This window comes from Tachysurus vachellii, chromosome 22 (genome assembly GCF_030014155.1).
Source record: "Tachysurus vachellii isolate PV-2020 chromosome 22, HZAU_Pvac_v1, whole genome shotgun sequence".
NCBI lineage: Eukaryota > Metazoa > Chordata > Actinopteri > Siluriformes > Bagridae > Tachysurus > Tachysurus vachellii.
Window position 1 is genome coordinate 995,001 of NC_083481.1, and position 59,428 is coordinate 1,054,428.

The following is a 59,428-nucleotide window of genomic DNA, read 5'->3' on the forward strand; positions in this document are numbered from 1 at the left end:
TTAGTGTTTGATCGCCCATCTGATACACACCGCTGTCCAAGATCTGCAGCGCAGAAAGATCTTTCATCTCCTTTCCCTTTCTTCTCTTCTTTTTCCCCTCTTTTTTGGCTGGTAAGATACCTGTTGTCTTCAGGTTTGCAATGTTTCAATATTTCAATATTTCAAAACCTGAAATATTAGGAATTCTGAACAAAACAAAAATTTCAGCACAAAACAAACCCACAATTATAAATTTTCTGGGTTTCTAGACTGTCCATAATATAAGCTAAAATGTACGTTAAATTATATAAATTGTTCCTCTTATTTATCCTTTATAACGTTTTTAATGAATATTTAATAGTTATCATAAGGAGCTCTGATGGTTACATCCATACACATGACTAGAGGTGATGGGGGGGGGGGGGGATGCTTCGGCATTGCCACCCCACCAATATATTATAATTATTGCCAGGGATGAGATTCAGCTTAAATCCACCTACTGCATTGTTCTGGAAGGTTGGAGAAAACCAAAGAACCCAGAGAAACTCACACAATCAACCCAGGAACCAGGATGAACCCAGGGAGCCTGAAGGTGTGAGTGACATCACTAGCCACTGCACCACTCTACTATCTATAAAAACATTTATATATCATTACTTTTTCTCATCTTTCAGGAGATACTTGATCAAAGGTAAATAAAATTGTGATAAGGAATGGAGAATAAAGTAGATACACAAAAGCAGCAATAAAATACGTACTTAATATTGAAGTAGAACACGTAGTTAATACCTTCTATATGATCTATATCACAGATTGCAGTGTAAATGTAATGTATGATGTTCTGGCCATTAAAAGTGGCATCTGTTGCTCATTAGATACAAAACAGAGGATTTTAGGGTTTTAATCTGCGACCACATCGATGTTGTCCAAGTCCAGAATCATAGCAGACGAGCTGTAAAGCGTGATAGCGCTCTGTAATTGGCGCTTTTACAGAGTCATCCTGTGATTTTGAGGCGGCTTTGGCAATGTGTGATTGATTGATGGTTTGGAGGCTGCAGTTAAAGACGTTTGACATTTCCCGACTCTGTGAGATTTCACTTCCAATGTCTTCAGTACAGAGTGTAATTTTGCTTTTATGTGCTGTTGCACACACACTTCTTAAAAGTGACTCAGAAAAAAGTGTTCCATTGTTTTTAAACATTTCATTACGATTTATTTAAAGTTTTACATGGAATTCATGTAGAATTATCTGCAGTTTACTTTAGACGTGGCAGGAAACTGAATCTTTAATGTGGAGGCATTGAATTATTTTTCTCTCTGTGGTGAATAAAAGGCTGGGTGACCTTTCTGTGCTGAATCCTTCTCATTAACCATGGATCATTGTTCTGCTCATGACCTTTCCACTTCCCTTATCAGAAAAAATTTAAGGGTCCATCCTCCAATAAATCCCAGTGAATCTTTTGATGATTTCCAGGATCAAAACCCTGTATTAGACTTAACATGTCAGATGGAAGTTGGCTTGTGATCGTCTGTTGTGTTAACAGGATCTCGGTGCCTCCTACAGCTCAGGATAATGTGTCTCATGTATGACTGAACATGTTATAGGTAGTTAATGTGCTTAGCAAACTGTGCTAGCTAGCCTCACTTCAGTATAGCTCACTAGCTTAGATAAGATTAAAGTAACTTCTTATATTTTTTACTTGTTTTAGATCATGCTTTCCTGAGATTGAGAACATTTGTATGATTAGTTGTGTTAATTGTAGCTGTGTAGTCATTAGTAAACAGTCATTAGTAAAGTAATTCCTCAAGGTTTTTTACCAGGCGACTTATCAATATTTACTGTTTCTTCATCACTACTTCTGCTTTTCCTCGTGTGAATTATTAGCACAGCAGCAGTAGTTTGTTCTCAGGCCAGGTGTTCTTCTTACACCATCACACACACAGCAGAGCATATCTCCATCGTTCAAACAGCAGAAACGAGACTGACCGATCGCTCACGCTAATGTAGCCCAGCTGAGATAGACAACACATCCAAGTGAAAAGATCTCCATCTGTTAAATATTTAAAGTTTGGTTCAAAGTTTTGACTTTTTGAACAGATATGAATATTCATTCTGCGTTTGTAATTCTACTATAAAGCTGTCAGAAAGAACAGGCTGTGATTTTAATGTCACTTTGATTCTCACTCATTCTGATTCAAACAGCCATTACATCCTTATTGTTTATATTTATTTCTCAAGTTTATTTCAGGCCATTTCTTTTCCTGGAACAGGGAACAGAACTCGTAAAAAAAGACCGTCAACATTTACACAAACTGTAAGTGTCTACATAACTGCTTGGTAAATTACTTTAAAAAATTCAGCCAAGATCTTTTCCTCACATTTTTGTACGGGTCTAGGTTCGAACGCTGGGGAGAACTTTCCCTAGAAAGCCGTATTCTGATGCAAGTTCTGTTTCTCTCAGGTTTTCAGACGTGGCTCTTAGTATTGAATTATGTCTTATGTGAGCGTGTGGCCTTCAGGGTGACCAACACCAGCAAGTAACTATAAAATAAAGAGTATTACAGCATATTAAATTATGATCTAACTTCATTTAGAAACATGTCTTCATGTGCTGTGAAGGTCTACTGTTTTCCACGCACCCATTTTATTGAGAAAAGAATATTTTTATTTAATAAAGCTGACTTCTTGATAGCTATAAATACACAGTGAATATAATTCACAGCCACACACACTATCACTGTGACACCTTTTTAGTGGCAAGCTAAACTTTTCAGTATGAAAACCGCAGAGTTCACAATGCAAACAGAACGAAAACCTCTATCAGTAATTGTTAATTATCTGTGTTTATTATCTTACGCACATACAATTAGCTGAAATTATTACTCCAGCCTGTGGTTTGATGTAGAGTATGAATGTATTTGTTGTATTTACCCCTGAAAGCATAACTCCAGACAGACAAATTGGGCTGGAACTCGATGGAATTAAACACACACACACACACACACACCATTGCGACTAAATCTTCTCACAGAAATAAGCAGTTTTGGTGAGTGTGAGCCGTAAAGGAGCTGAAGCCATAAATCTGACCATAAAAACGCCATGCTGTCAGCCATCAATCGCCCTCTGCCGCTCTGATGAAGGAGAAATAGGCGATAAAAAAGCGGCATTTTAGGGAAATTATGCCCAGCCTTCCATTTGCAAAGTGCTGCAGAGGAATGGCGATGGAATATTAATGATGAACTGGTGCAGGATGAGGATGAGAGAGAGAGAGTGAGAGAGAGAGAGAGGCAGAGAGAGAGCAGTCTAGGGAACAAAGTGAAACATTACATCATTTTAAACTATCAGTGTGCATCTGTGTGTGTGTGTGGGTGTGGGTGTGGGTGGGTGTGTGTTGTTCTCCTTTAGTGTATGAATATAACAGTATGATGTAGTTATCATGAGCAGGAATAGATAAAGTGGAAGATGATGGATGATGGATGGATGAACTCATTGTAACTGTAATCCTCCCTTTAACTAGGTCGTGTCTCTAAATTAATTTTAATCACATCTCCTCTTCTGAAAATTACGCTGCATGGAAAATGACGTCATTGGGGATATTTTGGTCCATTTTAAGTGTGCTGAATTTTGTGTGTGTGTGTGTGTGTGTGTGTGTGTGTCTGTGTGTGTGAGAGAGAGAGAGAGAGAGAGAGAGAGAGAGAGAGAGAGAGAGAGAGAGAGAGAGAATCAAGATGTCTTGATTGACAAGATCATAGATATGAAGTTTTCAGACAAAATTAAATCTAATAATTAATAATGTCTAAGCTTTAATGAACATTGTGTGTGTGTGTGTGTGTGTGTGTGTGTGTGTTGGAGGAGAAAATGACAGATTTCTAATGAGTGTTTTTTTCTTGAAGCTTCAGCAGCTGATGTTCTCCGTTGTGTTGTTTTGTGTTGAGTTGTTTAGTTTGGAGGGTCTGTGGTGCCCCCTGCAGCTCACCGCCTGTTATTAAACATTGATTCAATACAAGTCTTTTATGTTCTGCTCCAATTTTCATAAATCATCTAAGTTTTGTGGTGAATAATCTAATTCCTGCATTTACACTTTAACATCTGGGAGATAAAATTTAATAAAAATATCTGTTTATTTTCTCAAAATAATTAACTGCACATTGATTTGTCCACCAACAGGGTTAAAACTCAGCATCTGTATTTCCTAAAAAAAACATATATATATATATATATATGTAGCATTTCTGTAGGTGAATATATTATTTGCAGTAAATGTTAAAATGCTGCAGTTTTAGGTACAGTAAAGTCTATAAACAAAAAGAAAACTTCATTAATATTGATAGTGTTAATATTGTTGCTTTGACTTGACTACAAAATAAAAATTATAAGCTAACAGGTAAAACTGTAGTCTGCAGACATTCCTAATAAAATAATTTGTTCAAATCTAATTGTTCAATTCAAATAAAATAATAATACAATAAATAGATGAGTCTAATGAGTAAATAAGGAGTCTATGGTGTAGATTCTGTATGTCTGTAGAATTGTACTGGGGCAAAGGAGAACCTTTCTTTAGCAGGATTTTCCTCCAGTTGGTGTTGTGATGAGGACAGAGCAGCTTCAGAAAAATCCAGATGTAGCTTTCAGTTCCTTAGTAAACAAGCCAGTGGTGTAAGTGAGGAGTGGGGGCGTGGCCTGTCTGTGTACTATAGAGTGGCCAGGTTACACCCAGTGACTCTGCGGGGTGGCAACATCAGGCAGGGGTTTGTTTGATGCTGTTTTGCTCTGACATTGATTTTGTTCTCTTGCCTTGGCCATGCTTCATGCTAGGGTGCTTTATACTATGCCTCTGGTAAGAAGGAAGAACTCTCAGAAGAACCCTTGAGAGGATGCTCTTATGAACAGGTTGTGAATCATAGTCCTGGAACGAGCAGCGTTTATGATTCTTAGCTACAAATCTACAGATTGAGGTGAGATTAAATGAAGAATGGGCTTTTAGGGGGTTTTATATTTAAGGTGAGAATCCACAAGAGTAGAAAGAGAGTAATAAGAGAAAAAGAGTTTCAGAGTGAATCCAGAGGGAAAGAATTCACAATTCAAAAGCTTTCTTCTGGTCAGAATCAAATCAAAAAGCTACTAACAGTCTATGGTCTGATAAAACATAATTGAGTCACATAAAGCAGATTTGTGAAACATAAAAAATAAACTTAACTGCTAAAAAAAATGTACTAACAAAATATGTAAAATAAATAAATATCTTTATTTATAGATGAGTTTGGGTTATCAATATATAATATACATATTAATTTGAGTAATATTTTACTAAGGTAAGGTTCACACACACACACACACACACACACACACACACACACACACACACACACACACACAGAGTGTACAACATAAAATAAATAATAGTATCACAGCATGTGCTAACTGAGGACCTGGTGTTCTTAATAAAAATAATAAAAGTGGATGAGTCGTGCAGCTTCTCTTGTACATGTTGGCGTTGGTGTGTTCGATCTGCATTCTGTGCAGCAGCACCAGCAGTAAAAACAGCTGAAAAAAAGGAAAAGGAAAATACAGGGAGCGCAACCATCGACAGCCGGACCATAAACTGTGTGATTTGGTGTCTGAGGCAGTTGCTCAGGCATTTTACTGAGTAGCTGTGTTGGGCCTTTCTGTTCCTCAGAGTAACTGCTGAAGAGTGTGTGTGTGTGTGTGTGTGTGTGTGTGTGTGTGTGTGTGTGAGAGAGAGAGAGAGAGAGAGAGAGAGAGAGAGAGAGAGAGAGAAATGATTTTCCGGATGGAGACCGAACATATCCACACTAATAGGACTAACTGATAGTCTTGCAAAAGTAAACAAACAAACAAACAAACAAACAAACACTGTTTCTGTAGTTTAGGCAGGCCAAATATCACATGATATTTTATTATCTAATTTGGCCAAATGTTCTTTTTGCTAATTAACAATTAAGGCAACAGAAGATTTGTGTGTGTGTGTGTGTGTGTGTGTGTGTGTGTGTGTGTGTGTGAAATGCATACTGAGGCATGTAGATGTAGTGTTAGTATTCTTTGCGATTATTTTTCCATCTTATACTGATCATTGTACAAATCTATGTGTGTGTGTGTGTGTGTGTGTGTGTGTGTGTGTGTGTGTGTGTGTGTGTGATGTGATTTTATGGAATAGAGATAAAACAAGCTTCAGTAGTTCCGTCTGTTTCTCGGCACCCGCTAATCGATCACCAGTGTGTAATAGAGCTGTATTTCTCTCTCTCTCTCAATCCCTCTCTCTCTCTCTCTCTCTCTCTCTCTCTCTGTCTGTCTGTCTGTCTCTCTCTCTGTCTTGTCTGTCTGTCTCTCTCTGTCTCTCTCTCTGTCTGTCTGTCTCTCTGTCTTGTCTCTCTGTCTCTCTGTCTTGTCTCTCTGTCTCTCTCTCTGTCTGTCTGTCTGTCTCTCTCTCTGTCTTGTCTGTCTGTCTCTCTGTCTCTCTCTCTGTCTTGTCTGTCTGTCTCTCTGTCTCTCTCTGTCTCTCTGTCTGTCTGTCTCTCTCTCTGTCTTGTTTTGTCTGTCTCTCTCCCTCTCTCTGTCTGTCTCTCTCTCTCTGTCTTGTCTGTCTCTCTCTCTCTCTCTCTCTCTCTCTCTCTCTCTCTCTCTCTCTCCTTTTCTTATTGAATTAGCGATATCTTTTAACTTTTTATATATTTTTCTGTTTCTAGCCGAGGGCACATCCCTTCTTCTAATTCAGTTTCCACCCGCAATAAAAGGCTCTGTAGATGTTGGGGGGAGGGGAGGGGAAGGGGGCGGCGCTTTTATGAATGAACAGCCAGTTAAAAAGAAGTGGGCCAGGGGTGAAGTCAGGATGTGCGATGAAGAGAAAAACAGACTTGTAGTTCATCTTGTCACAGCTAGGAGGCACACGCGCAATAAATAAATAAATAAATCAGACAGACAGACAGGCAGGCAGGCAGGCAGGCAGGAAGACAGACAGGCAGGCAGGCAGATAGATAGATAGATAGATAGATAGATAGATAGATAGATAGATAGATAGATAGATAAATAACCAAATGACCAAATAAAGAAATAAACACATACAAATCTGAATAATCTCTTTGTGGTCATGACGTCTACCTGATAACATGGTATGTTGGCTACACTGTCAGGAATAAAGAGACCGTAGGTGCTTGTTCTTGTGGCCCCAGTGGTACCTTCTCTGAAGTTCTCTGATGACTCTACCATCGTCGGTCTGATCACAGATGATGATGACAGGGAGTACAGAGGACTGATCCAGAACTTTGTGGACTGGTGCCAACGGAGCTGCCTCTAGTTAAATGTGGGGAAAACCAAAGAACTGGTGGTGGATTTCCGTCGTCACAAACAAACTTCTTTACCACCAGTGAACATTTAGGGAAAGGACATCGTGAGAGTGGACTCTTACAAGTACCTGGGTGTTCATCTGAACAGCAAACTGGACTGGACAGACAACATTTAGGCAACCTATATGTAAGGGCAGAGCAGACTCTTTCTGCTGAGGAGACTAAGGTCTTTTGGAGTGCAGGGAGAGCTACTGAGGCCTTTTTTGACTCTGTGGTGGCCTCAGCCATGTTCTATGGTGTGGTCTACTGGTGCAGCAGCATCTCTACTGCAGAGAGGAAGAGACTGGACAAGCTGATCAGGAAGGCCTGCTCAGTCCTGAGGATTTCTCTGGACACTGTACAGGAGGTGGGAGAAAGGAGGATGATAGCTAAACTATCATCATTGCTGGAGAACGACTCTCACCCCCTGTATGAAACGGTGTCAGCTCTGAGCAGCTCCTTCAGTGACAGACTGTTACATCCTAAGTGTCTGAAGGAGCGACACAGACGCTCTTTTCTCCCTGCTGCTATTAGACTTTACAATCAGAGCTGCTCCCAGTGAACCAGTCACCATAATTACACACCGTTATTACTGTTTAACTGCAATAATAAACAATAACTACTTACTCGTGCTCTCTTTTTACACATTATGTTTTTGTATATACTGTATATTATATTATGTCTCTATTCTTTTATATATTTGCATTTTCTTACTATTTTCTGCTGTAACAGTGAAATTTCCCCATTGTGGGACGAATAAAGTTAAATCTTATTATTATCTTATCTTCTTATTATCTTATTTAGTTTTATCTTGTTTTGTCCAGGACAGGGTATGTGTGTGGGAGCTGTGTTTCTGGGACATGTCAGTACATCAGGGTTAAATACACATACTAATAACACAAAACCCATGAACCCAGGATGAGGAAGAGTCATTTAGTTCGGAGAATGTACCACTGGCTCCTTTTACTAATGCTGTGTAAGATTATTTAAACACTATGTGAGAAAACATCCAGAGCTGTGAATACATTGACACCTCAGAGCTGAGATGAGAGATGTGAACGAGTGCAGGAACCGACTCTGATGTCAGGCTGTTTTTCATTCTTTGTTCATCTCTGGTCTGAACATCTCTCTGTCTCTCTCTCTCTCTCTCTCTCTCTCTCTCTCTCTCTCTCTCTCTCTCTCTCTCTCTCTCTGATTTGTGTGTAGGATTGTAAAAGTGTCCATTTTTGGACAGCTGTGTAAAAAGGACACCTGCATGTCAAACCACAGTGAGCTGCGCTGCAATGGCATCGGCATGTTTATGACACACTGCTTTTTTTGTGGCCCACACACACGAAAGGACACACACAGACTCACAGAGAGAGAGAGAGAGAGAGAGGGGTGGGGGTGGGGGGCATTTTTACTCTAATTTGCATTTTTTCTAAACTAGGAACAACAAGATTAGTTTAGCAACCTTAAGCTACTTGGTTACAATTTGACTAAAGTATCTGTGAAGTATTTTATTCAGAAATGGAATTGAATTTATCTAAAATAATCTACTTATTATTATACATTAGCGTTAAAAGACAGTCTTGGGCATGCTCAAGATTTAACATCTTAGGATTACATTAGAATTACTTAGGATATCATCATGGCACTGATCTAATGTTCTGCCCAGTCATTTGTTAGCTGAACAGAGCTAGCTAGCTAAATATGTCCATGTTTAAACACATTCTACTTCATCAGTAAGAATGTCACATAGCTTCATCCAGATAGCTCCAGGATGAAGGTTTTAGGTGAGCTACACAGTGTATCAGATCTTCATCATGTTTATGATTCAATTTAATTTGTCAATTCAATTTTATTGTACAGCATCTTAACAATGGATGTTGTCTCAAAGCAGCTTTACAGAAGTTTAAAATTAAATTTCTGTTTATCTCTAACATCTATCTCTATTGATCAAGACTGAGGTGATGGTGGTGAAGAAAAAACTCCCTGAGGAATATGAGGAAGAAACCTTGAGAGGAACCAGACCAGCCTCATCCTCATCTGGGTGACACTCAACAGGAAATAATGTAAATGTAAATAATGTCCTTTTTAATAAATTCTGGCTTTGCTCTTCAAAATCACTCCAGCTGACGTACAATCACGTGTCAGATTGACGTGTCAATGTCACATGTCTCACTCAGGGGTTCTTACTCTTCATATAGCATGAATGTGATCTTGAGTTTAGGTTGGACAAGAGCAGTACTGTACCTTTTGTGTTACTAGTTTTTGTGTCATTCTCAACACATGTTCTGTTTGAAAATCATGACTGTTTAAAATCACTGGAGTTATTAAGTGACACAAACTCATCATTGTCCAAGTCGAGACCAACAGCATCTCAAAGCACACTTTATTAATCACACCAGCATTTAAAACAAAATAAAATCATAGAAACTGTAATGACATCTAAATTATTCACAATAAATAGAATGTAAACGTAAATGAATATTCTATAGAGTGTGTCAGGTAATTCTACAGGTGCTGGTGAAAATGGCCCCGTGGTCTTCTGATCTTTGACCCTGGAACATTTTACCATTTTAAAATAGTAATTCAAAGACAAGATTCTTTCTAATGAATTTATTATGATTGTAGAACAAGTCTTTCCTTTTTCTTTAAAGAACAAGAAACACAAAAAAAATACTTCTTGTAAATTCCTAACAATGAAATATATGAAGGGTCACGGTGGCTTAGTGGTTAGCACGTTCGCCTCACACCTCCAGGGTTGGGGGTTCGATTCCCACCTCCACCTTGTGTGTGTGGAGTTTGCATGTTCTCCCCGTGCCTCAGGGGTTTCCTCCGGGTACTCTGGTTTCCTCCCCGGCCCAAAGATATGCATGGTAGGTTGATTGGCATCTCTGGAAAATTGTCCTTAGTGTGAGTGAATGAGAGTGTGTGTGTGTGTGCCCTGTGATGGGTTGGCACTCCTTCCAGGGTGTATCCTGCCTTGATGCCCGATGACGCCTGAGATAGGCACAGGCTCCCCGTGACCCGAGGTAGTTCAGATAAGCGGTAGAAGATGAGTAAGAGAGTGTGAGTGAAATATATCAGTTGTAGCGATTTGTCTGAAACTGCTCCTGAGATTAAGTCCAAGTTTAGAGACGTAACAGGACATTGTTAAGTTAATATTCACTTTGAATGTAGCCAAACTTCAAGCTACAAACTACCAACAAGAACCCGAGGAATCGTTGTGTACAGCTGCTATGTGTCCCAGATTCAGGACATGACGTTCACGATCTTCCACGATCTTCCACTGCGGGCCATATCTTCTGCTAGAACTGAAGACTGAATCAGGGAGGTCATGACATGTTAACTTTAACGAATTAATGAAAGAATTGTTTATATTCAGTGTGTTTCTGCTATTTTTCTGGATTTGTCTTTTAGTATGAACAATTTGTTAATTTAGCTATAAATAAGCTGTACAATTTTTTTAAATTAAATTCCTCTCTTTGATGTTCTCCCTCATTCTCCAGGATCCTTTGGGAATCTGGGAATCTCTTTAGTTTTCTGGAGAGTTCGTAAAGTGTTGGGTGGGTGTTCATAGAGTTGGAATAAACCAATCAGGTTTGGTTGACGATCACATCTGGCATTCATTTTCTCCTGTGGTTTTGGCTGAATCAGAGAAAAATAGAACCCACTGGTCCTGGTAAAACAGTCTGAGATGTTTTAAACATCAGACACTGGAGAAAGGCTGAGCTTAGAACTGTAGCATTCAGACAGCAAATTTACTTTATTTAGGTCCAGTTAATGATGATGATGATGATGATGATGTAATAATATTACTATTCATAATAGTAATTATTAATAGTATTAATTTTATTGCATAAGATATAATGTGCTAAATCTTTGGAGAATATTGTTTCATTCTCCTCTATACTTTTATATCACTCACTGATCTAATAATGGGCTACAATTTTATCATCTCTACACTGGCTACCTGTTAAGTTTAGAATTGATTACAAACTGCTGCTACTTACGTACAAGGCTCTTAATGGTTTAGCTCCCATGTATCTAACTAGTCTTCTAACACGTTACAATCCTTCACGCTCTCTGAGATCACAAAACTCAGGACTTCTGGTAGTTCCCAGAATATCTAAGTCTACTAAAGGTGGTAGAGCGTTTTCTTATTTAGCTCCCAAACTCTGGAATAGTCTTCCTGATAGTGTTCGGGGCTCAGACACACTTTCACAGTTTAAATGTAGATTAAAAACTCATCTCTTTAGTCAGACGTACACATAATACATCCCATAATATTGTGCTCTAAAACCTTCACATTACCATTTAGTGATTGCTAATATTATGAACAGCAGCTACGCTAATTCCTCTCTGCTGCTTCTCTCTTTCTACATCCCATGAAAATTTTGGACCCTCACTGAGATGAGGCCTACCATGTGAGGATCCTGAGACATCTAGAGATGTTCCAGCTCCAGTTGGACTCTGCTTCATGAAGTATTTGGACATACCAAGAGGAGATGCCAACTAAATGTGGTGTTTGAGGACAGACTGTATATTTATAATCACACCCCCAGTGTCACCCAGATGAGGATGAGGTTCCCCTTTGAGTCTGGTTCCTCTCAAGGTTTCTTCCTTTACCATCTAAGGGAGTTTTTCTTCACCACAGTCACCTGAGTCACCTCAGACCTGCTCATTGGGGATAAAAACATACACATTTAAATATATCTAATATTAATCTTAAATTTTTGTATTATATTAATCTTTATATTAACCTTTTGTTTTATGGTTATGTTACATAACCATAAGCGCTACACAAATAAATTTGAATATGAATTTAACCCAAAGAACACAAAAGTCTCCTCAGGCACATTTTGTGTAAAAAACATCATTTTATATTTAATAAATACAAAAGAATGTGATTCTGTTGCTGTAGTTGAAGGAGAAAGTGTTCAAAATCTTTGAACACTTCAAAAAAAAGAAAAAAATCTCTTGTGTGAACAAGTGAGTGTGGCAGTGCTAAGCTCTTCTTCCCCTGTAGACCAATCAGAAATCTATGAGTGTTTCTATGAAATAAAATTCATTGAGCTTAAAATTCAAGCTAAAATTTGCTGTCTGTAATCATACAGACCGGTATAATGTGATCTCATGTACCCTCAGGGACTTTTTTCTTTCTTATTCTTGCCTCTGGTTTCTTCAGTAGAGATCTAAACTTAATGTCTGAATTTCTGTAAAGTTGCATTATGACTGTGTATTGTATGTTGATTAAAGCATTGTGCAAATACATTTCTTTTGTAATTATAGAAGGTTAGCATGAAGGCTGAGCGAGAGAACAGATCAAGAGCTCCCAGTTCAATCTTGTGCTCAGGTTACTACTGTTTCTTTATCTATGAGTTTTTTATTGTTCTTTGGTTTCCTCCAAACTAACATTTAAGGTGTATTCTCTGATCATGATCGCCATCGTGTCCATGACCAGGCTGAATCACTGTCTACATTCCAGACTGTGAGCAGTAACTGACCTGGAAGATCAAAGAAAGGGGATCTGTATTGACGATAGGATTTTGTTTGCACAAAAAGGTTTGGATCAGATATAACAAGTCACTGAGACCTGGCAGGATATAAATCACAAGAACATCCAGAAAACTGAACTCATTTCTGGATTTTTGGTGCACAAATGAGCTGAAGAGTTCAATCTGCTACAAAGACATAACTGGTGAGATTTGCAGTGTGAGATCTTTCAAATCTGGAAATGTTGAAAGGACCCAGGAGAAAGGATGTCTCTATTTTCTTCCTGGAATGCGTGAGACAGGTTCACATTGTTATGGGGAATAAAGAGACGACACCTTGGAAATATTAAGGCAGAACAGAATGAGCTGGACCTGGACACGTCTCTTGGTTCTGTGAGTGATTTTATTAGTTTGAAAGCATATTTTAGACTTTGAACTCTATGTCTCTGTCCTTAGCATCTGTTTAGATGGAAAGTTAAATAATATTGTACTCATAATCCTGGTCCAAGCTAGAAGTGTGAGAATTATAGTAGATCTTTGCCCATAAAAAAAGTGAAACGCGTCAAAGAACTGTATGATTATCAGTCTTAAGCAAACTAGTCAAACTGCTCAAACTCTAGTCAGATTTTCATTCTTGATACAGTCAGATGCTCAGAACTGAGAACAGGACCAAACATAAGCTCACTCTCTCATTCATTTTCTACCGCTTATCCGAACTACCTCGGGTCACGGGGAGCCTGTGCCTATCTCAGGCATCATTGGGCATCAAGGCAGGATACACCCTGGACGGAGTGCCAACCCATCACAGGGCACACACACACACTCTCATTCACTCACGCAATCACACACTACGGACAATTTTCCAGAGATGCCAATCAACCTACCATGCATGTCTTTGGACCGGGGGAGGAAACCGGAGTACCCGGAGGAAACCCCCGAGGCACGGGGAGGACATGCAAACTCCACACACCCTGGAGGTGTGAGGCGAACGTGCTAACCACTAAGACACCGTGCCCGCCCAAACATAAGATCAGTCAAAAAATGTCAGGATATACCTACAGGATATCTCCTCCTACCTACAACATCATCTCCTTCATGAGTGGGTCCTACCAGCAGAGGGCTTGAATCTAGACCTGGAAGCATTAAAGATGTAATACTCATTCTACATAGTGATATGTAGTGATAACTCCTTCACTCATCCTTCACTCATTTCATCATGGCTTGTTTAGACCAGCTTCCAGTGCCAGTGAAAAGAACAAAAATGAAGTCACCTTACACCAAGTCATATACCTGGAAGAAAGAAAACGTTCAGATGCATAGACAAAGTAAGTCCTCTTCTCGGTCCAGCTTTCTGTTCTACTTTATGTTCTCACCCTACAGCTGTGGCATAGAGAGAATCTGACCCACAAACAGGAGCAGTAGAGTAACAGATCTGTTAAGTTTGTTATTATATATAATCTGTTTCTGTCTCAGGAGTACACTCTTGTGGGTTGTAACGGCTGTTGCAGGGTTTTTAGTATAGCTGAAAGTTCTAAGCTTTCTTAATGGCTGGATCAGAAATGACTTTGAATGTCATTAACACGGGAAAAACAAGCAGTAGTGAAAATACTTAAGTATTTGTACCTTGTAACTTTTACCCAAATGTGCTCTTTAATCAAATATTATTGAACTTGAAACTTGTTCTCGTAGTCAAGTCAATTTCCCAAGTGAAAAATGTATGATGCTGTTAGTTTGATGGTTTTTGTTGGTGTTACCAATTCATTCAAGATGAAGGGACACAATCTGCCAACCAGGCTAAAGAGGCTTGTTAAATTATCTTAATTTTGGTGAAAATGATATCAATAATTTGTATTTTATCTCTTTACATTAGCTAGGTATGTTTGTGGAATTCTTTCTTAAATCAGCAAGCTAGATCTTTTTTTTTTTTTTTTAAATATAATGAAACAACAATCAATAAATAAACTTACCGAAGTTTATTAATATTAAATAAATGATGCACCACAACTCAGTTTGATTTGCTACACATATGAGCTCCAGCCTGTGCACTTTGACCCACTTAACCCTGCCTAAAGATGATATGTAAGTGAAGAGATACAGGCTTAGCGTAGGTCAAAGCTGGATTTAACAAAGATGTATTCTATTCTGTTAGACTTAGTAAGTATTTGCCTATATGTAACTCAAGCCATTGCAAAGAAGGTGTGTTGCTTGAGACAGAGTTTGCATGTGTTCCAGGAAATACTCTTAAGTCTGGACAAAAGAGACCTCTGCATTTTGCCATTGTGTGGTCTCTAACTATCTCACAGAATTAGCAAAATCGTAAAATTCTCCTAGTCTTTGAGGTTTCTCGTAGCGTAGACCAGTTACAGCAAGAAGATCTCATAGACCTGGTAGTGACGGTAAGGCCAATAAGAGCTGAGTTTACTAAAGGTGGGCTCTATTATGGGAAAGGTCTAGAGTCAAAAAGGTCAGAGACATGGTACAGACAGTGAGGTGTTCAATTCCATGGGAAGCTTAGGCAAAAGAAAAAAAAGTCAAATTTAAGAAGAATGTAGCTGTAGACTCCCAAGTTGTCCCTCTATCCATCAGATGTCCCCAATGATGAGGGTTTCAAATGAGTTCATGTTGTTGGCTCTGTGATTAGAGATACTTGTGACTTGAAAGATGATATGGAATCATCTAACTCCAAGTTTAAAGGAGTCAAGACTGCTGAAATGCTCCATGGGAATATCTGATAGTTTCTGAAGGCAATTTTTTCAGACTACACATCAGCCAGGAGAGTTGTCCGAAAAACATACAATGAATAAATATATGTAGTAACTGTTTTTGTTTGGACAGCGAGAGATAGTTAACACTTAATGGCCTATATCATTAGAACATCTAATCAGGACATCTAACCATAGGGACATTGTTGTTGTTCTACATAGACAGTCAGGACTAGCAGTGTAGTGGACACTACATATTTCAGGTCCTAGTATATTTGGCTAAGAGTTTCTTTTTGTCCAAACCCAAACCAAATTCTGGGTCTGAAATAAAATAATTACTTGCCTCGCCACCATGATTAAGCTCCATTGTGTTAAAAATATAATTTCAGTTCATTTCGTCATCTTCAGTAAGCACTTTATTCAGGATGTTTGGGGCTTTAGAGCCTATGCTGGGAATAATGGTGTCAGTGTCATAATGGCCATGATTATTAACATCCATGATTATTAACATACCAAGTCCAATGAAAATGTAGAGACCATGTGGGGGACTGTGTGTAAATGTACGACTTAAAGCACAGCTGTGTTGATTGTAGTGTTGAACATTTCAGTTGAAGCAATTACGCCCATTTCATTTAAAGTGTCCATGAACGATTTCTCACTACATTCTTCCTTTAGAACACTAAAGGTTAAAAGTGAAAAATCATCTGTCATCACATACAAGAGTGAATAAAACATTTTTCTTGAAACCATGTCAGCTTACTGAACTGTCTGCAGTAGTCAACCTGGCAGGCTGTTAAACAGAAACCTGTAGGAATTTACACAAACATGTGAAAGGTTAGAAATGATTAAAGATTAACTTACTGAATAAGGAAACAGTCAAAGCTTTTCTTGACAGCTTTTCACTCTTGTTTTAGGATTGTAATGAATTTCTCAAGACATGCTATAGGATCTTAAGCCACTCCTTGGCCACTCCTAGGATCATTCTATTAACTGTGAAGGTGTTTCCTGTAAAAGTAAAGCAGTTGTAAACGTTTCACCTGAAGTACAGTGCAAACAAAATGAAAGAAAGAACAGTTCTCTTAAGATGATTTCCTGACAATGGACTTTGACATGAGAAGAACGAGGGGCAGTGAAGGTGTTCAGGTCTTGGGCAAGTTATGGATGTGAATCTGGCATTTGTAGCTTTGAGAGGGAATAGAGTTTTAATTCATCTTGGCATCATCATTCCAGAGAGATAAAATTTAAAAAAAAAAAAAAAAAAATCAATTAATTTATAGTTGTAACATGTTTTGTGATTTGTATCCTTGATGCTTTATTTAATGTTTCATATTTATATATATGAAATATCTATTTCACTTTTTAAACAGAAAGTGGTAACCTATTTATAAATATAAATATCTGTTGTCTACACACTATTAGTTTAACAAAGATAAAGATATTCAAAATAAAATCATAGTTTCTTTCTTTAATTGCGATTTGAACCTCGACATTTTTCTTTAACTTTCTTTCTGCATTTGTCTTTTTGTCTCCTATAGTTTCCATAAATACTATCTGTGTATATCATGAATATTATTTCGACCCATATCTAATCAGAGTTACATTTCACTTTAATCCGATTTAAAACATATACTGTATATTGTGATATCTGGACATTTTCAGTTAAAACAAGTCGTGAGTGTGTTATATGTTAATACCTTTCTATCGGGTGACTTCAGTCTATAAATAAAACATCGATTTCTAAATAAATAAAACGACTTTAAACATATTAAAGTAAAACATTTTTGTGTATTCTTTTAACTTCTTTAAATATACAAACTGTGCCGATGGAAAATGGAGCTCTAAATATGCGCTCAGGTGTTGATTCATTTAAAACAAATGTACATGTTTTATTAACTGAATATTACAAAATATTTTTGTAAATTAAATATAGTACATTTACATTCTGCACATAGTGAATAATAGTTGATCCATTTCACCGTTCAGGAATAAAATCTATTAAACAAATCTGTTATCTACAAACTAATTCGGAGCTTTATTAAAAAAAAAAAAAAAAAGAAGATACTTAAATTCTTACGACTCACAAAAAGGTAGCAAAAACATTTTAGGACAAATAATGACGTGAATGATGTTGATATATTTTGATTAAAAAATTCAAAAGGTAAAATAGTCTTTAATCTACATTAGGCATTCACGCTTTATCAATAAAAAAATGCAATATAAAATACTTTATGTTTGGGCGCTATTTTAGTTAGAATATATTAAAATAAACCATATTAATTATTTACCCCACATTCTGAATGAAATGTGTCAATGTGTCAGTTTGCCTTTAAATACATCAAGGTCGTTGATTTGCTCTTTACAATAAAATTACTCTCAAACAGAGACAGGTTTCTAAAGTCTTTATAATCTTTTTTTTTAATGTATATCTGCCTAAATACTTACACAATTACTCTGTTAGACATCTGTGGATAAAGTTATATTTAAAAGTAATAAAGACTTCTTACATGACATAACTGCTGAATGCATTAACATTTGGTCTATGTGTGAATGTGTATTTTATAAAACGCAGAAATGATGTAAATATTTTTGTAAAATAGCTAAAGTTGTGTAACGTCTTTTATATACTGTGTTCTACAAATAATGTCTCTGTTCGACCTGTATTAAATGTTTCATATTAATTTATTGCTTTTGTATATAATTTATATATATTTAATTTATTTAGTATTATTAGTATTATTTCATTGTGTTAGTGGTGTTGCCGTTGCCGTTTTAGACAACAAACCACCGTGAGTCTTTATCCGGGAATAACGTAAGCGCATGCGTATTGCTATGCAAAAGGGCAATCTTGAACTTGAACTTTGATCCCATATAAGTCCTAATTTGAATATGGACGGGAAGGAAGGTTTAGAAAGTTTGAGAGTTTTACAAAAGCATTGGAGTAATTCATTAACTTAAATATTAGATGACATTTGTTAACGCCGCAGGCGCAGCTTTCTTCAAGATTTAACGTTCAGTGAGCAACTCGTTAGATCTTAGCGCCTCATAAGGTGTGTGTGTGTGTGTGTGTGTGTGTGTGTGTGTGTGTGTGTGTGTGTGTGTGTGTGTGTGTGTCTAGACACACTTCTACGATGTCACAAACTTAGGCTCACAACCTGGGTTCCATTGTTAGGCTACTCTAGACGTGTTCATGAGTTCAGTCTAAAAGATTAAAAATCAGATTAAAATCCACAGTGAACGCGGAATATCACAAAAAAACTGAAAGTAGTTTTATTTTTATATTTTTACACATTCACATGCTTTTGTTTATGAGTGTGTTTGTAAGTTTGCATTTTTCCTCGCATGATTTTCCTTTTTTTCTTTCTTGCTTAATTCTCCGGTATGTTTTCTCGTGTAGGTGCTTGGTCTAAAGTCCCTCGATTATGATGTGAACCTAATACAAGGTCTCGAACTATATAAGAATTAAAACTGAAATTGAGCTAAAGTGTATTATTTAATTGCGAGTCTGCATAAGTGGAGGGGCCGAAACGCCAGACAGCAGAGACGGTGTCTCCATCTCCCTCCGTCTCACGACATCTCACACCGCAATCATGTCATGTATATAACCTAGAGGAAAAACAACACGATACACGCCTCTCTGCAGAACAACATCCGTCTATTTAAACTTTACTTAAATTCTCATCCTGCTGTTATTGAGAAATTGATTCGGGCCTTTGGGGGGTTTGGCTTAGATCTACAGGAACAACTTTCTCTACAGGAACATTTCAAAACATGTTTTCAACAAGTCTCTCTCTCTCTCTCTCTCTCTCTCTCTCTCTCTCTCTCTCTCTCACACACACACACACACACACACACACACACACACACACACACACAAACACAAACACAAATAAAAGAGAACAGAAATGAAGATACCACAGGTTAGCCTGTCACTCATTGTATGTTCTGTACAATTAGTAATCCTGTTTCTCTTAGGAACTTAGCTTTTACAGTAGTATAAATCTTAAAACGTTTAAAAAGGTACAAATCTATTCCATCCACCTGACATGACATGATAAGTTAGAGTTTGGTTCTTTATTAGAAACTAGATTTACTAGATGGAAAAATTACCCCACTGTAAATTTGGAGCTTCTGGGATCCACCTGCTGTAATGGGTTCTCATCAATGCAGGTGCAGGTACTTTACAATAACTATTTACAGTTTACTGACACTGGGGCAAAGAGGTGTGGGAGAAGGTATAACAGGTAACTAAAACCTTTCTTTTAAGCCTTATGTTGGAACCATCTGTATTACAAATGTGAATAAGAGAACCTGCAAAAATGGACTGTAATTACATTTTTTAAGAAACACATTAAAGTTACACAGACACACTTTTCTACTTAAAAAATGAATGCTTCATGGTACCACCCCAGAGACAAGGATTGGTACAGTTTAGTACCTTCATTTCTGTGAGTATGGATCCACTGAACAGAAAACTTTCCCCAATGTAGGTTTGCAGCTTTTACTGTGCTGCTGTACTCACAATTAAGGTGCAGGTAATGTATAGGGGCTTGAGAGAAGTTGGAGTAGGTATAATGCACACAACCTTTCCTTGTCACTGGGGCTATGACTAGATGGTATATGCTTTATAAGTTCCAGTCCAGCAACAAGGAATGTTCACTTTAGAATCCCATGTGCTGGAGAGCTCTTTCATCTAGACCAGAGCACAATGGGCTAGTCAACTACTGACTGTTGGTATATATTTCTTCTCAATTGCTAATAACAGTTTCTCCATGAGAGTTTGTTTATGAAAAAAGCTGAAATTCTAAAAATGAGATTTAGATCATCCCCAAATCATCAGGAGTGCTAAGAACAGCTCCAGTGAGGACAGTTGTGTACGCAATGCTGTACAACACTGCTGTAAATTCTGTCACACTCCTCCTTTATTCAGGACCCAAAGGAAGAGGAAGAGGAGATGGGGATTGAACAGCAGAACATTGCATTTCCTGGTGAGGGGTTAGTGAGGTAACACCAGGCTGGGGCAGAAACATGACTTCTATAAGTTTAGTTTTTGTTCCCTATGCACAAGATGTGAAATGTTAGATTACATACTGTAAACAAACAAACACACACAAACACACACACACACACACACACACACGCTGTATCTCAAATTAAATGTAGACTATATGTCTCAGTATGTACTTAAATGCTCTTTGAATAAAGAATATTATATCTTTTATATTTGCATTCATTTTTATATACTAAATTTACATTCATTGCTCTCAATACATACAAAATACATTGTTCTCAAAATAAATTTTGTATTGTTTTGAGCAAATGAAAGGAGAATTTCCTTCTGTATCAGTAAAGTTTATATTATTAGCAAAGAAAAGCAGCAAAAATACATACAGATATAGAAAGAAAATAAATGTCTTTCATTTAGAACAATACACAAAAGTATTATTTCAAAAATGTAATGACTACTAATAAACTACTAGCTCTTTTTTGTTTTTGTTTATTTATTAATGTTCAGAATGCAAGAATAATCACAAACGTGTTTATTCACACATAAATACAACAAGGGTTTGAGAGATCATATAAAAGAAACTTATTACACTTTGTCAGCGTTTGTTTGGCACAATTAAAATGTTTAAAAAGTTGTTCCTTTCCACAATGTCAACCTACAAACCCGACGAAAATCTTTAATCGCCTTCTCTCCTCAAAAATAAACATAAGCCCACTTCATGTGATCAACAAGATTGAAATCTACTCCGCATTTTAGTCATTTTATATATTTTTATTCATTTCAAGTGGCTTATTCATTGTTTAATGGAACTCGATTCAGTAACCTGGAGTAACATTAACCCGAACAAAACCCAAAGGAAATGTTTAATGCTTTATTTTCACGACTATTCGTGTCGCAACGGCACCACTATTAAAGATTATTGCTTTATTTTAATACTTTATAGATAACAACTAAGCGGTAGTCATTTTTATTTAAAGAACAATACTGAAAAGCTTCCGTGAAACTATACAATATCTTTTTTAATAAATGCGCATTAAACGTAGATGCTATTTACAGAAGTAGATTAATCTGCCTTTTTGAAAAACAATGCATTCTAGTTAAAAAGCCGATATATAAATATATTTTATTTTATTTTTTTCTTCAATAAGTATTAATGCTCAGGTAAACAGAAGTAGATAATACTGTTGGCTTGTTTTGGATCTCAAAAGAAATACAAATATCTTGAGTTGTTTGAAAATGTGAAAGTAATAAATCTGTATTATGTATGTATTATGTATGTATTATTATTACATCTAAAATAATTGATACATTTACAAACATTGCTATACATATACATATCCATATAACAATGTAAATAATCATAAAATCTGCACGTTTTATTCAGGCTAATAACTTGTATGTCTCTTTTTAAGTATGTATTCTAAATCCCCGTTTTTTTTTGAAATGCAAGAATTTAATTTACGATTTTATTTCACACACACACACCAGAGCATGATGAGAAAGGTCAGAACATTAATGAAAAAGTAATATAATATAATATTTATCCGTCTGTTTGGGGAAAAAAATATTTTAGCCCATAGACCAACTACAAAGAATTGTATTTTTTCTAGTGAAAATATTGTGGTCACGAAACACTAATCTTAAATTTCATGATGTTTTTTACTTTCCACAATTAAAATGTCTTTTTTTAAACCTTTAGATGGTTTTCTACTTAAATCTAATCTGTAAATGTCTAGCCCGCATGCAGGGAGTAGTTGGTGAGACCCGGATAACGCCCGTCTGCATAATGAGCGTTTTAACTTGAACTTGGACGTGTGCGGAAGTCTGAGCACTAAAAACCACACAAAGCAAAATTTCCAGTTTGAATAAAGATGAAGAATAAACATGTTTATTAAAACATGTTAAGTTGCACAAAATCTGTTATGTACTTTGTGCTTAGAATTTACAAATTGATTTTAAAATGTACTTTACGGAATACAGATTAATTACGAATATTGGATTATCTTTATGTATATGCTATACTAATTAACATACCTATTAATATGGTTATTTTAATCCCTTTTAAACATTTGTTGTTGCCTAAAATGTACATGATTTACTGTGGCTACAATGCAGTACAGACAAGATGGTTGGTATTGTATGTTACAGGCTACAAACAAAAGGAAAGCATTTTTCCCCCCTGATATTATAGTGTACTATATTACTATAACTGTATTAATATATCTAACTGTATACCAAAAGTAAACAGTTGGTACAACTATTTTAACTCTTTACATTTTTCTTTTATAAATGCCTTGTTGTCTCTGGAAATACTAAAAAAATATTTGTTGATTTGATATTGAAGTCCACGATTTTGGATGCTTCAGTTGTAACTGATAATGAAAAAAATACAAGAATAAATATCAGACGAAAGCTTTTGCCCGGACAAACATACCACAAAATAGTGTGTGTGTGTGTGTGTGTGTGTGTGTGTGTGTGTGTGTGTGTGTGTGTGTGTGTTTGTGCCTGTGTGTGTTAATGAGTATTTGTCAAAAAGTAAGTAAGTGAGATTTTATCCACTTATTTAAATACTAATTAAAAGACAGTAGAAATCTATAAAAGATTCGCTCAGACTGACCCAGACTGATCCAAGGAAAGTCGCTTATACTGAAAAATAAAAACTCAAAATATTCAAATATACAAATATTCACTTAGACACGCACACACAGTCATTTCGCCAGTTATACAATCAATGTTTTTTCTTGGTCGTTTTTTGTTTTTAACTATACTTCGGTGTTAATGTCTTCAAAGAAAGAGTCGTTGTCAAGGATCCAGTAGTAACTCCAGTTGTGGCTCTTTGGCAGTGTTTGATTGTGAACTTGTAATATTCCAGTGACTAAAGCTCACAACATCAAGCACTGTCCCAAATATGAAAAAGTCATTTAAACACCATCAGGTGTAGAGTTTACATCTCGTTTCGTCAAATATTCCAGCTCGGAAGGAAATTCGGGTCAAATTGCAGCCTCCTGGAGCAGCTGAAGGTTAAGAGCTTGCTTAAAGGATCAGCAGCTTGCCCGAGCTAGAAGATCAGCTTTGTGTCCGCAAAGATCACGTTTTAGCATCCCTTATTACTATTAAACATTATCTCTGAATGTTGAACATCAGGCTTTATGTGAGTCTTACTTTCGATTTCTTTTAGTCATTTTCATTCTGTTTCTTCTTTTCCTCAAATACCACACTGGCCACGATTGTAATAATAATCACTCTAGTAGAAAGAGAAAAATGATGTAAAATGCTAAAGTGGTGTTTAGTGGAAAATTAATAATTCACTTTTCTAGGTACAAACAAATATTTAAACATTTATTACTGTTTGTTGAACTGAAAAACAGATTTAATGTTAAAGTTTAAAAACAGAAGTTAAATCCTGTGTTAGAAGCACAGGCAATTTTAATACTTGGTAGAGAAAAAGCCTTCATTTAATTTTGTATTTAAATACGATATTTATGGTATAGATGGGACATATTTCATTAATTTTCATCACGACTGAAAATGTTCCTCTAGTGTTCAGAATATTAAGCAAACTTCCAGATTAAGTGATAAGGCCTGGACGCTTAGTTTGCATAAACGTACATTTATATATGAGCTTTCCTGGCCAATAATACAATATCTTTATCAGTTTATCAGTTCGATCAGTTCATGAGTTTATTGTTTATTTTAATTATTCGCACAAATATGATGGTTTTCTGACAAATATGTCTTATGTTTTAAAAAAAACAATCATAGGCAATCCTTTACGAAAAAGAAAAATAATATAGACAGCTGGTGATAATATCCAAATAACGTTGTACATAAAAAATTACACTTTTAGGCTACAAACAAATGTGTTTTACAAATAAAAAGAATTTAAAAACTTGCTTTCGTGAAGCCCGAAGACTCAGTCAAACAGGCTTAGAGATCTTGAAATCCTGTCAAGGTTTACGGAATCTTGGTTTGTAGGTTAATTAATCGCTTTTTCCAACCGGAAGTTTCACCGAAAGCTGGTTTAACTGCACTACATTTGAGTGTGAAGTTCGTTCATGTCCGTCTAGACTGATTACGACTCTGTTTTGTCTGGGTTTCTACCTTGACCTTGGACCTCCGGCCAGCTGGCGTTTGAAGGAATGGTCAATATTTGTGAGCTATTTGCTTCCCAGTCCAAATTAGTCTCTTCTCCTTTGTAGACACTGGAGTGTTATTTACTATGACCAGAGTTATACACAACGCAGAATTGTACTCATCTTAACTCCTTACAAGTCAGGAACCTGAAATATCTCTCTCTCTCTCTCTCTCTCTCTCTCTCTCTCTCTCTCTCTCTCTCTCTAGCTGTAAGATAATATCATTTTAGGAATGTAAAGTATTAGTCAGGGTCTAACAGTTTTGTGAAACATTTCCTCTAATAGTTTTTTCATATTCTGCATGATCTGCACACTAATAACCGGTGAATTATTTTTTCGGATTCAAACATTCAGAGATATTATGATTGACGTGTAGAATTAGTAACGTTTTTCGCATAAATTACTGTTATCATGAAATAATTTTGAAGATATCGAAGCTGTATTGTAGTCAAATGATATTTTTGTGAAAAAGATTTTGCGCCTTCACGGAATTTTTACTTCCTCCAGTAAATGAGGTGTCCTCCCCTTTAAGGCTATAGTATAAGGCTTCTTTTTTCTCAGCCAATGAGAAGCTCAGATTTAAAATGATGTACAAAATGTTATGTATGTGCTCCCACTTAAAGGGATGAGATGTCTTTTTCCTTCTACTTCTCTTTCTCTTCTCCTCCTTCGTCTTGCTAGTGTCAGCAAAAAACTCGAGCCGGTCTTTAATTACGAATCGCACGAAGTAAGGCTTTGCGGACGCGCATGCGCAGAGAGAAAGGAGAAGAAGGGAAGAAAATGAGCTTGGGAGTGAGAGGTGAAGTGACCCTCTTTCGGAACACTACTCGGCTTTTTTTTTAAAGCATCGATAGCTCATAACATGACTTCGATGGTTGTGGATACCTGACCTTGATTTATGTATTTATGTATTTATTTATTTATTTGCAAAAAAGGAAGAAGAACAAAACCAAAAAATAATCACGAATGAAATAGACAAGCCATGGAGGGACTGAGCGGGAACTGTCCTGCCACTCACTGCAGGGAGCTGATCTCTCACCCCGGACTAGGGCGACACTCTGGGACTATTATGCCCCACCAGAGCTCGATTTACTCCGATATCTCCTCTCCGGAGGGCGGAAGGCAATGTCCAGGGCCTCAAACTCCCTCCTCCGGGGCATCTTTGGGTTATAATTACCCTTACTCTTACTACGAATGCCGTTTGAGTCATTCTCACGGTGTTAATGTGCAGAAGCCGTGCTCTTATCACCCCGCTGAGAAATACCCTGAGCACGGGGAAGAGCTTTCCAACCGAGCAAAAGAACTGGCTTTTTACCCGGGTTTTGCTGGCTCTTACCAAACCGTCCCGGGATACCTGGATATGGCGGTGATGCCGGGAATCGGCGCCCATCCAGAAGTGCGGCACGAGAGCTTAATCCCGGTGGATGGATATAATCACTGGGCATTGAGCAACGGATGGGATGGACAAGTGTGCTTTTCCAAAGAGCAGAGTCAACAGAGCCACCTCTGGAAGTCACCTTTTCCAGGTTATATGCTATGCGAGCACCAATTTAAATAAATAAATAAATAAATAAATAAAATGGAAAATTGCTTTATACAGATCAATGCAAAATGCTTCTTATCTGTTTATTCTACTAATACTCTAGTTTGTGTGTGTATATATGCTATATATATTTATACATATTGCAATACATTCATAGAGAAGAGATTACAAATTATGTAAATATGGTGTACAGTTTATACATTTTGTGAACGTGTGTTGCTTGAATAACGTTAATTATATCCTATAAATGTTATAACAGCATTGCAAAAGTAATTTACAACTTTTTTCCGACATGAGCTCTAAGAATGTCAACGATTCACACGCGACGCGTCAAAATGTAGTGTGTGTGCGCGCGCATGGGGTTAATAATAATTTATGCAGCAGTATTAGATTTATTTACTTACTTATTTGTTTGTTGTTTCTTTATTTTGTTAGGAAAGTTGTTTAACGCTTTTATCTGTAAAATATGTCTTGTGTATTATGTGTATTATTGATATGTACTATTATAAACAGTATTGTTGTGGCATTTTTTGTGCTAAGGTTTTAGAGACAGGAAGCGGGAGAACAGTAGCCATGGTCTTGTAGTCCTCAGTGTATAGGCCTGCATGTGTGTGTTTGTGTGTGTGTGTGTTTAAGCAGGTTAAACTGTAGTACATACTGTTAAAAACCGCTCTAGAGTTTATTTTCCCACTGTCTGTGATTCGCTTTAATCCTGCTTAGCAAGCACATGTATTCAAATAGATAGATAGATAGATAGATAGATAGATAGATAGATAGATAGATAGATAGATAGATAGATAGATAGATAGATAAAGATAGAGAGAGACAGAGATAGAGAGAGACAGAGAGAGAGAGAGAGAGAGAGAGAGAGAGAGAGAGAGAGAGAGTGAGTCTGAGTCTGTCCTCCATCTTTCTTTAAACCAAAAAAATCTGGAGGTTTTCCAGGTGGCAGATTCCCTGCGGTCACTGGACGCGCTTAATAGGCTACAGTTTGTCTCTCTATTGTCTTCTGTAATACCGTCTATTAACATGACACCATAAAACAGCCTGTTATTTATTTATTTCTTTTTTATATACACCACACTGAGTGATATTATTACTAACTATGTCCTAAGATCCTGTCTGAGGATCCAAACTAAAGGATTTGATGATAGTTTCCGCCCTTAACAACAAAATTAGGGCTGCTTTACCTTCAGGCTAACAATAACAGCCCTCGTTGTTTTTGCTTGTCTGGTGTTTTGTTTTATGTCTTCTACCTGTTTTTCTTTTGCAGAAGTTGTTCCACTGCAAGCTGAAGTCAGCAGCTACCGCCGAGGCCGCAAAAAGCGCGTGCCTTACACCAAGATCCAGCTGAAAGAGCTCGAAAAGGAGTACACAGCCAACAAATTCATCACCAAAGATAAAAGACGACGGATCTCCACCATCACTAACCTCTCAGAGAGACAAGTTACCATCTGGTTTCAGAACCGCCGTGTAAAGGAAAAGAAAACCGTCTGCAAGTCAAAGTCAAGCGTCCACATGCACGCTACCTGAGGAGAGCCGAATCTGTAAAAATAAAATGAAAAACTTAAAAATATTCCCTTATTAATATATCTATTGATCTATTGCTGATATGGTTAATTTTGGTAAATTGTGATTATCCCAGTCACTCTGATCGAATTAGCATTGTGCTAGCTCACACAAACAAAAACTCAAAAAATAATTATTCAAATATTTGTCTAGCTTCAATATACTGATTAAACAAACAAATAAACAAATAAAAAACAATTTCTTATTAAGATAATTATAATAATAATTAAATATTAAGATCATTAGCTAATCATCTCAAAGCAAAAGTGACGTTTTAAACGTTTTAGTGACTTTATTTGTATAAAGGAAAATCAAGCTGGGGTTTTCTTGTTACTCCATAAAACTGCTCACTTGTATGTAAAGTTCCGAGCAGTTAATATCAGGGGGTTTGGGAAGCGTAGTTAGCGCGCGTTGCTTTAGTTCATTTCTATGAAACAATGTTTGCGTGAGATGTGGTTGGAAAAAAAAGCTGCAATATTCATAAATCTCACGTTTCAAAATTTCCAGTGTGTCTTGTGTAGGACCCGAAATGTACAGGTCTGCAAGGCTGCGTCTGTGATATTGTAAAGTGCCGTGCATAATTATTATTTAATGAAAATTCTCGTGCGACAGGACGTGTAAAATGCTATTATTTTATCGTGTATTTTATGTCTTTCTAATTTTTTTCTCATTGAAGGATGTTTCTCTGTCATGAAACTGGAATGTTTTGTTAATGCCTTGTGGATATTAAAGAGTATTGCTTATTAATGCATTTCCATCTGATTTGTGTGCGTGTGTGTATGTATGTGTGTGTGTCCGTGTGTGGGTACGTAAACATATTTATTCTGAATATATGAGCTGAAATAAATATTACACTAACATCATTTATTATTAATAATAATTAATAATAATAATAATAATAATAATAATAATAATAATAATAATAATACAGATGAATACACTTTATACATACCAATTAAAAAAGACGTATGCTTATAGATCATTAGAATTTACACTTCAAGGGGAAAAGACGCTCTTTATCTGTTTTTAAGAGTTCGTTAAATAAATAAAAGTTCTAAGAGTTTTAAAAATCTTCTATTTCCAACCCTGTTTGACAAAGAACCACTATATAACACTGTGAGCTTGTACAGAATATTTAAATTCTCCAGATAAATATCTAAAGCCCCCTTTATAGTACTACATTTTACAGGAGTGTAAAATACAGATTTCAGATTTTAAGCTCTGTCAGGCATAGATACGGCTCTCACAGGATCAAAATCAAATTAAAGTCTTAGAAACTATAAATATTTTATTTTAGTAATTCTAGGAAATCTTTCAGAATATTACACTAATGTAAATTATTACAGCAGGGATTTTGGATTAAATCAAGAATTTTATTCATTGGAGATTAGCCTAAATCAAAACAATAATTAATTTTGACTCTGTGTTTGCAGTGTTTACAAAGTTTTCATGATAAAATAGAATATTACATTTTAAGTTGAAGACCGGATTACGGGATCATACACTCAGAAGACTACACATACACGGGATATATACGACTGACAAAAAATGATATAAATTGTGTTTGCACTACGAAACAAAAGAGCAAACTGAATAAGGTAATGCATTTTTTAAGCAATATAATCTCTATATCATATTTAGCATGTACACTAAAATTGTTCGTGTGACATTCACTAAACTCTCATTTGTGCTACGTTGCTATTAGCAGGTTAAAAAAAATACAGGCTTAAAGTCAGACTCAGTCTATTGTGTATTTCTACGACTGATTTGGATACCCTTGACCATGACTATGCAGTCTTTGACCTTGACACACACACACACACACACACACACACACACACACACACACACACACACTCACACACACACAAGCACAGCATACATAGGAAGTGTGGGTTTCCTCTAGATACAAAAGAGCCATTTCTTCTGGAAAAATCCAGTCCAGTAGGAGCAGATTAAAAGCTGCATATTCACTAAGTTTATTTAATTATGTATTTTTTATATTGTACTTCATTCGCAGACCAATAACTCATTATCACCTCTCATATCGCGATGTACATTTTCAGACTCTCTTCACACTGAGTGTAACTGCACTGGTATTCTACTTTTTCATATTTGTAATTCTTTTATTATTTGCAAACGCAGCGTGTAAGATCAGTGTTTTTACACGACCTCAGGTCATATAGTGTGGTATTTTGATGGCGGATAACAGGTAAATAGACGCTCAGCATGAAAGCCACACTGAAGCTGTGAAACCTCTTTTTCCCTCCATGTCGAGATTTAATGTCCGAAGAGAAAGACAAATAATGGAAAGGCCAAGACGGAATCAGGACCATACAGCGAGTTTCAAAGAAATGGGTCTTGTGAGGAGCCTGGAGGGTGGAAATGTGTGATCTGGAGGGTATTTAGACTTTACCCCAAAACAGGTAAGTTTGTCTGAGATTAGTTTTTATGCTCGATTGATCTTTAATTCAGATTTAACTTATTCTTGCACATGATCTTTGCATATCCACTGTTAAAGAGTGCGGAGTTTCTGAGCTGTCTGAGACCCGAATCAGAATACATGTGACTCTTAAAGGAAATTAATTCAAAATGTTAATTCTATGGAATCTCTCTCTCTCTCTCTCTCTCTCTCTCTCTCTCTCTCTCTCTCTCTCTCTCTCTCTCTCTCTCTCTCTCTGTTAACAAGAAATACATTTGTACAGAACTGAATCAATTGTATGTTTGTTAACATTAGGGTTATCCTTATATTTAGCATTTCTTTTACTTTATAAATTAAATGTAATTATCTTCATTCAGACTTTAACTATGGTGCCACTTAAATACATAAAACACGTAAAGTGTCATCATGAAACATTTTGGGATCCGAATATGATTAAAATAGATTAGACATTTCCAGATTTGTCTATATTATGATTATTATTATGATTAACAGTTTATTTTTTCTAATAATATGTAATTATATTCATTTTAATTACATAAATTTGTTTTATTATATTGCATCAATTGCTTCGAAATGTGTACTGAATAAAGTAAATAAATATCTGCATTCAATAACAGAACGGAACTTCTGGACTGTTATTAGTTGTGACTGGTAAGGATAAATATATTTTAAAAAGAAGAGAAAAATGTGTTTACATTTGAGTCACGTGAAAATAAAAATAAGGACGACTTTACCTCATAAATAATGGATTAAATTGCTTATTTTGGCTCTCATGCTTGAGCAATATAAAGAGTTAGTGATTTCTGATACTCTTTCTGATAAAGCCACATTTAACATTGTTATGGTTTAATAAAATGTTTATCGATGTTTTATGTTAAACTGCTTTTTTAAATTTCCAAATTTTATGTTTTTAAATTAAATCAAATACGTCTGCATGAGTGTAAAAGACAGCCAATATTTAATAAACTACATACATATGTAGAAAAAAAAAAAAGAAAACTTCCCGGTTTATCTCTTTGATAAACATTTACTGGTTCTAATGACGGTTTGATGAGCTGCTACACGATTTTATAGAGAATTACATGTTAATGTATGTAAGTTAGGTACAATAACCCTGACTGGGGAAAATATATACTGTATACCATAAATGTATAGGTATTATTACAATTAATATACGGGAACTTTTTTAGTTACTTTTTTGTGCAGGTTTGCTTTTTCATTATACATAGTTACATATATAACAGCATAGTGTATTCAACGTCACACTTATAATAAACATTTATTTAACATCAGATTAGTTTCAAGATTATGTTTTTTAAACTTACACACACACACACACACACACAAGCACACAAATACACTAACAGTAGCAGCCCTGTTTTAGGAGCTTGAGTCGATAAGATGGTGCACGACAGCCTCTGCTGGTCGATGTGCGTAACTGCACATTTAAATGATTTTTATTTTTGTTTTGGTTTTAGCACATTGCCTTTATTAATCAGCAAGTCATGGGGGGGGGGGTTAAACATTAATTATTTAAGATTATCTGATAGTAGAAGATAAATTATAATGAAAACAAGTCTATAGAAAAGTCTATATTTTCTTTTTACAGTGGATGTTATGATAAGGCAGGAATGCAGGAATGATTTATATCTCAGTTTTAGCAGCGTTTTTGTACCATAAGACACCCAATACAATATGAACAATGACGTAGACAGTGTTTCTCACTATTACACAGTGTGGCTCGCTATATTTCGCTGTTGTAATCAAATTTGTTGTAAACAAATATCTTGAGATCATAGTATATTATAACATGAACAGATGATAAAAGCATAAAGAAATCAGCTTCATTTCAGTTTCGGCTTCAGGTCCATAAAGGTTTATTTATGCATTTGGTAGAAACTGTGACTTTGTCACTGAAAGAGAAACAAATATTAGTAATCCATTTTTAACTTGAAAATAAAAGCGGTTTGCTATTAACTGATCTAAAATCATACATATGTGTTTTAACAGTAATAAGCTTTTTTAATTTTCTGCTTATGACTCATTCAAAAAAAAACACAACAAAGCGCTAAAATGATGAAGGATTACATTTGCATGACTTTAATTAGAAATATTGTATAAAAACTGTCGCATTAAGCCTTTGAAACATTTAAACTTGTCCTTAAACGTATATGATTATATATTAAAATAAAAAGATTCGAAAATGACAATGTAGATATCACAGGTAGGTTTGCTGTATTTGTTCACACACACACACATATATATACACACATACATATATACATATATATAGTATACAGTAATATATATATATATATATATATATATATATATATATATATATATATATATATATATATATATATATATATATATATATATATACTACAGGTACAATTGTTAAAATGAACATTTACATTTAAAACTTAAATCTTTTTAAATTATATATAAATATCTTTAGAAATATCTTGAGCTTTGCATTATTCCCTATTCTTTTTGATTTGCACAACTTTTCACAACAGCACAAAAAAATTGGTTAAAGCAGCGGAAGGAAACACCCTTTTGTTGACACTTTTGTGGTGTCTGGACTTCACTGCACTAGACAGTGACCTTGAACTGGACGCGGCGCCGAGAAGGAGGAAAGCTTGTTCTCCTTACAAGAAGCAAAAAAGAGAAAAGAAAGAAAGGAAGAGGAGTATCGTTAAAACTAAGGAGAGGAAACATTATGAGTTTCAGAAAAGATTCAACCATGGAATGCTTGTGACGTGAATGAATTCTTTGTGGAATATTTTTGGAAAAACATAAAGATTTCCCGGACACATGGAAGAGTTTAGAAGATGTGAGAAAGTTCCATACACCAGATGTCTACGCTAGTAAGTTCCTTGCTAAATCATAATTAATCAGTTTACTATTTCAACATGCACTACTCGTCATTTTTCATTTCACATTTTTCTATTTTTCACAGTGGTATATCTCAGTGTGACAACAAATTCCTTGTAAATGCGCCATGGTCGTTCCTCATTCCTATGACGATTATTATTTTAGATCGACGATAAGATTAGAATTTTCATAAATAATTGTAATCTTTTTGTGTTGTGCATTAGTTTAAAGTGGTTTTAGCAGCAGCTACGTTTTTACTTGTTTATATTAAAGTACTCGTCAGGGAGGAGGAGATAGAGAGAGAGAAAGAGAGAGAGAGAGAGAGAGAGAGAGAGAGAGAGAGAGAGAGAGAGAGAGAAGGCCCACTGAACCAGACCGATGATCTTTTATTCAGTTTATACTTATGAACTATTTGCTCATCTGAGGCTTTTTAACTGCTTCTTATTCCAACGACAGCCAATAACAACGGTTCATATAACCTAATAACATCCACTGCTATAATTATATAAACGAATGTATTACTTTGAATCCAAAAACGAGTTCGTAATAGTAGATTATCTATTTTGCATGTTATTTAATCTGCATCCATGACATTATGTGTTTAGTGTCATTACAATAATGTTCAAAATCTAAATATACGTTGGCAGAAAAGAAATTAAAACAATATGTATGCTACTAACTGATTTATTACAAAATAGAAATTAGAGTAATGGAAGGATAAACAACATTTAAATGCTGTTTCTATGTATTAAAGCTTTAGACAAATTATCCGCAAGAGATAAAGTCCAGCCCGATTATGCCCTAATGGCGAAGAGTAAAGAAAACTCCGTATTTTGTTATGCTTGAAACTGCACTTTTTCTAATCTGCTGATTACGAGATCAATAATAATTAATCGTGTTAAATGGATTACTTTTTATTTTATGATTGCTAAAATTTACATTAATAATGATATTGTTGTAAAGTTGCTCACTGCAAGTATAATATCTTTATTAGAATGAAACGCCCCGTCGCCATGATAACGTTTCAAGAATTTGACCATCAGGACTGTGTACATTTCTCCTTTTTGTGTCTATATAAATCCTTTATTTCTGCACACCTTAATTAATTAGGTATATTAAATGTATTCTTTTTTTGCTCACACACTTGTAAACTAAGTGAAGTGTAGGGATTCTTTATACGACCAACTGTTACTGTTTTATAGGATATCTACTGAAGATTAATGTAAAAAAATGGAAATATAAGCCACACTCTTAAAATCCACTGCCGCCTAAGTGCAATGATTTTACAGAGCTGTCGATGACCCCGTTATTGTAAAGTATCAGATGAGTGTGTGGCTTTAGCCATCTGTCTGTTCCCTAATATTGGCTTGTAAAATCGAGGCCTCGCCACTTTATGTGACATTCAATTTATTTTGAGTTTGATCTAAAACCAAGTCCTTCACTTTAAAGTTATTAAAATGGCGGGTAGGTCTTTCAAACAAAAGTGTAAAATGCTGTAGTTTTGTAACAAACACCTGTCCAACACTGCATTTTAAATGATACATTGGAGTTTTACCTTTACATAGAATCTATCTATCTATCTATCTATCTATCTATCTATCTATCTATCTATCTATCTATCTATCTATCTATCTATCAATGATATACCTATATTGATCTATTAAATTATTTCTGCTCATAATGTATTAACAGTATAGTAGTATACAGTATAGAAAGTTGTCTCACACAAGAAAAGCGCGTTAATTTAAACATGCAAATTCCTTTAGTCAACATTTTTCTTTAGTCAAGAAAACGGATTCCGTTGGGTGGCAAAGGAGAGTCCGTTGGCGTCACGTGACTGCATATCTTGGCCAATGGCACGCGCCGCTCGTTTTAACGACGTTAAATGTCAGATATTCGGCTATAAACTAGAATCTCGCGCTCAGGCCCGGCGAAATGGGCGAGCACAACCTTCTCAATAGCGGGTTTGTGGGACCTTTGGTGAACATCCACACCGGAGACGCGTTTTACCTCCACAACTTCCGGTCATCTTCGGCTCTTCCTTCCCTCCCTTACGCGAGACGGGACAATGTTTGGACTCAACCGGAGCCGTGCAACGGATACATGCAGCCGTTTTTTGGCAACCCGGTGTCGCTGAATCCCACGTTTAACCGAGCGTGCGAGATTGCGCGGCAGGAAGAGAGCAAATGCTTTTACAGTGGAAGTGGAGGTGGCGGAGGTAACATCCGGGAGAATTGTACCAACGTTAAACGAGATGAAAGAGCGAGAGACGACTCCTCTGTGCCCGTATTGAGAGAGCACGGACTGGCAGATGCTAGCATGATGGGCTACGGATACGTTTCAGAGCAAGGGAGCCAGAATCCTCCATCATGTCACTCCATGCAGTCGGAGTCTGGGTCATCGCACCACGAAGCGGAAAAAGTGTCATGCAACATCGCTCATTCCTTAGCATCTCATGCATGCAGCACCACCCAAGGAGGAGGTGAGGAAGTTTATGTTTAGTTAATATTATTATAATTTGATAAAAGTATGCGTTTACGTGTAGCTGATCTCATCAATACAAAGACAGATGAGCAGAGCTCATGATCACCATGATTTTGAAAAGTGTATTAATGGATACATTTATCTTAATGAGAGACAGCAAAAATAACGTATCTGTTCCTCTGCACTGATGTTTCTGTATTAAATCTCCGTCAAGCTGGGGTGAAATAAATGTGCTATGAAAAATGGGACGAAAACACAAAAACAATGGCACTGGGATAGACATCACTACCACTAGGGGAGGCATTAGAAAAACATTTCACCAGAACACAGCAATGCACAGCTTTTTATACAACCTTGAACGATTATTGGACAATAAAATGGTACAAGATATAGTAACGTGAAAAATGGAGACAGGTAAACAACATAGCTTTATTCATAGAAATCATTTGCAATATTTTCTTTTTTTCGCAGTAGTGCCAAGACTAAAAGTTTCGGAAAAGTTCTTGATTTCTCTCGTAAAGTTATACACGTAAAGTAGTAAATAATATTGGCAATGGCTATGCACATAGTAGAAGACATTTTCTAAAGCTAAGTAAGTATCGAACACCCCGGCACCCCCATCGTGTCAATAATACCCCCACCCCCGAACATACACATACATACAGCAGAGCCATTGATAGACTTGGAAACATAGCTCTATTCTGTTTCAGACTAACTAATGGATTTCTAGGAAGATTTCTAAGAAGACTGTATGTCACACACGCGCGCGCACACATACACACACACACACACACACACACGCACACACACACACACACACACACACACACCACACACACACACACACACACACATATATATATATATATATATATATATATATATATATATATAGAGAGAGAGAGAGAGAGAGAGAGAGAGAGAGAGAGAGGGAGAGAGATAGATAGATAGATAGATAGATAGATAGATAGATAGATAGATAGATAGTATAACAGTATGATTCCACTAAAGTATCATTTTCAAATGACAGCTAATATTTTAATAGTGTCAAACGAAAATGTAATACATGTTTTGTAGTTGTTCAAATACATAATGAATTTAGGTCTTTTGAATTTTAGTCTTCTGTAATGGAAGATTATTAAACCCAGAGGCGTGTTCAGGTTTTTATTAACTTACTTTATTCCCACATAATTAAACGTCTGAGACCCACATAGGATCAACCTGAGTCTTACTAATTAAAACAAAACTATTATTGAAACTATAATTTGATCACTCTTTGATTTTTTCCCCCTTACCTGTGCTCAGGTGCTCCGTGGTACCCGGCTCACGCGCGGAACCGGAAGAAGCGCAAACCCTATTCCAAACTGCAGCTTGCCGAGCTTGAGAGCGAGTTCATGCTCAACGAATTCATCACGCGTCAGCGAAGGAAGGAGCTTTCGGACCGACTTAATTTATCCGACCAACAAGTGAAGATCTGGTTTCAAAACCGACGCATGAAGAAGAAAAGACTTATGCTGAGAGAGCAGGCCCTGTCATTCTTTTAGGGAAAGAATGACAGTGAATGATATAACAGCAAAAAAAAAAAAAAAAACAAAAAAAAAAAAAACCAGTGTTTATATACATCTTACAATGTAGAAGTGACATCACTGGTGTTCATTTCTGCTCACATGGGTTTATAGAAACACTGTAGGTGTCAATAAAGCACTGTGAAAAGTGTTAAGTAAGTAATATAGGTGTTATATAACACTATATAACTTATAAATGTATACTTCAGGATGCGGATACGAAGCGAAATTTCGAGTGCTGAGTTAAAAACCGCTGCGCTCGCAACTCGCAAAGTCTTTCAATGTTGAATTAACTATTTAACAATGTAAGAGTTAGCATCTAATTTATAACACCTAAAATCTTAGACTAAGAAGACTGAAATTTATATAGATTTAATCAACACATGTAAACGCTTTACTCGAAATTAAATCGAAACCCCTCAAGGTGTCTCTTTTCTGGAACCCCTACAGGTAGAACATTATAACTGAGCGTTTTGCTACCAGGTTCCTGATACAACCTGTTTTTTTTTGGTGTATCATTTCAAGCCACCTAATAATCACTATTAATAGGGTTCTTAGAGTTACCGTATTATTCATAACATACGATCATACGAGGTTTATTTCAAAATTTCTATTTGTTAAATTAATGAAAGTACACCGAAAATTTTAAAATATTTTAAATTGGGTAACAGATGTATAACAGATATCATTTAATGCACGAACTGCATAATGTGTAGCGTGACTTTGCAAAGACTTCAACACTTTTGAGTGTTTTAACTCTTTTTTACTTCTTTTTTTCAGCATTTTCATGTTACCTCATCTCCTCACTGTATTGCTTTAACTCTGCAAGGTCACGGGCGAAATATGCGCATACTTTATTTTACCATACGAAACAATGACAACGATGACTTTTTTGACAACAAGCTTATTAGCACACTTGAAACTTGAGTCTATGCCATTTAGTTTACAAGTAAATAGTATTTAGCATTTAGCATGTTCAAGGTAGAATATTGAACACCTTGTGGAATGTATAAGCGCAAAATATGTGCTATCCTTTGTTTAAAAAAATAAAACAAAAAGTGCATTGTAGTCTATAGCATGACACAGCAAAAGACCCAATGCTAAAATAAATCTAAAATAATCCGAATTAAAATTTAGTAAATCGGAGTTGCCCTACACGTCTATCAAATGAGTTCAAGGAGTCCCAAGTAATCTAAGAACACTTACCTATACAAAACCTATACCTCTTACGCTATTCATCAGGGTTTTGTGTATTCATCAGTCAATTAAAACCTTTATATATGTGAACCACTATTTAAAGAATTTCCGCGTAAGTGTAGAGGAATCTCTGTAATTGTCTTCAAAGTGTTTAATCAAGAACACCGTAAGGTTAATTTTCTTTTTATGTTAATTGTCTATGACATTCATCGAAAATGAAGGTATCGATATGATATAATATCGACAACAAACTCCAGACAATACATTTGTGAATTACATTTAAAATCTGGATTTTTTTATATCAATAGCACACCTGAAATTAATATGTGTGTGGTGTGTTTATATTCGAAAATCCTAAACCTAACCTTATACAAAAGTATAGATAAAGTATAATAAAATATACATTTCCATATTTATATCTTTTTCCCCTTTGCCATTTTTGTAAGAGGCGTTGGGAACCGAATCTGTGCTTAGTCATTATTCCTATTACATTTCTTATTACTTCTTCTTCTTCTTCTTCTTCTTCTTCTCCTTCTTCTTCTTCTTCTTCTTCTTCTTCTTCTTCTTCATATTATTATTATTATTATTATTATTATTATTATTATTACATTTGCTTTTTATCAAATTATTGTTTTATTTTTATATTTATCAACTGGCATTGTTTACTACTATAATACACATTATTACACGGCATATATTATTTACACTAGTATTTAAACAAGACGTGTATCAGGCTATAGGCAACGATAAGGAAAATAATTAATATATGTTTCCTTGAGAAAACATTCCTTACTGTGTTCATTTACAAAATGGCGCCTTTTATATTCCAGACAGAAAGTTATTAAATTGTATTTGGATTGTTTTTAAATCATTTCTGCATTTATCAAATTCTACTCGGCGCAGTTAAATTATGAACCATTGCAAATTATGAATAAATGCAACAGTCATAGCTGAGCAATAATGAACGCTCATGAATTTGTTAAATATTTCTATGCATTTGCAGTGAGTCGTTACTCATCATGGACAGACTGAAATCTGTGGTGTCTATGCATTTCATTGTTTATTTCCAACAAATCACGATCAGTAATTCGTATGAATTCAAGCCAGCTGAAAAAAATTCTGGCAAGCTAGGAAAGATAACACTCTTAGGGGAAAAAGTCAAATATAAAACTCTTCAAGGTTCAAAGTTCTTGGGTTAAACCTCGGGGGAAATGAATAAACAGAGTGTTTTCCTGTTAGAGTTTCAAACAGGAGAACAGCCTTTCTACAGAATTCTTACCTATTCAAAGAACCAACTGAAGAACTTTTTTTCCTGATAGAGTAACGTGTCTCTTCCAAATCTAGCTGGTTGGAATACCTATGAATGTGTCGTAAGATCGTGCTGTATATTTGATTTTAATATTAAAAGGTTCCACGTGTATAAATTAAATATTATAAATTACAGAATGTGAGCTTGTAATGCTAAATACACAGTATGGTGTAGAGGGAACGAGAAAATATTGTACTATAGCGCAGTATTTGCATGCATTAGTAGCTTATTTAAATGATTCTGCTGCTCTATGTCACTATTTTGTCCCAAAAAGTTTGTAAAGAAAACTGTGATGAAATATAATGTGTTTTCCTGTTGCTTAATGTGACGATCCTGCTGTTCGTATATTTGTTCAGCGACACCTTCTTTGTTAAAATAATATAAATGACGCCTGTAAGTATAATCGTGCGCTTCCTGTCTATTAAAATATCTTTCCAGTATCTTTGTTGTCATTTCAGTTTTTTCAATTTTCTTGGATGACCTATAAAATTCCAACACTTTTTTTACTAACGTCACTGATATTGACTGTTATTTTCCATTACCATTATAATCAAAACTTAACCACATGAAGGTTTAAATAAGAGGCGTGGTGTCATTTACAAACAAATCGTTTTATGAGGCACTTGCAGGCGAAAAAAAATATAAAAAGATAACATCAAGTCCTCGTATTGCTAATTTTATGTAAACTGGGCACAGCGCTCAGGTTTTACAAGACTGCAAAGAGGATGCAATAAAATAATATATGAGGGAAGATCCATAATAGCCTAAATAAGTATTTTTGAATTTGGAGATATTGCGCGGATATTTTTCAGAAATTGACAGTTAAGATAGCCCATAAATGGATTTTCGAAAAGCATCAATCCATCAATCTTATTCTTCTTTTATAATAATAATAATAATAACAATAACAACAACAACAACAACAACAACAACAACAACAACAATAATAATAATAATAACAATAATAATAAAATAATAACAATAATAATAATTATTGTTGTTGTTGTTGTTATTATTATTGTTATTGTTGTTATTATTGTTGTTGTTGTTGTAGTTGTTATTATGATTATTATTATTGTTGTTGGTGATGATGTTGTTAAGTCACAATGGAAGACAATGCAACACATGTAAGTCACAAGTGTGTGTAGATACAGTCATGTGTGTGTTTGATATATATATTTTCTGTGTATGATAAAATGTTTTAAACATTTTTATTATTTCAACATTATTATGCATCTTTATATTTGTGTGAGATTAGATTATTTATACGTTTGACATTTTGAAGAGTGTTTTGTAGTTTGTGATATAGCTTCAATAGGACAACTTTTCTTTGGGTACCATAAAGTATTTTACATCATCACCTTTATCTTAGTCTCTTTGGGACTAAAGAGAAAAAAACACAGGGCAAGCGGCGTTGTGTCGGTGTGTCTTAATGTTAATGTAAGTGTGTGTGTGTGTGTGTGTGTGTGTGTGTGTGTGTGTGTGTGTGTGTGTGTGTGTGTGTGTGAGAGAGAGAGAGAGAGAGAGAGAGAGAGAGAGAGAGAGAGAGAGAGAGAGAGAGAGAGAGAGAGAGAGAGAGAGAGAGAGAGAGAGAGAGAGAATTTCTAATTGGCACTTTACTAATCAATTAATACAACTTGTGACGCGTTGGGAAAACTTTGAATTTGCTATTTCTTTAAATACAGACTTAAAAATCGAACTTTTTTTTCGAACGAGTTTACTGTACACTCACGTGTAAACACTCACGAGTTTACTCACGTACACTCACTGTTAAATGTTTATTCATGTTAAATGTTTATTCATGTAACAAACTTATGCTTGTCTAAAACCTAAAAACAAATGCGATTTACCATTACAAGAACTAAAACATTTTTTTTCCACCTCGCAGATAAATCTCATAGCCCTCATACAGTCTCATTACATTCACTGATTCGTGTTCTATCACAGCAAAAGTTATTTCCTAGAAGGCCTGTGACTACATTGTGGTGAGGAGAGCATGAGAATGTGAACAGTACTTTGTAAAAAAAAAAAAATAATAATCTCTTTGTCTATCTATAGTGCTATGAACAGGTCTCCGAATGTATTTTCTACACTATATGAATCATATACATTATTATACTAATGAATGAATGACGTAATAATAGCCATGAATAAGAAATTTAACTTTACGTGAAGCTTTTTTGAAAAGACAATTACACTGCAACACTCAGAGATGAGCGATATTACACAGAAATATGCGTACTCACGAATTTGTTACACATGCCTATTAAAAGCGTTAATCAAAACATTTGTTAGCTTGTGGTCTTTTTTTTTTCAAGATACGCGTCTGAAAAGCTTCGAGTGTATAAGGGTAAAAATGAAGGCCATGCCGTTTGGCTTCTTGTCCTACTTGGCTTTATTCGCAGAACGTAACTCCTTGACTCAAATTTGACTTGAATGCTGCTGGATTTCTTCTGAGAACATGTTGTTCATGTGTGAGAGTTGGAAATTGTGTACGATAGTACTGCATTCTCGTGCATTATTAGCGTTTCTCGGGGTTTTTTGTGATATCGTTCGAAGTCCTCGGCAAGATTGTAATTTTCTACCTCCACCTCAGTATTCCTTATTTTGTTAGTCTATGGAATTTTGGTCGTTTGGTGGTTTGCATGCATTTTAAGTATTTTATGGCTGCGGTTTTGACTTTGAGACGGACTTAGGCCACTTTATGGCGGTTTGTCTGTGGTCATTGATCTGTGCCTTTGACGAAGACCTTGAATGTGGAAATGGGAGGGAGGAGGGGTGAAAGAGGAGGAAGAAAAGGGAGAAAAGATAGAACAGAGAAAACAAAGAGATTTCTTAGATCACGGTTGCCTTTTAATCTTCTTAATATCCATCATTTAGTTTTTCTCTATTTCACCAAATAGCTCAGCAATTCACGGTCATTCATATAATAGTATGCGTTAGATCAGTGTGCTTCCGAATCTATCTTCTCAACACTATAATTTTATATCCTTTACAAACATTATTTAACTAAAGACTTAATTAAACCATCATTCATTAAGAACAAATTGGTGCATGTAAGTCTACGTGAGAGTGTTAGAAAGTGTTAGTGTAATGAAAGTGTAACAAGGCGACAGAGAAACGCAGTTTACAAGGCCGCCATGCTTATATAAAGATTAGAAAAACGTATTTGAAAGACCAAACGAACTTTAACGTGGACTAGCACATTTTCATGCGAGATTTTCTTTAACTCCCAAAAAGACGTAAACTGGACGTGCAGACGAAGAAGAGAAATAACTAAAAGAATGCGTACACACGCACACAAAGCCATCATTTATCCATTTAACACAGAAAAACACATTTAACTTGTCAATAAATAATAACTGGATTATTTCTTAAACTACACATATTCATAGAGTTTCTGTAGTTGTATTATTTTTATTAAATTGTAGGAATTTAATCACTATCTCAATGACTATAAAATGTGAATTTCTAAATTAGGCAAGAATAAAACGTGCAAATATAGCGTTTTCATAATACGTTTTTTTTCTATTCTTCTAATACATCTGAGCAATGATATGTAACGAGCAACACTGAGTGTTACGTGAGAATAAAGTAAAGATAAAAGTACGAGATATAAAGTGTCAAAGTGTTCCTTGTTGGGTAACCGTTATGTGATCATTAACAAATGAAATTGAAACTTAGGGACAAATAAAAAAAATAATTAGAACTCTGTCATATGCTGTATGAAATGTTTGATATATACGCAAAAACTCGAAAAAAAGACTGGTAAAGAAAAGCTTTGCACTTATATCACTTACCAACTTATATCACAATACAAATGTACTTTTCAAACATGTTGATTTTCTTTAAATAAAGTTAATTATTCCATAGGTTTGCAGATTCAGTACTGTGTGTGTGTGTGTGTGTGTGTGTGTGTGTGTGTGTGTGTGTGTGTGTGTGTGTGTGTGTGTTAGTTTGGTTGGTTGAATGTGTGTTTACGTTGTTTGAAATGGTAAATGTACACTACTGTCCAGAGTTTGAATAAACGTAAATGAAGCACAACAGAAACACTACACAAACAGTTTTCAGTGGCGATAGGATGTTAAGTTTAGCATGATTACCAATGTTTATTTACAAACTGTAAGTAATAATAATAATAATAATAATAATAATAATAATAATAATAATAATAATAATAAGCAATGTTTAAGCAGATGAAAATAAAAATGAAACATATAAAGAGGATATAGCTATGCATAATACCTAATATTATATTAGAATACATTTTTATCCTTCGAAAAATCTGTTAAGTATTAAATTAACGTGTAGCAGCACACAACATAAAACAATTTAAAATCGTCATCAATTTAAGCTTTTGAGCTAAATTTCCTCCATAGCTGTGAGTTGAAATAATAATAATAATAATAATAATAATAATAATAATAATAATAATAATAATAATAATATTCTATTATTATTATTGTTTTTGATGTTGCAACCCACATTTAAACCAACAACATCCTTATTCTAGTTTTAAATTTAAAGAGGTTCAAAGTTTCAATTTCAGTTTTTAAACTACATTTCAAAATTATCTTATTTTATTCAAACACAAATAAGTTGCGATCTCATTTCAAGCGTCCCGTTGCGCGCAACAGTGGTCTTAACCTTGCACTTGAATTCTTTGTGTCATTTGCCGTCAGGTAGAAAAATTTAAATACTCTAAAAAAAAAGTGTTATTATATATGTATTAAACTTTATAATACCAAAGTGTCTACATCCTTCTTTCTACAGCGCTGATATATTCTGCGTAGGTAAGTGTGGCGCTAGCATTTCGTCAGTTCGACATATAAATATTATCAAATTTAATAAATGTATATCTGAAAATAGATATGTTTCTGTATATAATATTACAATTTATAGTCACTTATATCACGTATAAGTAGTCATGTGCATGATCGACGTGTGCATTATTAATAATATTATATATACATTATTAGACATTATTTAATCTATTAAATTAAATACATAAATATACATTATTGTTTAACATTATTTAAAACTAGTATTAGCCGACTGTTATTATTAACTAATACTTAATAAATGGTATTTATGTTTAATGGCATTTTATTATATGACGTTTTATATTAAACAACCCTCAAACGAAAAGCGTGTAATTTAAAACTCTATAATTATAATATATTTAATACAAAATATGATTAAAGTGATTGCGTATTTTTTTCTTTCGAAAGTTTAGAATTTTTCTCCTACTGTATATAGACAGTTTTTACTGTTACAATTTTCTTGTTTAAATTCAAGTCAAGAAGCAATTTTTTGTCATTGTGGTTTAGATAAATCACAAGATGATTGTTGGTAGAGTTAGCATTCATATTTTACTAAATTAATATTTTTAGTTAATCTTTTAGATAAACAAGATAATGGTTCGCAATGGCATGTTTTAGTTCAGTATCCGGTGTTGTGGTCCAGCTCTGTGGGCGGGTACGTGTATAAATTGAAGGTCAAGTTAGTAAGGCGCCATATATGGAATAATTGAGAAAAGCTTGTAGCCTAAAGAGTTCAAGCGCAAATTTTCCGATAAATCTATGTTCAGGTTTAAAGAAAGACTTACAGCACATATACAGGGCGAGAGTCACCGCGGTTTTGCATTTCGGAAGGAAGAAATTGTTTTGCGATGAGAAATGAAGATGTGAATTTAAAGAGATTTAAAGTGATCGAGAAGAACAACTTCAAACGCAGAGATCTGAGAGAAACAGTAGCGCGGAGGAAATTAAACCCCATAAAGAGAGGGACTCAATTAGGCCCTAATGCTGTAGGAACCAAAAAGCAAAACGGATATTCGGTAAGAAAATACAGATACTATTTCCTTTCTCGTAAATCTATTTTATATATCAGATACCACGAGGGAAAAACACGCGCGTGCTCATAAACACACATACTTTGCGGCCCTTAAATTTGTTACAGGTAACTTATAGCCTAGTCAGCGGCAAAGTTCATTTATGAGTCATAGAGATGGGAACCAAAGAAAGTTCTTTTATATTCCTGTCATTATTATGAAAAATTCAATCTCTTTTGCATTTTAACTTCTGTAGATAACATTTCTCTCAAAATGTACCTAAAAAAGCTATAGATACTCATTATCTGTATTATTATGACAAACAAAATGTATTATTATGCACAAATTAGGGTTTCCACTTTAGAATGTTTTTAATTTATATTTTTAGCCTACTTAGTTATTAAAAAATGGGCAAGCAAGATGTAAGTAGAAACCGGATTTTAAACAGAATTGTAGTGCTATTTCTGATCATGAACGTTTTTTTCACCGGCAAAAATAGCTTTACTTAAAGTATAGATTTTATTAAGTTTGTATTTCGAATATATTCGATAATAGTTTGCTGTGATTTATTTTGGTATACTACAATTTTGTAAGAAAGTCCATGAAGCGCATATTGAATATTGAGATTGGACGCGTGTCCAATTATTACAGAAAACATATCATATTATTTGGAGAATCTGATTATATTTAACACAACAGGGCAAGGAAGAGCGTATGTGTGTGTGCGTGTGTGTATCTTCATATTATATATATATAATATTTATAAATGTGTATGCAAACACATTAGCCGTGTCTAACACATTTGGTATGACAAAATCCTCTCGGTAAGATCTGACTTTATTTTGCCTTCCAGTGTCCACATTTCTCCTTGTTATGTATTTTATATGCATTATTTCTTTGTAAGATTTGTCTATAAGACCCTCAGTTGGCTGTTTTGTTGGTGTTTTAGCCTTTTCACAGCTCATACGAGCGGGTTTAATAGCTTGGCTTACATCCAATTAAAATGATCTGAGCCATGAGGGGACAATAACACTGCTTAACACGCTCGCCACGTTTAAGGCTTGTTTCAGACCCGATTTATGTGCGAATGAGAATTTTAAGAATGAGAACAAACTATCTTCACCGCTCGACAGGTTTGATCTATTAACTACGAATTTATTTTTAGTTTTTTTAGTATACTGAGAGACTTACAAATGTTTTGACAAAACATTAACTGGCAATTGCACACACTTAGAATGCATAAGCCGTAAAAAGAATATTTCTGTATAATTGAATGATTCGTTTATGGAAACTGATTAGTCATTATGCACTTTGCACGTCTTTTTAGCGAGCAAATTGTATGTATGTATATATAATTTCATTGAAAACGTTTGCAAGATTTCCATTTACAAACGGTTTGCATCTAGATCCTTAAGCGCTTACTGAAAACTCACAATGAAAGTACATTTTCGAACTGGAATCAAAGACAAAGAAAAAGACGAACATGGCGCTTTTGTTTTCGTTAAGCTTGTTTATTCGGTGTCTTTACTGCATTAGCACACTATCGGTGCAGACATAAACTCAACTTGTAAAGCCATTTTACATACCAGCAGTCTGAAGCTGTTGCAGTGTCTTTTCTTTATAGCAATATTCAAGCTTGTCTTAGTCGTTTAGCATATTTAACACATAATAAAATGATAATGTTTCAAATAAAGCTTTACTAATCTTTATCACAATTCTTACATTTAAATAACAAGATAGTAAACATTTAGATCTGACTGCACGTTTCTTCGCCATGCGAAAATACTTTCGCAACTATTTTGGCACTTTATGACAGTCTTGTCGCTCACTAGACTTTAGTGGTCAAATTCAAGTGCTGTCTGGACAGCTGTCTGCTTCCTTTGTACTTGATTGAAGACGCCCGAGCTTTTATCCATAGAAAATCTTCATTTGTACAAACAGTTCTTCATAATATCCAATCCATTTTTGTTAAATTATATTTAAAAAAGAAATTTCCGAAATGCAGCCAACCCACAACAAAATCCTAATGTCGACGTGAAAATCGTGAATAAATATTTCTCCACAGATCTAAGATTCTAGGGAAAATAGCCCTGTGTTTAACTGAGGAGTAAGTTTGTTTTTGCTTTGCTCGCAGCTCGCTCGGTTTGTCAATGGTCAGGTCAAACTGGATTTTGCAGTTTTCTCATAATTAAGGCCTAGTAGGTCTAATTATTTATTATGCCAAAACCAGAGTTGCACAAAGGTCTGCTTTCAGAAAATATCGTTACACAGAAAAATATGCTATGCATTTTCTAATTTAAGCCGCAAACAGGATAGTTTTTATACTAGAGTATAAAAGTATACTAAAGTAATTGTCAAATAATTTTAATATGGTTGTGTATACGTATCTATGTATTTCTGTGTCTTTGTACGTGAAATAAATTGGCAACAATTACGCTAACACGAGATGAGAATGTTCTTTATGTTTAATATAGAAAAGTGTGTTGCAGTAGGTTTTAGACTCAATATACTAAATAAAACTGCATAATATGCATTCGACCATCAACAATTATTGTGATTACGTATAATTTAATAAACCTAAATTGTATATCGAATAGAATATGGTGTATTACACGTTTTTTAAATCATAATCACAAATGCAACGTCTCTCTATTACAAAGGATATGCAATTTGCTTTCATTGGAGAGCTATAATACTGCGCATGTGCGTAATATAGCATAGACATTGCTATACGTTTATATGATAATCACTTCTAACGTCTCTGTGGTCTTCTGAAAGCCGACCGTGTGCAGCTCTACCACTATAACTTAAAGCGAACCACTCCTCCACACGTTAAGCTTTTCCAAATTGATATACGACAATATATCTACTTTCGATCACGTGTCTTTAGGAGCGACTTTAGACGGAAAGCAAGCGAGCGTCATCTCGCATTCCCAAATTTTTTTCCCCCCTTTCTCTCTTCTGCGGTTCGAGTTCCCCCCCACCCACCACCAACACCACCGACCCCCCCTCAAAAAAACATCCATCCGACTGTACTCCGAGTGCATGAGTCAGGACGATGTTTAACTCGGTCAATCTGGGCAACTTCTGCTCCCAGACGCGAAAAGACAGAGGTGCCGAATTTGGGGAACGGACGGGCTGCGGCTCGAGTCTCTACCTCCCCAACTGTGCCTACTACGTGCCCGAGTTTTCTACTTCCTCCTCTGCGGTGTCGTCGTTCCTGCCGCAGGCTTCCTCGCGTCAGATTGCTTACCCATACCCCACAAGCCTGTCTCACGTGCAGCCTGTTCGGGACGTGTCGTACGGACTGGATCCGTCAGCCAAGTGGCACCACAGAGGGAGCTACGCGCCGTGCTACGCGGCAGAGGAATGTCTTCCGCCATCGTCCTCTATGACGGAAATGCTGATGAAGAACGAGAGTGTCTATAACAACCACCACCACCACCATCATCATCCTCATCATCATCATCTTCATCAACAAGCCGGTACAAGCTTTTACCCCGCCACGGGAAAGAACAACAACGTCCTCCCCCAAGGTTTTGATCGTTTTTTCGAGGGTGCCTACGGAGGGTCCGTAGAGGACTGCGTGCAAAAAGAAGAGGACGTCAGCAAACCGGATCCGGTGGCGCGTACCGACCCAGAGAAAGACCACCAGCGCGAGGAGGACGACGAAGAGGATGAGCATGCCACCGCGGCGTCTGGTGCCTCGTCCGCGGCGGCGAAAGACGACGGCGCCTGCAAAAACGAGCACTCCAGTAGGTATCAGGCAGCTGTAAAGGGAGAAAGGAGAGAGAAAATAAAAAGGGTGAAGGGCTCGAGCCCTGCGTTTCGCCGGCTAGATTTTACGTGCAGTTTTATAAGCATTCAAAGGATTTTATTATAACCTACAAAACCTATTTCTTGCAACAAGAAGAATTTTTACGACGGGAAAAAGGGCTTTGAAAAGAAATAAACGATATGTTACACACAAGCGTAGCGCTATGTGAGTCTGTGAAATTTTAAGAGCGAGCTGTTGTGACAAATGTTAACTTTGATCATGAACTTGCGCGATAGACATTTAAAGGGGATTTTTAAAGGAGACATGGAGGGTAAAAGCAATTGGGCAGAACAGTGCTATTTAAACCTACACGCAGTATAAGCTTGGTAATTGTATTTAAGCCGTTGTAGGGGGTTTCGCATTGCATGTGTTGTTTCCACTTAGTAGTGTAGTGCGTTTAACGCTCGCTTCCTCATTAACGTTAGCACGGAGTCCTCTATATCATTCTAATTCAGTGCTTTAAAATAATAAATAGGAATTGTAAACGTTTCAAACAGAAGAACCTCACTTTTCATTAAGAACACAGTCATAAGTTTAAGTATCCATTAAGAACAAATTATAACAAATTCATACACGCCCTCGTTAAGCTCCCAAGTTTCGTTCAGTGTTGTGAATATATTTAGGTTGATAATACCCAACTAATTAGAGAATGCATGTTTATCAGTCGATTTGTGATTCTTGAGGGGATCCAATTTCACTAAAATGTTAAATAATAAATAATAGCTGAAGTAATTTTTAGATTTATAATCCTGCATTCACGGTAAACGTTAAATAGCATACATGTATATTTGTGCAAAATAATGTCGGTGGGTAAAGGTTTTTCCTGAGAGAAAGGAAGGTATTTAAATCTCAAAGTCATCTTATGAACTCAATATATATATTTTTTAATTCTAATAAGTAATAAGCATATAACTACAGCTATACCTACATTTGTAGCGTAAGCTTATTAATAAACAACAAATGAGTGCATCTACAAATCACATTTATTGAACTTCCACAATCACTTTTTAGAACCCGGAAAAATGCAAATATGTGGTCGGTGCTGTTCTTGCACATGGTAATTAGCAGGGTGAGAAAACTAGATTATTTGTTAATGGCATTTGACCTGGGCCGTTTTGTCATTATTTTGTTTGTTTTGTATTTAATATATTAGTAAAATATTTTTCTTCCATCTTAAATTTGAAGGTGCAACTCGGACGCGGAAGAAGCGATGCCCTTACACTAAGTTTCAGATCCGGGAGCTCGAACGAGAGTTTTTCTTTAATGTTTACATCAACAAAGAGAAGAGGCTGCAGCTCTCGCGCATGCTGAACCTCACCGATCGACAGGTGAAAATCTGGTTCCAAAACCGACGAATGAAAGAGAAGAAATTAAGTCGAGATCGTCTGCAGTATTTTTCCGGTAACCCTCTTTTGTGAACTGTGTTGGGTTTTTTCTCATATACTGGATATTATAATAATTTCCCAAAATGCAATGCAAAGTTGAATCATAATGAAGACAGAGCTTGATTTTAATACTTGGTTGTTGATACGCAAAAGTTGGGACATTTATGGACACATGTTTTCGCCCAGCATATCTTGCTTTATAATGTCATCGATCTTAAGCATAAATGATGTTAAGAGAGTTATACCTAAAGAAAGTCATTTCCATCATGTAAACACCTTATTCTAATAAAGAATCAGGTTTCAGTTGAGCTTCCCATCAACTATAACTATTTTACTCTGAATTGACTTATTGTAATGGACGTGTCGATGAAGTTGTTGATTGTCTCTAAGATTATTATTATTATTATTATTATTATTATTATTATTATTATTATTATTATTATTCATTAGAATCTTGTAGACTCTTTATTTACAGGAAAATTCCCACCTTTGAGACTATGCAATATGATTAATCACCATTGTCTATTATTACTCACTGTAAATATGTATTTTTTATTTTTCTTTGAATTTCTTTTTCACTTGCATTATCCATTCTGGAGAACAGAAAACGTCTCAGTGAAGAGAAGGCTGCAGAGTTTTCTATTTCTATACCATTGTAAGCTGTTGTTTATGCTAGCTGTTTACATGTTACGCAATGGAAGGGGAGAGGGGGAGGCGTTGAATATATGCATATGCAAATTTAAGAATGTACTTAAAAAAATAAAGTAAAATCATTTTCTTTATTTAATTCAACACATAGCTTTTTCTGAAAGTTGTAATTTGGAACTTAATTTTGAACTGAAATTTAACGCCATAGAATATTTAACTCCATAGAGATAACGGTCAAACGTTGAAACAAGGAGAAAGATCTATTAAGTCTAAAATGTGAAAGAAAAAAAAGGTGATTAAAAAAGAGTGACGTAATTGTGGAAATGAAATGTCAACAGCAATGTTTAGCAGCTCCTAAGCAAACTTCTTCAGAAAGGCCACATATTTAGAAAGATTTAATGTTAAACGTAAAGGAACATTAAAACCACTACAGCCTGTAATTGGGGAATCAGAGAACGTTTCCTCTCGCAAATCAGTGTGAGTTGGGAAAGTTTGCTTTTCGGCAAAATAAAACCAGCTACAGACAATTAAGGCTTGATTCCTAATTTGTCACTTTTGCGCAGTCAAACGGTTCATCTTACTCATTTTTTTACTTTGACGAAATGTCTGTAAAGTATTAAGTAGAGCGGATTTGATTGCAGTCCAGGTATGACCCTTACATAGCCAGAAGAAAACACGTGTATATGTGTGTGTGTGTGTGTGTGTGTGTGTGTAAAAGCCTAGAAGCAGCTAAGGGTGGGCACTAAAAGAAATTTCCAGCGGTCATTTGAAAACACGTCCAGTCTAGACAACGTCGTAAATGCACCGACACTAAATTGTATTTTTTTCTCTTAATTGCACCTTCTGCTCGGAGGAGTGAGATTCCTTCCGCCGTAAAAAAAAAAAAAAAAAAAAAAAAAAAAAAAGTGATAACAATACAAAGACTAAGAAACAACTAACATTTTTTCCGCTTTAAATAATGTGTTAAATGGGCTTCTTGAGATAAGAACATTTTTCACAGTCATTTTACACAGAAAGCTATTTAATGGTCTTGGCTTTAGGCAGAAAACCATGTGGTGGTGTTGTGTACATTTCACCACGTTCACCACTACCTGAAATATATTTAGTTGAAGCAGGTCCTATTATTTTGCTGTGTTTCAGTTTTATATATTGTGTGCTTTTGTTACGATTGCTTAGATTTATCAGGAAATACGGAGTGTGGGGATGTTTTGCTCAAGGTCCACGCTATTTCAGCACAAATTGCCTTTGAACTTCCGTGAAGTCAAGGCCAACACCTTTAACCCTGCGCTGTAAAGCGCCAGCAAAAAAAACCTCTGTTGGTGCTGAATGAGCAAAACACCAACGAGACAACTGACCAAGACAAGGACTGAGAAAGAGATGAATTGTTAAAAAAAAGCGAAAACCGACCGCTGATGCCATGCTGCAAACCAGGTTAATCATTTACGTCTAATTTCAAAGCAACGAATAATTCCAATTACAATATTGTATTGTAAAGTAAAATACATAGTCCATTTTAATAGTGGTGACTCGTAACACCTATTGATGATCACAAACTTGTTAATTAGCTAGAAATTGAAATCAGCAGAACCCATTAGCAACACTTTATAACGGAACATTTGTGTTCCGTTATAAAGCAAACAATAGCATAGCATGTAAAATTTATTTTACATATGCTTTAAATATTATCCAAAAAAAAGCGTCATCAATCCTCTTGCAAAATCTTGTATCTGTCTTATAAATGTCAAGATCATCTTGTCTGGATTTTCACTGTTCACCAAACACTCATGACTCAGCTACAAACCCATGAAAAAAAAAATTAAGGGTGTGGAATATAATTTTAAATGAAATATGATAAGTACTTTGTCATGCCGGTTTGATATCTCCTTGCTACATATTACACATAAAGCCAAGAGAAACTTATTCTTGGATGGAAGCCTATAGATCTATGCTGAAGTGTTGACATTTGAAGTCTGCCAGTGGTTAGACACAAAATAAGGGCACCACTACTAAAACAAAAGTTTTCCAAATCCAAGGGCCTCATGGACCAAATGGTAAGAGTCTGGATTCAAATTCCCACAGAGGCTGTGAAATAGCTCATTGCACATCTGGCTAACATTCATTTGAGGTAGGTGGATCATGTATCAGCTTTGAATAAAGCCATCAGCATGCTACTAAAAGAAGAGGAAGAGTGGATTACAACATGATTTTGTACATGTATCTATTATCATGTCAGCATTGCATTTCATTGTTTGTAATGACATAGTAGTGATGTTAGGATCACTCGGGTCATTTGAAGAAGTAGGGGAAGGGAAGCTAACACAATGTGATAATGAAAAGGGAATTGATAGGGGAAAGGCAGTGTATGAAAAATGTTTATGCATGTGTGTAAATGAGTGACTATGGGGGGTAGTGTATTTCAGACTCCTGTACTCACTTGGCCCCCCGCTGAGACACTTTAGCTCTTTCTGCACTGTATACTCTTTCTCCAGCATCAGGTTGCCAGAGCTGCTTTTTTTATTCCCACCTCCTACTTCATGCTTCTGCTTATAAAGCAGCCATGTCTGGATAGAGTTGCAGCAGCTGTTCTTAAGTTCTTAAGTTAAAACCTTAAATTTCACACTCAGTGCATAGTAATGACTAGTTTGCTTGTTACTAACTGCCTACTAAATCTGTTTGTGTTGTACGTTCTTAACACAAGACTTATTTAGTAAGCTGGAGAGACCTTTTTATGTGTGCAGTTTTGTTTAATTGTTGACTCAACAACAAAGACAGATCCAGGTTTTTAGACTTGAGAAATCCAATGTGAGCAAGAACATATATGTTAAGCCACCATACGTACACACACAGAAATATTACAAGTTTGACCGGTTCTTCGGTTGCTCCATAAGAAAGCTCTTAAACGTTCTGTGGCAGATCCTACAGTAAAGGGCTTCCTTATCTAAGACAGATTTTTATATGCTAGGAACCATTGAAGAACCATTTTTTATTCTATGTGTATTTAGGACAAAGTTAAACTTTTTGCAGATATATTATATATATTTATATATATATATATATATATATATATATATATATATATATATATATATATATATATATATATATATATTTAGCTAGATATATTTATTTATTTTGCATTCATTGTGTAAGCTAACAGACCCCCTTGACTTGAGGTTAGAGTTTTGGTAGCATTGCTTGTAGGTTATGTAGCGTGATACCTGTGCCTCTACATGACCTTGGCTTTCCCCAGTGCCTTTTAAACATACAAACATGTAGTAATGTTGTTAATTTAGGAGTTATTTTTTGCACTTAACAACTGATGTCACACGTGAAGTCTGATTCACAAGCGTAAGCCTTGGACATAAGCAGGAGTTACCTCTTTTCCTAAAACAACTAAAATGGTTCTCGGCACTGATCAAGGAGTACACCTGTCAAGGTTATTTGTTGTTCGTCCTGCTCCAGCATCACAATTCAACTGATCTTCTGAACAAACGGTGCTCTTTTGAATCTTTGTGCTAATGTACGATAACTCAGAATTAATAAATTCGGTTAGTATTATTGGCATGCAATTTATTATTATTATTATTATTATTATTATTATTATTATTATTATTATTATTATTATTATTATTAAATGAGTCTGAATCAACTTTATGTGTATTATGTCAAGAACAAAATATATTAATAGCTTGGATATCAAAAAAAATCCTCGTAGATAACACTATCATTGTTAGGGTCGAAGATGAGTGCGTGAGTGAGTCAGCGACATTACATTCAATTTAAACTAACAATTGTTACTCTGATTAAATATTTATTTGGAGTAAATATCTGAGGTATTCCGCGCTTCTTTTTTTCTGTCTGTGGCGGTTTCGTGGCACTTGAAAGAACTGACGTTCCGGAAAAGGAGGAGCCACAACACATTTCCACGAGTAACAACTCGTTCCTGAGCCCTCCAAAAATACCAGGCTACTTTCACGATGCCTGATTTACGAGATTTGTAGTGTTGCTGCAATGCTAAGGGAAATCTGTTGATATGGGGGGTGGCGACAACGCAAAGAGGACAACACCCAAGTTTAGTTATCGTCGAGACGTACCAACAAAATCGAGGAATATTGCCAGATACACCTATATTTATTATTTGTTTTATTTTAGTTAGACCGTCTTTGTAAGTAAACCTAAAGACATCTGAACACGCACAATTTAATCTATCTGTTTCGATGCTGAAATGTAAACAAAATTATTTAATAGGAATTCAAGCTTTCCGACTTGTGGATGCTTAATAATTTTATTCTAATTTTATTCTATTCTAACAACTTAATCTGTCGTCTTAATCTGTTGTCTGTCGTCACAGTAGTTTGTCTGAGTGCACAGTAGTTTGACAAACAATTTGGTATGAAGCGCGAGGGAAAATCCACCACGACGTTAATTTGACCTAAAATGGCGGGTGTTGTGGCAGTAATATTTCTTAGTGCTGCTTACTTTTTAGTATTTTTTTAATATTTTTAGTGTGACTGCATTTAGTATTTGATCATTGCAATTTTCTATTCGTTATTAAAAATTACACTTAAATTAAACTGTGACTTGAAAATGGACGGCGTCGCTTTGCATGCAAAAAATTCTTTAGCCAAATGACAATTTTGATTTTAGAATAAATTTCACTGTTCGTAACACGTGATGAAAAAGAGTGAAATAACTTTATTATTTGTTTTATTTCTTATGGATTCTAAGTAGTCCATAAACCCATAATGATAGTATTCCCAAAACTGAAATGTTGTGGCTCATAGAATAGGTGCATGCATTTAGAGTTTTGGTATTTGGCGCAAATAATATTGGCTGTAAGGCCTGTAATAACCTAGATATTCAGAGCATTAGTACTGCTTAAACACGATGTTAAAACGAGTGTCCAAGACTCGGATGTAATTTCACCTCCTCAGTAAAATTTGCTGGGTGTGAAGAGGGAGAGCTATTTTAACTACACGTTCGAATTTAGATTAAACATCACGAACAGCACGACCTTCTGTGCTAAGTGTGGAGGAAGGGAAAACAAGGCCATCAAACCATGAAGCTGGAATGAAAACAAGGGTCCGTGTTAGTGACCTTCACTGAAAACGCAGTACTGACACACACTGCCCATACTTATACACAGTGTACACGTTCGATTTAATATTAAGAAGAAAAGTACACCATGTTCAAGTCAGTAAATAAGCACTTTTAGCATATATAACACAATAAACCTGAGTTGATTTTTTTGTTAAAGATAATTACAGCTTGTGGGTGACAACAACATGCTTTAATTCATTTTGGTAATTTAAACGTACTAATTTTACAGCTTAGAAGAGTAAGTTCAACTCTCCTAGTTACCTAAATAAATATGGGTCATTAAATATGAGTCATTACAGAAATAGATATATTCCATAGTCACTGTAACAAGCAAAGACTTTGTATAATGTATGAAATATGATAATTAATAATAATGTTTAATATGGTTTCTGGAATTTAAATCACAACAAAATATCGCATCAATTCTATTTACAGATCATGACGTGTGTTTATTAATTGTAATTACAACTCACAGCCACCACGATGGCGCTCTTACTCCGCACAGAAAGCAGAAAAATCACCACCGTCACTCACAAAAGAAGTGGTGGACCAATGAGGACACTATAGTCAGTGATAGTGTGTATGTCCTGATCTACAATCCAGGAGGGAGCAGTGCTGAGCGGTGGATGAGCTGTTTAGTCTATTTATAGAGGCCTGTTTTGGATTAATATTGACTTTCTCTAAGCTAGTAGAGAATTATGTGATCAGATAGAATAGTTCAAAAGAGTGTTTAAATAAACACGGTTAAAAGAGTGTTCTTCTCTCTACTTGAGAAGCTCACTTAGTTGTTGCTATATTGGAAGTATATTACTTGGCAGCTACGACATGTTTCTTGATCTTGGCCACTTCAGACACTTCATACATAATTGCTTATTCAGGCACTTTAGACACCTTGGTCCAAAAAAGTAAATAGCTAACTCACACATTAATAATTAGCAAATACGAAATTACGAAAGTAAACCGCAACAAAATTACTAGCACACACTCATTTATGACTATTCTTACTATTCAAACTTATATGTTGTCAACATCAACATTGTATTCAAATCTGCATCTCTGATCCATTCCTTAATTTATATCATTCCTATTTTATTCTGTATACATTCTACATACTACTATTATTACTATTATTATTTTTATTTATTTGTTTTGATTAGCTTTTTTTTTTTTTACTACAGTTTGGAAAGGAACAATAATGACACTTGTAAGTGTAAGTTTGGTTACGATGTAAAATATCATAATTAATTTAACATATATATATAAATGAAAAATTACGCGCGTGACTGTCTTTTTTTTCTTTTATCCATCTCTAAAATACTACAGCATGTTTCCAGGGAAACGGATCATTCCACTATTAAAATAGGGGTGGCTTGTACTGTACTTATAGTGTCTTACAAAAGAATCGAAACTGGGAATTTAATGTCGGGGAAAAGTTTTCCATAACTTTATCTCGCTTCGTGTTACTACAAAACAGTACTAGATATACTGAAGGTAAGGTCAGTTCCTGTATACTGCTGAAATGTCTTCAAGTGTGAGCCTCGGGTTAGGGATAACCAGGCCTATATCTTGGTCTAAACCTGACAGTCACATACGAGGTCAACTAAATTTGTTACAAGTACATAAGTGTATCAAAGCAAGTTAAAATGCATTACAGAGACAATTTACTTACACAATGCATTACTTACACAATAAAAGGTAATATATTCAGATGTTTAACGATAAAAAGATAGCGCTGAACTTAACAACAGTTTTAATAGGCAGCATTTGATGATTTAGAAAAGTAAAAGGTTACACATATAAGCCTGTAAGCGTCGATAATTAGAGTGTAGTAATCATACTGGCGTTCAGAGTTGAGGTAATGTGTGCAATGTGCATTTACACGAGTTACACATATTAACGAAGCTTCTTTTACTACGACAAAGAATTAGTTCATGTTGAAAGAACCAGAATTTAACTTTGATATCCAGTATCTGTTGCTCACTATAACCTAATGTAGTTTGTTCATATTAGCATTACTCGATTTGATTTCATTATTTTCTAAAATACACAGGAGCGACTGGATCTTTTAGTTTATCATCACCAATAGAATAACTATTTTAAATAAATAGACTCTACTTCCGGGAAGCTAAAAAGCAAAATAGCATTGCTGTGCCGACATTTTGAGCTGAACTGAAAGTTTAGGAAACGGGAGCGCTACAGATTTTAATACATAATACAGATTGCCGTTTCTCTTCTTTTTGTGTTTACTATTATAAAATCTGCATGATTAAAAATATTATAATTATTATTCTCGTTGAAAAAGATCAATTGTGCGTCCGTCTTCTTTGGGTTACAGTCTAAGTGTTGGCCTTCAAAACGCCCATAATGGGATTAACAGTGATACCATTCTTGCATCGTACAACCGGCTAGGCTTGTTTAGATCTATCTGTTCTCTAGTAAAGAAAAAATATGCACCGAATGGTTCTGTTTTAATATTCTTTTTCCGATATATAATGGAGTAGAAAGATCTGAGAGCACAATTGAAAACATTTCTGTTTTGCATTCGATATTTTTACAGTAATTGTGTGTTTTCCATTACAGGCGCGAATTTTAGAATTTCTTAGTATTTGGTTCGTTCCCCATATGATTTAATGACAGCGTACTCGAGCTGTCTGGAGCCCACAGGTTTGTATAAGAAAAAAAAACTGACGGTATCAAATCCATAGGAGTGTCCTCTGAATGCGTTAGAAGAAGAGGAGCATCTGACGTTACCAACAAAGGAGGTTAACAGTGAATATCAAGATTTGCTTTCGTTTAAATAGTGACCTAGTGAATAACTGTGAATATTAAATGCATAAGTTATTCCGGTTTTTTGTTGATTTATTTGTAAATGTTTGCAATAATTTCCAGTTATAAACGTAAAGCAAAATCCCAGGTTTTCATTGTATTCACAGTATTTTAGTCACCGATGTATTACCTCGATATTCATTGTCTAAAATAAACACGGAAAGTATTCGTTTCTGGTTGTCTGGGAGG

General features: G+C 35.4%; 3 protein-coding genes across 3 annotated transcripts; all 3 read left to right on the top strand.

Moving 5' to 3' along the window:
* The first annotated feature begins 25,329 nt into the window (after positions 1-25,329).
* On the top strand, positions 25,330-28,471 carry LOC132838014 (homeobox protein Hox-C13a-like). Its single transcript, XM_060858101.1, has 3 exons — positions 25,330-25,439; positions 25,576-26,166; positions 27,457-28,471. Exons 2-3 carry the CDS (start codon positions 25,623-25,625, stop codon positions 27,714-27,716), a joined length of 804 nt encoding a protein of 267 aa, XP_060714084.1. The 5' UTR covers positions 25,330-25,439; positions 25,576-25,622; the 3' UTR covers positions 27,717-28,471.
* A 6,539-nt stretch (positions 28,472-35,010) lies between these two features.
* On the top strand, positions 35,011-37,103 carry hoxc12b (homeobox C12b). The gene is made up of 2 exons (XM_060858286.1): positions 35,011-35,557; positions 36,865-37,103. The coding sequence occupies exons 1-2, from the start codon at positions 35,011-35,013 to the stop codon at positions 37,101-37,103; spliced, it is 786 nt and encodes a 261-aa protein (XP_060714269.1).
* Positions 37,104-48,521: 11,418 nt separating this feature from the next.
* On the top strand, positions 48,522-50,897 carry hoxc11b (homeobox C11b). Its single transcript, XM_060858199.1, has 2 exons — positions 48,522-49,218; positions 50,466-50,897. Exons 1-2 carry the CDS (start codon positions 48,522-48,524, stop codon positions 50,696-50,698), a joined length of 930 nt encoding a protein of 309 aa, XP_060714182.1. The 3' UTR covers positions 50,699-50,897.
* Positions 50,898-59,428: the final 8,531 nt, after the last annotated feature.

Coding starts and splice junctions, on each gene's coding strand:
- hoxc11b (XM_060858199.1), top strand. CDS start 48,522: ATGTTTAACTCGGTCAATCTGGGCAACTTCTGCTCCCAGACGCGAAAA. Junction 49,219..50,465: donor CTGCAAAAACGAGCACTCCA/GTAGGTATCAGG, acceptor TTAAATTTGAAG/GTGCAACTCGGACGCGGAAG.
- hoxc12b (XM_060858286.1), top strand. CDS start 35,011: ATGGGCGAGCACAACCTTCTCAATAGCGGGTTTGTGGGACCTTTGGTG. Junction 35,558..36,864: donor CAGCACCACCCAAGGAGGAG/GTGAGGAAGTTT, acceptor ACCTGTGCTCAG/GTGCTCCGTGGTACCCGGCT.
- LOC132838014 (XM_060858101.1), top strand. CDS start 25,623: ATGGAGGGACTGAGCGGGAACTGTCCTGCCACTCACTGCAGGGAGCTG. Junction 26,167..27,456: donor CTGGAAGTCACCTTTTCCAG/GTTATATGCTAT, acceptor TTTCTTTTGCAG/AAGTTGTTCCACTGCAAGCT.